We start from the raw sequence: 54,486 nt of genomic DNA, 5'->3' as shown, positions 1-54,486 counted from the left end.
AAGTACAAGACGTGCCCTCCAAGTATAGATCAAAGCCAGAAATCTTGCATTTGCCTTTGTGCCAGGCCGCTTGAACGAGCGCCTGTTGATAGACATTCTCTAGATGCTTTGTGTGATGTGCCTTGTTCAAGGCACCTTGCTTCTTTCACCTTGCTTCGTTCAAGCCTTGAGTCAATGTACTAGTTGTGCAAACTTGTCTTGTTCAAGGCATCTCTTGCATTGTTCAAGACACTTCATTTCCTGCTTCTTGATCACTTCATAGAGTTATTCAATCGTCAACCCCTTATGCCCCATGACACACCCAACATGTGCAATTCATGGAGTAGGCAATGAGATGATAACCCATCACCTACACTAGCACTTGGAACACACTTGGCACAATAAGAAGGAAGGAAAAGAAATGAGAAGGGTTATAAGGGAGAGTCCATCTTATTTGTTTAAAATAGAAGGAAAAGAAAATGAGTGTTTTTCCTTTAAATCTTTTAATTTTAAGATATTGGATTTTTAATAAAATTTGTCCATATTTTCTCTCCAGACCCCTCTTCTTCCTTTTTTTATTCAAAAAAGAGACCATTCATCCTTCTAAATTCCCTTTTCAATTTCTTTATTTCTCTCTATCCAAATACAGTTTTCATATAAATTGATTTTTATATTTAAATTTTTCATCCTTAGTTAACACAGAATTAAAATATATGGTCTGAAAATAGCAAAAGCATAAAGTATTGTTGTATGAATAGAGAAAGCGCCTATCACAAAGATCCTAATAAAGCATATCACAACTTTCTCTTCATTGAATTTGTCGATATAGTTTGAAGGTGAATACTTTGAACTTCCATGTTTTTTTGAGTTTATGACTTTAGAGGATCCTATCTAATAAGTTTATCCCTGTAATTTTTATTATTTAGATGTAAACGTTAGTTTCTTATGTAAGACTTGTTAAATTGAGTTAGATTTATTGTGAATACTAATATATTAACAGGAAAACATGAGGTGTACACACTTCATAAACCAAGAAGATATTACCATCCCAAAACTATATGACAATGGGAGAAAAGACTCCAATAACTTATAAAGTGTACACAACATATTTAATTTGTCGATGTAAGATAAACCATTCCAGCAAAACTAACTATAAGTTCGTGAAATCTCATATTCTATTTATTTTGTATTATTTAAATGAATATAAGATAAATAGAATAAAAAAAGTACAAATAAAGAATTAGCATGGCAATTTGCAAAGTAGTTGCAACTTAAGCATTATGTTTAAGGGAGGTAATACTAAAAGGGAAGACAAGTAGAAGTATTAAAGCCATAAATCATAAGAATAGAATAAGAATTGAATGTCAGACACGGTTTTACTAAATGATTGGTTAGGTTTATAAACCAATGAAAACAAGGCTGTCACCTCAACATTATTACTATTATTACATTATTACCCTCTTCTTTAAAAATACTCTTAAAATATAAAGTATAAATAAATAAAAAACCTAACTCTTCTTCCATTACTTAACCCCATTCAACAAATTCAAAGCATCTTCCTAATTGTTTAATGAATTAATTCTGCCATGCCAGACCAATAATACTACTCTTATTATATTTAATTCTTTTCTAAGCCTCAAATGGAGATATCTTTTGTTAAACCCAAGAAACTGGATTTTTACATGCAATTCTCCATTACTAGAAGGTCATTAAAAGACTTTGCTAATACTCGCACCTTGGTAGACGGCTTATTATAATACTTGTTATATTTCACTTTTTACGCATTTTAATGCTTTATTTTGTTTATTTATTTGTTGAATTATATAATTTTAAATATTATAAAAAGTTAATATTTTGAAAATATGCGATTAGAGTATTCAAACAAGATCTTACTTGACTATATTTTTATTTACACATTAGTCGCAATATATAATATAAGCTCGAATGATGAATAGTGTACATAATCGAAATGTTACAAGTATTTTAGAACGGAGGAAGTATTATGGAAATCATTGATTGATAAGCAAAATATTACTCATTCCGTTTTTATATGTTTTTTATAAATAGAATTTACGAATTTTAGTATTCAATTTTAATTATGACTTTTCATCAATTTATATGAAAAAAATATTAATATGAGATTTTGATTGATTTTTCTAAATATATATTTTTGAAATACAAGTTTTTAGAATTTTAAAAATTCACAACTAAAATTTTTGAACATTAAAACTCTCCTCTAATATCATTTAAACAATTTAAATTATATAAATTATAAATAATTACTAAGGAATAGGAAAAGTATTTACAAAATTATTATATTTATTTCTGAAGATGGAAAAAGGAGCATTTTTTCTTGTTGAATTCCACTAATCTATTAACTTTTTCTTTTCTTTTTATATTGATGAAAACTTATGAATTACTTTATAATTCCTCTTATTCATACCAATTTTTCTATTACATATTTTAATATTATTCATCAATCACACAATTAATTTTTTTATTATTTGAATATATATTACATTAAAAATTTATAATATATATATATATATATATATATATATATATATATATATATAAATATATATATATATATATATATATATATATATATATATATATATATATATATATATATATATATATATATATATATATATATATATATATATATATATATATATATATATATGAAGAAGTTAAAGTAAGAACCATTCTTATCTGAAAACCGTGAAAACCAATGTGCCTAATAAAACAATGTTACTTTTTTTACTAAGAAGGTGTTACTTTTAAACAAAAAAATGTTACATTTTTTTTTTAAATGATACTTTTAGGCAAAAAAATGTTACTTTAAGAAAAAAAAAATCTGAAAAAATCACGAAATGGTGTTACATTTTACATAAAAAAGTGTTACTTTTCAAAAAAAAAAAAAAACTTGTTACTTTGTATTTATATTTTTTTTTCTGAAAGTAACATTTTTTTGTTAAAAAGTACCATTTTTTTTTTAAAACAAAAGTAACATTCTCTAGTCCAAAAGTAACACATTTTCTGTGAAAAAGTTACACGTTTTATTGAAGAGATCGGTTTTCATGGTTCTCATATAAGCTTGGTTCTCACTGGAACTTGATCATATATATATATATATATATATATATATATATATATATATATATATATATATATATATATATATATATAGGGTAGAGATCCAATAAAAAGGGGTGTGAAAATAAAAAGGATAGAAAGGAATAGCTACCGTTGATTAATTAAGATCTAACGGCTTAAGAAAAATTGTCTTAGCAAAAGATCTAGTAACACATGTTTATGAAGAAAGCATCACATTTTAATTTAGAAAACATCACAAAACTATCACATATTAATTAAGAAAACATCACAATTTATTTTTTGTTCTGAACCGCGTGCAAGATGAACCATTAATTTAAGATCTGACGGATAAAATCCCTTCCTATTCTTCTTATATTTAAACCCCTTCCTATTAGATCATATATATATATATATATATATATATATATATATATATATATATATATATATATATATATATATATATATATATATATATATATATATATATATATATATATATATATATATATATATATATATATATATATATATATATATATATATATATCCCTTTGTAATAAAGTCTTAATAATGATCTACATTAAAATATTTACAAATGTTAAATTATTATTATTAACTAAAGTCTTGATGAGATAATTAAAGCTTCTGTTTTCATTCATTGGCTCTAGACAGAGAATCTTAGCACTGCCAACCTGGGATTTTTCTTGATGCTTTAATTTCTTAAATAAACAATTATATTATCATAAAAAAACTTTAAAACCCCCTTTTTTTCTCTATAGTTATTATTTTCTGATTATTGTTTATGTTGTTTTATTATACAGCAGTGAAAAAAGGAGCAGAAGCTTCTGTTTAATTACTGATTTCAATTGGGCTAGAAAAGTGAAAAGGGAATAACAAAAATATATTTCTTTAATCAAAAAAATTAATGACATGAGTTGACTTTGTAGTTAGGATAAACCTAATAATAATGACTGATAGTATTAATTAAGAGTAACTATTGTTTGAAATAAGTAATAAATAAATATATTGCTTGAAATCATTAAAAAAAAACCAAAAGGAGCTTAGTAAAAACACAAATTCTTCTGAGAGACAGTTTTTTTGAGAGACTGTTTCTAATTGGGCCGACCTATTATATATTTTTGAAATATTGTAAGTAGATATTGAGAATGATGTAAGTAGACATTTAAAATATTGAAAGTAGGCATTAAGAATACGGTAAATAAGTATTAAGGATAATGTAAGTAATCATCAAGAATACGGTAAGTAGACATTAATCTTTAATGGATTAAATTTGAGATATATCTCTCAAAAAGACGGTTTCTCAAGAGACTAGCTATAGCTATAGTAAAAAAAAAAAAAAGAAAATAAAGAGTTATATATAATGGGTGAATTGATATCCTTAATATGAAAAAATCAAATAAATTTTAAGATTATATACTAAAAAGTAAATATGTAATATCTTTTAGTAAAATTTGTTAAACAAATAAGATTATTTTTATCTAAAATATTTCCAAATAAAAAAATTCATAATGAAAATTACCGAAAGTGTAATAAATATATATGGACAAATCAAAAGAGAAAAAGAAAAAGGTCCCACTAATTACAGCTGGTTAACAACATAATTAATTATCAAATTTGTGTAAGTTGTAACCAATTACTTTAACACGATTTGATGAATCATTAAAATCTTAAGCAAATCAACCTATAATATATATATATATATATATATATATATATATATATATATATATATATATATATATATATATATATATATATATATATTTTGCTCTATCATGATGTAAATATATCAAGTATTAACCCCATCATGTTATTAGATAATAGATTGTACACATTATCAGGAAACTTTAAAAGTCCCTTAATTTTTTTATATAATAAAGAAAAAATTGAATCGAATGTGTCCACTTTTATATAGTGTAACATTAGTGCAAGCTAAATAATGAAATACAACAGACATATCAAAGAATTGATCTAAAAAAATTGAGTCAGCTACATTAATTAATAGACCTTTTCAGTGTCTATTTAGTGTCCATAAAAATAATAAAATCAGTATATAGAGAAATTAATATATATGTACAATAAACCAAAATGTAAGTATCATAAAGAATGCTAATAATACTTCTATATATTTATATATTTCTTTCCTTTTTCAACATAATATATTACATTGAGTGGTGCAAATTCACAATATTGCACCAAAATGACCATGAAATTTTACAAGAGATACATATAAGCATATTAACTACATGAATAAAAGTTAATGACAAGACTAATAAAATTAAAATTTAAAATCATTAGAGGAAAAAGGAAAAATGAAATGGTGGAAAAAAATTAAGAGATGAATATATACTCCCTTCGTCTCATTTGTAAATGACACAAAAATTAAAAAGTTGAATATAATAGATTAAAATAACGGGGTGTTTTAAAATATAGAACTTAAATAGTTAAAATAATAGGATGATATCTAAAAATAGAAATAGGTCAAATTTACTGGGATATATTAGAATGAAAGATGAGACAAATTTATTGATAGGGAGTATTAATATAATTTTGTTTTTTTATTAGATACGTGGAGTAGATAATGGGCTTGAAAATCATTGAAAATCTCTTTGTATATACAAGCAGCCTCTCTGTTTCTCACCCCTTTTCCCTCTCATCTGGCCATCATAATCAAGATTGATGATTGGTTGTTAGAACTCAATTTTCATTAGTGGTGATGGATTTGACCCTACACAAGACAAAACATTCAAAATTATTAAGTTAATTAAACCATCATTTAGCAATTTTATCACTAATTTAATGATGGAGTAAACCAAATAATCACTTTAATTAGAAAAAAAAATCTTCTTACCATGTAAAGATTGTGATTGAAATCCGTTCTCCTTTTGGCCATAACCCATTTGAACAATACTTTGGAGGTCTCCTTCACATAATGATGGTAGCTGTAAAATCATTATTATTTTATTAGTATCATGTTTTTAAAAAAATTAATTGTGTAAAGACGAAAAAATATGTTTACTTTGTTATTTATTAAAGGGTTCAAGGTTTAAACTTTTAATAAAAGCTTAGTATGATTGATGAGTTTTTTATTCTATTTATATATTTTTATATACTTCTTGTGTTTTATTTTATTTGGTACATTTCATTGAGTAATTTTAATTATTTATATCTTAAAATAATTTTAACTAAAAATTATAAAAATTTGATACAATAAAAGTATTTCATTAGACGATTTAAATAAGATCTCACTTGATTATATTTCTTCCTACACATTAGTCGTAATATATAAAATAGACTTGAAAGATGAATAGTAACATTATGTGTGATGTAGCGAGTATTTCAAAACCGAGGAAGTAGTACAAAGATTTGTAAATATTAAGCGACGAATTTGTTAGAGTGTATAACTTATTTTGAAGTCACAACCATCAGTTTAAATTTTTGTTTGAGTTGATTTCTTAATATGATATCAAAAGCCATTATGACAAGAGATTACCAGCTTAAATCTCAACTACCCTTCATTTAATGTGAAATATTAAACGCGTTTAGGGAAAAAGCGAGAAAAATGATTACCTGAGGAAGAGGAGTAGAAAAAGGATCAATAGATGGTAAATGTAAAGCATGAATTTGATGAGGTTGCATAGGAGATGGGGCCGTGGTGGGTATGCTATCTTGTAAAGGATTTTGATGAGGTTGGCCATAAAGGTTTGGTGCCAAGGAATCTATTGGGTACATTGGATGCGTTAATGAGCAATTTGGTTGGATCACCTGAAATTATCACCAAAAATATTTTTTTAATTATTTTAATTTTAGTCAATTAAAAAGTTTAGCTATGGTAGGAAAAGATATGAACAACTTTTAACAAATATATATATATATATATATATATATATATATATATATATATATATATATATATATATATATATATATATATATATATATATATATAAAGTGGGAAACAAATTAAAAATAATTGAAAAGTGAAACTTACATCCTTTGAGAAAAGGTTTCCCATGTTGAAGTCTAGTCTTGGATTGACAGAAGCCAGCTTCATTGAAAGGAACTAAACATTAAACAAAAGATTATGCATTTAGTATGAGAATATTATAGATAAAGCTTATTTTTAAGTAATTATATCCCAATAAGGCCTTAGAATTTACGAGAAAGAAAAATTAATCTTATTTTATAGCTTATAAGAATTAAGCTCTTATCACGATATTGTCGAAAAAATTCAATCACCAGAATAATTTATGATTCTTTGATGAAAAATAGCTTATGATTTTTTGACTGTGAATAGTATGATTTTAATTGATAAACTGGTATCAAAATTACCTCAACTTGTCTTTGTAATGACTGTACATAATTGATAATCTCATCCAACATTAATGCTTTTCCCGTAACCTGTAATTAGCAAATTTATTATTATCATAATTATTATTTTAGAGATAAGAGAAAAATGCAATTAATTAAGGGCAAGAAAAATATAATTTCCTAATTTAACATTGATTATCATATTAAAATAACACTACAAAAGAAAAATGTAATTAAGGAAGAAAAAGAAAATGAACCTTATCACAACCAGGGACAAGATCTTGAAGAAGTTTCATTCTTTCACTAATTTTTTCTCTTCTAACCTACCAAAATATCAACAATTTAAAAGTCAATAAATCATAGTAAAATTACTAATTATGCTAAGTTTAACGTTAATAATATGCTAAATTTAGTTATTATTTATGGGGCCCGTAAAAATTACTATTAAATAGTTGGGAGTATATTTTCTTACTCTTTCAGCAAGACTATGACTATCAGTTGCCTGACCCCTTCTTGCCCTAACATGAATATAATCCTTTGGTGGTTCAGGTGGCTTTTGGTTTCCGTTACTCTGTTTTTTCCCATCATCTCCTCTGTTTTCTTCTCTTTTTGCTTCTCCACTTTCCTCTGATTTGCTTCTCTTTGCACTTGAATCTTCCCCATTTTCAGCTACCTATAAATGATTTTTTTATGGGTTTTATTCTTTCCATCAAAAATAGAAATAATAATAATTATTACAATGACTAGCAATTATAAAAAATAAGACGAAATTCTTTTAAATCATTTAAGCATCATTTTTCTTATAAAATATTACCGTTATAAGCTACAAATTTCTTCAAAAAATTGATGTAAATAGGGGAATTTTCTAAAATAAATAAAAAGTAAATATTTTAAAAAATCAATCACCTAGAAGTGTAATTTTTAGAAGAATTAAAAAATCCATTCATTATCTTTTTAGTTTTCAATTTTTTTTAACTAAAATCAAAAACCCAAATAACAAATATCTTCTATAATACTAAATTCACCCTTAATTTTTAATTTTTATTTCTATATAGATGAATGATCATGTACTTACCTTGTTACTACTAGAAGGTAGATGAGGTTGAGATTGTAGTTCCTTTGATTTTCCTTTATTAGCAGGAGCTTTCCTTTTCCTATTTGATCCATTTTCTCCACCCAAATTTTGACCAGAAATTGATGAATTCTCTCTAGAATTATTACATTCTTGACCAAAATTACCTCCATGCTTTCTATCAATATTTGGTAACAACAACAAATTCTTATTATTAATATTGTTATTGTTATTATTATTATTATTATTGTTATTATTACTATTATTATTATTTTCACCTTGAGATCCAACTTCCTTAAGTGAAGGACTACTAGAAACTCTCTGTAATTTCCCATTCCCACCTAAATTACTAAAATTAGAAGAATAACCCAATTCACCATTACCATTATTACTATTTTTAGTACTATTATTCATCCTAAATTGTGTTGTTCTTCCATTAAAACTCCTACTTCCAAATGAAGAAAATCTAGCTGCTCTTTCCGCAAATCCCGGATCACCCAACATTGCCGGCAAATTTCCTAAAATGGGTAAGTTTTCTTTTACCAAATGATCCATATTTGGCATTGGGATACCCATTTTAGGTGGTGAACTTAATGGAGTACTATAACATGAATTACTAGTAATATCCCCTGAATTACAAATACTTCCAAGCTTACCAATCAATTCTCTGATCATAAAATTATCATTTGATAAGGGTGAATTCGAGGCGGCCGGGGAAGAAACCATGGAGCTTAAAGCAGACTCAAATTGATCAGTTGGGGGTGGTGTTGAGAGAAAACAATCAGGGGATTGTGATGTTTGGATCTCTATTGTTGAAGAAATTGTATGCCATGAAAATGGAGGTTCAAATTGTAATGAAGGATTATGAATTCCACCATTGAAGAAGAATTCCTTCTCCATGATGAGTAATTTGAGATGGGTTTTTATTGGAATTTGAATTTGTTTTGGGATTTTAATGAAATTTGAAGTTTTTTAATGATTGATTGGTTTACATATGAGTGTGAAGTTGAGTTGTAGTGTTGAAGTTTTAGATGACTTGAATATTAAAAAAAAAAACAGGGGAAAGCAGGGGAATTGGTATAATGAGTTATGATTTGGGATAGTTGTCAAATAGTTGGGGAGGTGAGGGGAGGAAAAGGGGGAAGGTCCTTTAGGTGGAAAGATGAAGTTATATAGCATTTTAAAAAGGGGACTGTTTGGTGTCAATTTGATTAATATTAATATAATTGGTAAATTATTAATTATATTTTTTGTTTTCTATTAAGAATTATAATATAAAAATTTATTTTGGTTTAATGTGAAGTATTTGAGTTGGGTTCTTCAAAGTAGATGAAAAGGATAGTTTGACCTTGTTAATAAGACACAGTAGTTTACTAACTCTCTGATCTTTATTTCCTTTGTTGCATTCTTGGAACATTTCCTGTTTTCTTTCTACCCTCCGCGAAAGACGGGCGAAGAAGTTGAAGGGTGTAATTATAAGAACTGTTGTTATAGATGTTAGTCATCTAAGTAAATGTAGTTGTAAAAATTTTAATAGCTTAACGGATAGCTGTTAGTTGTCTATATTGATACAATTATAATTAGTTGTAACTGTATAATTGCAAATGTTAGTTATTTGGCTATGTAGTTACTTATGTAAATTATTGATTTTCTGTAAGTACGGAGTATGAAGAATATCTATACATAGAGTATAGATCGAGATATTCTCAAATGAATGTGATAAATGTTCTTTCAAGGAATTAGGGGCCTTCTACAAAGAATTAGAAGGAGCCATTTCAGCTGAGGTGCTTTAACATTTGCACCATCAACTTCATCTTTCTCAACCTTCGTAAGAGTATCAATATCGCTCTTAATGTTTGTCTTTTTGTTAGCACGCTCACTAGAAGAAGCAACGGCTTGGAGAAACATAAATTCATTGAAGGTGACATCTTTATTGCTGATCGTTGATGCGCTAGAATTTAACAACTTATACGGTTATAGCCATTGATCACATCTTAGTAGCTAGTTTGTTTAAGAAGACACTTAACTCGTCGCTCTAACTTGTTTTTCATAAAGTATAGGCTGGACAACTAAAGGCCCCTATCCCAGAGTAATCGATAGGCAATCCCAACCACATTTTTACCTCGCTTAGTTCCCTCTCAACTTTAAGCTTTCGATCCTTAAAGACATCAAAGATGGTCATGTTTATGTTCCAAGAAGTAGCCCACACTATTTTTGGGTAATCATCAATTAAAATTGACAAAAAATCCAATGTGTCATGAGAACAAGAATGGCTTAGAAGTGAAAAATTTGACAAAAATTTAAAAGTCGGTCAAAATGATTGGATTCAGATTAGAATGGAATTTGACTCGATGTTATCTGGCATTTTGATTCAGTTCATTATTAATTATAGGTCAAATTTTTTAAGTTAGGAAACGAATGTAATTCGATATTCTAAGTAGGGTCATATTTGATCAATTACAAGTAATTCAAAAATTCATGAGCTATAAGCATCATTTTCAGTCAAATTTTTAATCAAATACAAGTAATTCAAACATTCATGAGCTATAAGCATCATTTTCAGTCAAATTTTTAATCAAATACAAGTAATTCAAAAATTGACAGGTCTATAATAACAGTTAACCTTTTGAGAATTTATTTGTCTTTTTGATTTTTATCATAGATAATAGAAAATTTGAAATGCATTAGTATTTGTTTTGACTACTCAGTTATTTTAGTGATCCAATCTATAAAACCAAATAACTACTTAGTCGTTTTTATACAAAAATTTAATCCAGCTAACGACAAATTTTTAGTACAATTCTAAATCTATTACCCACTGAATCCAATTTAAACCAATAATCAATTTGATTTGAATAATGAATACAAATTCTAAATTGAATCTTATCCGACTAATCTCTAATTGAGTCTAATCTGAGTCCTACCGAAAAAATTTCACCTACAATGCTCTAATTGTAAGCGACTATGCCTAAGCCAACTTCAAATTATACTCAAAGTACCATCAAACCAAATCTCAATCGAACCAAATTGCAACTAATTCCAACTCAACAAAATAACATAATATAGATAACGAATCAGCTTTAACTTAACTTAAAAAGTAAAATTTTTAAAAAGTATAATATAAATGTATTTTTCAAATCTTTATAGAAAATTAGTGGGACAAAAAAAGTAAATATTAGGCATAAATGAGGAGATCAAGCATAGTACGTCATAGTTCAACATAGAAGTTCTAGACCCTAACAACTCTATATCTTATTAAATTTAAGATATGTATGTAGGGAATGGATTTGGAAAGTTAAGGGGTGATAGATGAGATAATGGCCTAATGGGATATAAAGGTCATAACTCATAAGGCGTTTTGGGTACAATTTTTCTTTCATTTCTTCTGACACGTAAAACGTGAGATTTACAAACCCAAATTAGGCATTGAATACAAGCAGCTGTCATTTGGTGTCAAAACTCTGCCATTTGAATGTTGGGGTTTTAGTCAATATAAGTTCGCATAAAATCATCCATAAAGTTATATATAATAATATTGCGGTAATGAATTGTTATTATTGTTTAAATTATTTGATAGTTTTAATGACCTTAGAAATTTATCAGTATGACATTATATACCTGGTGAACTAGCGTAGAAATTAGAGCTCTTATATAAACACATCCTTAATAGTATGAACGTTTGGTAATGAGTTATAAGTATGAATTTATAAATTATTAATAAGAATAATTTGATATAATCTTAAACACAAAAAAATTTCAAAATTGATCAAATTAAGTAAAGTGGGCTTTGCAAAAACGTTAACACAAATTCTTATATCAGATAGTCTCACCGTGAGACGTGCTTCATATTGGGTTAAAACAGCCCAATAAGAAAAACTTTTAGCATAATAAACCTTTTGTATGGACTCGTCTCACTGTGAGACTGTCTCATACAAAAAAGGCTGAAATATTAAATGAAGTTAAAAAAAGTGATGAATGGAAGATGATATAGTTATTATGGATGTATGGATATGATATAGCAAAAGGATATTTAGAACTAAAATCACTTACAAATTTGTTCAATAAGACCTAAAAGATAAATAAGATGTCCAACAATTCAGAGAAGAAATACTCGTTTTGGAATTTCGGCTTGGATTTGAAATCAGAGCTAGACCCATGAATCCGCTAAATTATTAAAATATTTAATTACAAATGAAAGTTAATAAAACCCTATTATAGTCTCTTGTGCCATGGACCATTTGTTTACCATATTCTGCTCAAAGATGAATTGGGTGAGAAGTCCAACAAATGTATACAACACTACAAATAAGTATTAAAATAGCAATGGAAAAAAATGCAAGGGGAAGGGTTGGTCGTCAGTGACGACAGCAAGACGAGGGCTGGATTAGTCGCCAGGTAGAAAAGTAGGTTGGCGACGGAGTTATTAGTCGCCAGCGACAATATTTTTTTTTGTTTTTTATTTTAATAGTTGGTGACGAGCAATATAATCGCCATGTCGTCGCTATTTTTTTTGGTTTTTATTTTAATGTTTTTTAACAGTAGGCGACGGATAGGTATTTAGGGTTGGGTCTGCTCCCAAATTAATAGTTGGATGCTATAAAAAATGTAGAATGCGGGTCAAGCAAAAAAAACAAAAAAGACAAAGTGGTATTTAGGGTTGGGTCTGCCTCCCAAATTATTTATCCACCTGAGCCATCGAATATTCCGTCTTCTCAGCCTGCACAACCTGATTATGATGCCATCATTCAACAAAGGTTTGCGGATTTAGAAGCACAGCAAATGAAGTTCAACAATCGATTATGGCAAACAGTACGAATGGAAAATGCTCAGACTGCCTATGAGACTCATCAAAGGCTGACTACACAAATCCAAAGAGAACGAGAACTCTTTTTGTTTTATATAAAATATGTCCCAGCTCTTTATTTTTATTTATTTGTTTTATGTGTATAAAGTTTTATCTTAATATTACAACAAATATAATATATATATATATATATATATATATATATATATATATATATATATATATATATATATATATATGTATATATATATATATGTATGTATATATATATATATATATATATATATATATATATATATGTATATATATATATGTATATATATATATATATATATATATATGTATATATATATATATATGTATATGTATATATATATATATATATATATGTATATATATATATATATGTATATACATATATATATATATATACATATATATATATATATATATATACATATATATATATATATATACATATATATATATATATATACATATATATATATATATATACATATATATATATATATATATACATATATATATATACATATATATATATATATATAAACAGTAACTGTCACAAAAAAATACAAATCCAAAGTAATACGTTTTTCTGAAAAAAATAACACCTTTTTATATAAAAAGTAACACCTTTTTATATATGTATATATATATATATATATATATATATATATATATGTATATATATATATATGTATATGTATATATATATATATATATGTATATATGTATATATATATATATATATATATATGTATATATATATATATATATGTATATATATATATATATATATGTATATATATATATATATGTATATATATGTATATATATATATATATGTATATATATATATATATAATATATATATATATGTATATATATATATACATATATATATATATATATATATATATATATATATATATATATATATATATATATATATATATATATATATATATATACATATATATATATACATATATATATATATATATATATATATATAATGCGAAATGAAAATTCTGCTTGTACTGGCGACCACATGGCGACGAACAAATGGTCACCCATGTCAAGCGACGGAATGGCTAGGAACATGTTGTCGCCCAGGTGGCGACGGGGAGGTGGTCGCCTAATACTGACGAGAGATTTGGCGAGGAGAGTTTTCGTTGCCATGTCAGATTGCTTTTGGCGAGGGGCGGTCATCGCCAAGTGGTCGCCCCATGGTATCTGAAAATTTGGCGAGGGCAAGGCGTCCAATTTTAATTTAGCGACAAACGAAAAGGCGACCGCCCTAGTTCCCGTTGCCCGACCCATTTTTTGACCATTTAACTATCAAAGGGCGACGCAATGTGTTGTCGCAATTTGTTATTTCTTTTGTAGTGCAATCCAGCAACAGCACTATAAATATGATATTTCACCGACCTAATTTTCCAAATCGAGGGTTTTCACTCATTGCAGTAGCAGAGTTACTTGAAGATTTCCAGGGCAATTGATGTCTATAGGTTTATATAATGGCATCTACATGGTTTTCTTGATTTGAAAAAGACATATAATAACGTACCAAATGAAGTATTCTCATGGCAAATCACAAAGAGGGGTACTTTTGGAAATTACACAAGTTGTTTAATATTACACAAGTTATATATATATATATATGTATTTAGATTTAATAGAAATGTTGGGAAATAAATATGTTCGATAGAATGGAGGGAAAATAATCCCCAATCGCAATTGGACTTTACCAAGATTTTGTTAGGCCGTGACACATAATTTCACCCTGGCCCACTCGTGTGGACGGGGGACACCCGTGGACTGTGGGCTCGGGCGCACAAACCCACGAGTTAAGAGCGTTGACTTGCACATACACTTGGTGAGGTTTATTGTTTTCCAAAAACATATAGTAGTAGGAAGATTAGCCCACCCAATTTATATGTAAGTCCACAACCCACTATTTTATCGATGTGAGATCTTGTCTCACATGTGAATTATTTCCAATAGTTTTGATTCAAAACCCTTTTTTGATTATGCAATTGTTTTAAGGAGATGTGCATTGGTGGATGTTTTTTTTTGAACAGCAATGGTGGATGTTATTTTCTAATTATATATTTTTAGGAGTTAGGACTAGTGAAGGGTAAATGTTAAGTTAGTTTGTTGGTGACAAAGTCTAAATCACGAGGGTTTAAATTAAGTTGGAGTGCTGCTAAATACATTGTCAGTTTAGCACAAATGGCATAAATAGAGGCGCTTAGAACCATCTTCTAGAGTAGTGAGGTATTCACAATGTTCTTAACTCATAGGATTAAGATTAGATGGGAAAAATTAAAAGCAACAATTCAGATATTATTTGATTGAGGTGTACTCTTAACGCTTACGACTATGGTTTATTATTAGACATTGACTAGACCAACACTATTATGGTTTATTATTAGACATTCACTAGACCAACACTACTATATGTGTCAAAATATTGAGCTTCTAGAATGAATTACAATAGATAAATAGGAGTAACTAAAATGTAGATGATTGGATGAATGAGTGAGCATACTTTGAAGAACAATATTTAACAAAAAGACATGAGAAACTGTTTATATGTAGTAGATATAAAAGATAACATGAAAGAGAATCCATTAATGTGGTTTGGTAATGTACAATAACTAAGTGTTAGCTAGGGAGTCGACGAGGAGGATAAAAATTGATATTTAGAATTTTAAAATGAGTTGAAAACCAATATTAAAAGATAACATAGAGAGCAAGAGTGGAAAAGCATATGCAGAAATGCAATATATAATCAAAATAAATGGTGAAAGAGAATCCAAGCAGACAAGGAGGATAAGTAACCTCAGTTTTTTAAAAAGGCTTTGACAATATTATCATTATTGTTGCTCAATTACCAATGTCTCCAAGCTTCTAATTTGGTAAGATATTTTGAGGTTAATAAGGTGTCTCTAAGAATACTTTTTTTCCAAATTAATCATTGTTTTTTAATCAGAAGTAAGATAGAAAATCTTTACGACAAAGAGTGAGGAATTAATCATTCTTGTAGGTAATGAGAATCACATCGTTGTCATAAAAGTAAAAGGAAAAGTCTTCAGAGACTAGGCTACCAAAGATTTTCATTATTACTCGTTTTACTTATTTTTACGGCTCGTTTAGTTGTCAGTGTTAAATGGTGGGATTGATAATGGAAAGTTAGTGTCATTATGGTTGGAATTTCTAATGAGAAGTTTAATGTACATTCTTATTCCACTTCAGTTATCTTATTTTTTGTTCACATAATTCATCCCAATGCCTTATCATCGAAGATATGAAGTTAAATGATAATGAAAACTTATGAACAAAAACCTTTTACTAATCGAAGTTTTATTATCATGGAAGTGACATAGTAAATAGACTTGTCTAGCCGTGACACACTCTCATTCGAAATTGCTTTTTTGAAGTACTCATCCTAAGAAGGATAGGCCAAAATACATTGGCCAACAAAGCCAAAACAAATACCAAATACCAACCCAATTGAACTATCAAAAGCTCTACAACAACTGTGTCAACTTGTACTATTACTAGCTCTATACACGAGTATATAAGTGCAACTCTTACAAATTGTTCTATACAGATTGTAATTAATCATTTTCTTTTTGTTTCCAAACAAAATTACATGAAACAAAAATAAGCAAACAAATTTATATAACCACTAATATAATTTATGTTCATCACCTTGCGCTAATATATAAGGAAGAAATGGTTGAACATTACGTTGCCAAAACATTAAAATACCGAAACAAAGTGTTTCTCAAAGCATCCGTTTGGTAAATGTGCTTTCCATCAACATCCTGGTTGATTTTTTACTTGTCGTTCCTTCGTCAAACTATAAAAAATATTGACTTTTAAGTTAAAACTATGAATATTTTTTGAGTTTTTTTTTCTTTGGATTTTGTTTTTTACTAATTTTTTCTCGAATAAATAGTTAACTGTAGTTAACTAAATTTTATCAAAAATATTTATAATAGTTGACTTATACAAAGGTTTGTGGCCTAGGGTTATACGTAAATCTTAAAATAAGTTTAGATATTTAGTTATATTTGATCTGTTTTTTTTTAATTAAGCTACTACGTATCTCATAGGCGATTTTATCATAAATTTATTTTCTGGATATGTTCCGCGCAACGACTTAAGTAGGTTTTAGTGGTTTAATAAGACTAAAATACTACTTTACAAAAAATGTCACCATTCAATAAGATAGCACTTTGATTAGCGTTTAGTGGTACAGTGAAAGTGACAATTTTCATAACGTTACAATATCTCACAGATAGACAACTAAATATGTAACAAATACAAATATACAGCTATAACTATAAAAAATTATTACAACTATTCAGATAGATAATATCTATTCAGACAACTAACTTGAGCTAAACAAACCCTATATTTTCTTTGCAAAAAAATTATTACCTTTCACCTACGTAAAACTATAAAAAGATCTAATTATCATTCCTTAAACAAAACTAAGCTTAAAATACAAAATTTATGCAACACAACATTTTTTAATTGTCTTGTACTTAATTTTTAATATTTATTTTATGTATCTATTGGATTTTTATATATTGCCGGTTCAACCGGTATTGGTCGGGTTCACATATCATATAAGTCAGAACTAAGCAACTTATCACTATAATTATGATAAACTAAACTATTTTCTTTCCTAAGAAACAATTAATTTAATTATGAATTTTTATATTCTCATAATCTATAGTAAGTCATAACATACTCCTATTAATTAATATCTTGGAATAAGTCGGTAAGCTGCGTACATGTTTGGTGTACGTGATATTATTGGTTATTCATCGCAAGTATTTTTTTCTTTTTTCCTTTTATCTTTCGAGATGAGCATCCATACATATTTAACTGTGCTCAATTAATTGTGATAACTTTGACGGTTTGACCAAATTAAAGCCTTAGAAATTGTCATCAACCATACGGTACAGGTATTGAAGATTTTGTGTTCGATTCTCAACTATTCCTCGTCTTTATCTATAATTTATTATGTAATAAGAATTTATAGTGGTTTTTTTGGATTATAATTTACAAAGTAAGATGAGGGTAGGAGTTAGATGAGAATCGAACGATCTTGGCTATGAAAAATAATACTTGCTCCAATTGAGACAAATATACTACTTTAACTCCATTCGATGACCTAACTTGTAGAATTTAATAACAAGTCATGTACTTAATTTCTTGTAGTAATATACTCTCACTGTTTCACAATATTGATTATATTTGACTTTTAAGATAGTTTTTAAGTATAATTCAAGTCTTATGTCTATATTTACATTTTATAAAAACAATTATGATTGATTATATAAAAATTATATATATTAAGATGTATCTAATAAAATTTTAGATATTCATATTTTATGTTTTATATTCATTATGAAATCATATTTAAATATTTCAAACGTGACATTTTATTGAAGGCACTACCTCTAATAAATCATCATGTTATTCTTCGTGGAAATTAATTTTCCAATAATTTTTCATTTTAGTTAGTAATGTTTTATCTATGATTTTCTTTACATTTTTTTTTTGATTAAGTGTATTGTTCAATATCTTAGTATATTGCCCTCACTTTTTCGTCATTCCCATAATGGTAAAGGACAATGATAAATACGGAGTATAAGAACATTAAATTATTCATTACAATGATAGGGAGATATTGGGACTTGGGTAGTAATTGAAAGATTATGGACTTCGACGTTATTTCAAAATTACTAAATATTATTAGGAATATAATTAAATAGATAATAAGTATAAGTATTTTTATTTAATACGTAAGTGCTAGTTTTCAAGAAACCAACTCAACCAAAAGTTTAAACTGATAATTGAGGCTCCAGAATATGTTGTATACTCTAACACGCCCCCTCACATAAGAGCCCTTTGGGCTAGAAGTGTGAATGCGAATAGGCGCTTAATATTTCCGCTTTAAATGAAGAGTGGTTGAGATTCGAACATGTGACCTCTTGTCACGTTGGCTCTGATATCATGTTAAAGAATTAACTCAACCATCAGCTTAAGCTTATGATTGAAGCCCCAGAATATGTTAAATACTCTAACACTCGTGCTTCAATCAGATTGGATGAACGATTTAATTGATATATTTCTAAAGGTCACACCTAGAAGTTGATACAAAAATACGGAAGTATTATACATATTAGATGCTCTAAATTGGAGGTTACATTAAGAAGATAATGAATTGATTTTTGGGTTTATGCTCATGAGTAGTAGATTTTATAATAATGCAGGATACTGAATTAATGATTAATGATTATGGTATGACTAAGTAAAATTCAAAATCTACATAATCAAAAGGATTATGGTGAGAGTACTTTTGCATTAGATGTTGTTCATCAGATCAATTGGTCGATGAATGTAGCGTATTAAGATACAATGTAATTTAAAAGGGTTTTGACTCACATATTATTTCATATGCAAAATAGGTTTAATCATAATTAAGATAACTTAATCATCATCGTTATAGAGTATTTATGGGATGCAAAAAAATTTATTTTGTTCCATACACATCTTATTTGTTGACAAAAGTGTATTAGACATATTTTTTACAATCATCATCCTGGTATTAATTTACCTCAAATAATCTTAAAAACGAAAATTGAAGGGATTTTTTTTCTATCGTACTAGCATATATGAGTCAGCCTTGCTTTTTTACTTTGGATCGGAATCACACATTTAAAGTATGATTGCGGTTTTCAAATAATATATAAAGTTTATATTAATTGTTTGCATGAAATCGATATTTTAGGTGTTAAAAATAAAAATTATCTAAATTTTTGCCAATCATAATTAGTATAGTAATCCTACATTAATTTCTCTTCCAAAATTTTTATGATTAAAATACTAATTTTATATATGGTTGAAGATGCCTAATTGATATCTAGGGTTCTCCTAACACATAATTTTAACCTACCCTCTCAATTAGATGATGTAATGCACAAAAAAATAAGTTCAGAATTTAACGAGAAAACAAATCATGCTACCTATAATAATCTCAAACACTAATGAGAAATAAATTGGCTTCTAAATATAGCGAAAATCAGGTTTTATCTGAATAGTTGACAGCAAGCATAATACTGCTTTTCTTAGTAGAAACATGAGTTTGATTCTCGTTGTCTCAATTTCTAATCTCCTCATGTTCATCCCTTCCCTTAGCTTACCCTATACTCTCGATAATAAATAACTAGTTTTAAAGTAATCGATTAAGTTCATCATTTTAATCATTGGAAAAAGATAATTTATTTGGTGTTGGTTGCAAGTTCAACCCACCTAGCCCATTCTCCCATTCAAATTACGAAAAAAAAACAAAGCTTTTGAAAGTGAAATAAGTGGATTCTCCTAGACCAATATTAAGCAAGATGTTATGGAGAAAGATCACATATTATTATCATATCAATTGAAAATCCCTTTATGTATCTTTCAAAGTATAATAATAATAATTATAATAATCATAATAAGAAAATTTGGCATTTATAGCATTCAAAGAGAACATAAGAAGAAACCTTGGAAACACGAAATATTACAATAATATTAATAATAATAATAATAAGATATGACAATATTCAATCCAAACAAATTCCTTCGTGGACCAGGCACTTGATCTTAATAAATACTCCTAAAATATTGCATGATTTACAAGGGCTCTACCTTTTTTTGATTTCATGATGATTTCAAAAGGATGAAAAATAAATCTTATCTTATACTTCCTCTGTTCTCTAATGTTTTTCCCATTTAGAATATTATTTCTTAACAAAAGAAAATTTTAATTAATATTTTTAACACATGTTTAGAAGATAAATTATATCCATTTGAGATCTCGTTAGATTCATTTAAAAATTTGCTTTGAAAACTATGCAAAAAGTAAACAAGAATAACAAAAAAGAACGGAAGAAGTATTATGTTATATTATGAATTTATTATAGCGGATTTTGGAAAAAAATTGGTAAAAATACAAGTAACTAGTAATATAGAAAAGTACAATTTAAAAATACATATACATACAAAATTATAAATATATCAAAATGTATACATATATCCTACTTATACTACAAATAAATATAGTAATGATACTTCAACTATAGTGCATGAATGGGGCACCACACATAGATAGATGGTATTTTGTCACTATTGCTTCATGTATGGTCATCTACTTGCATTGTTTGGTTGATGGGGAAGTTCTTTAAGCCAATAATGAGACATGAAAGATTTTGTTTAATTTTGAAACTTTGAACACACTACGTACTAGTCTTTTTGGGTACGTTGTACATACATACCCTTAAAGAACGGTTGGTAGCTTGGTCACTCTTGGGGGTCATTGGTCAACAACTTTATCTCTTAGATTATTTTGGATATAATTTTGTAGGATTTTGGCACCACATCTATTTTAACTAGAATTGAGAATAACATCATTTTAGTATATGAATAAGTATATAAGTATAGACTAGCCTAGCTAATATGTAGATTTGAATGGAAAAAATTATATTTATTTTGGATAGTAAATAGATCTTAAACGCTTAATTATATGAGGATTTAAGTGTTTCAGATTCACTCACATATGCTAGCTCCATACATGGTCGTGCACCCACTTAATATTTACATTTTAGTCGTTATTAATAATTTTTTATGAATGTAACTTGTAAAAAACTTTTAATGAAGATTAATATCCGATGTAGTCCTTTATCCCATTATTCTTTAAATTGGCGCATCATCAAATGAGACATATAAATATATGATTAATTATAATATGAGAGAATATCATAATTAATAATTTTCATAAAATTTCAAAGTTAGATGAAGTGCGGAATCTATCTACATATTTTATTCTCCCTTCTATTTTAGTCATTTATTTGTTTTTTTGGCACAAATAAATTATTTTTTTTTTCCCACTCACTCCTCCCTTGTGATCTTCCTCCCTTTTTCTTAATTATGACATACCAAATGAAATATTTGACTACAATAATATATGTAGTTCCTCATAATTAATGTTAAGTACTTATTTAGTTTTAAAAGGCTAGCAAGAGAAATATTATTTTTATGGACTATTTTATATATATAGATATATTTATTTTAATTTGACTCAAAACTGAATTGAAAATTAATCATAAATAAAAAAAATTGATCCATAGTTGAAATTTTGCTCAACTTAAAAAAATGGAAAAAAAATAATGGTAATCAAAAGCCGATGGTTAGTGTTAGACTTTTCCAATTTTTGAAATTGTTTCAAAAGAAGAGATGATTAGTAATCTTGGAGAGGAGTAATTCACGTTTAGGTGTTGTTCCATGATGTTAAAACATAGTACAATGGGCATTATATTTAACACGAAGGATGGTGGAATTTTAGGACACACTTCCAACATATGATCAGGTTATGTGTTTAAATTTTAATATAAATATTCACAAGTTTTATTTGTATATGTATCACTTAAATTATTTAAAAACAATTAGTGTCTACAGAGCTATAAAAATTAAATATAGACATGATTGATCTCTCATTTCCATTACAAATTTAAAAAGTTGGCTTATTAATTTATTCTTAAATTACAGAGGAAACACCTAATATTGTCTGCTACTTCACACTACATTTACAACTTAATTTATCTTATACTTTAACACTACTTTTACAACTTAATTTAATTTAACTTTTCGTCATATAAGATTTAGTGGTATTATAAAAATGTCACTGATATATATTTTTAGCGTAATAATTATTGGTTTTTATTTTAAGTATATAAAGTAATTTAGTGATATTTTATATGGTTTTTAGTGACATATGTAATTATTACTATACTCTATAGTGACATTTATAAGCAATGTCAGTGTGTATATATATATATATATATATATATATATATATATATATATATATATATATATATATATATATATATATATATATATATATACATATATACATATATATATACATATATACATATATACATATATACATATATACATATATATATATATATATATATATATATATATATATATATATATATATATATATATATATATATATATATATATATATATATATATATACCATTAGAAATTTAAAATAATGACATTTAAGTTAAATATTATTAAATATATTTCAATAAAATATTATATTGTAGTGTCAATATAGAAAGTTTAAACTAGTTACTCCATTAGATTAAAGATGGTTACGTTTGTTTTTTTTGGTTTTCAGTACAATTCAAATTTCTTTAAATGAAATATTCTAATTTTAAGTAACTTAATAATGATACGGATAGAGTAGTAATTAACAATTAGGGTTTTTAGTACTAATTTTTTTTTTTATTGGTTTTTGACTTTTTAGTTGGTTAAACAATAAAAAAAATTTTGTAAAAGACATTAAAATAAGCTCAATCATAATAACTTTTTATGATTGGCTTTAATATTATTTTTTAAAAAAAAAAACAACTTAGCTAGTAAAACCAATCAACAGTTACAATTAATAGCTTCAGCTAATAGACATTATCAAATAGATAATCAATTTTAAAATGGTTTAAGGAATAATTAGACATTAGTACAACCAATAATCAATGGTGATGCTGGTGAACTGCTTTTTCTTGTCTTTAGCTTTTTACAACTCTCTTTTTTGTATTAATTTAATTACCTTTTGTCGTCACTCTTGATTAATGCTAAATTACTTTTTTTTTCAACCATCATAATTTTTATTTTTATTTATTTTATTTTTTATGCTAAAATTACTTTCTATTATGTTATGTTTACTTTTAAGATCTGAGGAGATTATAATAATAATTGGTCGGTGCTTTTTGATAGAATTTTATAAATTTAGTTAGCGGCGCAAGAGTCAAACTTTATTATTTAGTCCGTTGGTTTCATTTGTTATTGGCATTTAATTTTTATGTGAATTTTAATGTAAATTTAAAAGTTAAATAATTTTAATTATGAATTTTTTAAAATTTTAAAAAGTTATATTTAAAAAAATATTTTGAGACGAATTTATCAGATCCCATATAAATATATTTTTCATATAAATCAATGAGAAATTATAGTCAAAATTTAACAGTAAAATGTATAAATTTTATTTAAAAAAAAGCATATAAAAATAGAGAGAATATCAGTCTGGAGTGTTGGGATACTTGCGTAAGTAAGTTAAGTATGGATTAATATATAAGGTAAGCAAAATAATTTGAGTTTTAAATATCACTAAATTATTTTATTATAAATGATTATTTGTTAACTTATATTATAAACTGAAAGAAGTTTGAGATAGTATTAAGTAAGAATGAAACCCAAACCTTGTTACCGTATTTGAAAAATAATGTTTGCTCGCTAAATGAGATAAAAACAATTCTCTATTTAAACAATGACATATTAAAGTGTTATTACGCAAGTGAAATAGTGAAGTTAAATGGGGCCGGGCCGGGGCCCTATTTGTATACATGCTCTATTGAATTGTTAACTTCATATATTTACTACTCCAATTTGTAATATTTGATGTAATAATGATTAACAAAGAATCACAAAATAAAACAAAGTTAAGTCTTCAAAGTAGTTCAAATGAAATTTGAGGTACGTAATTCAAATTTTTACATAGCCTTCTAATTTCTCAAGCTTTAAATTGCAAAATTTTATCATTTTTAAACAAATTATTCTACTAAAAACTTTAATTTTTTTTGTGAAACAATTTTTCTAGTAGTTCGGTTATTCGAACATAATTATTTTGCTCTATTGCCTATTTGGCCCTTTAATTGTTGGAGTTGCCCTATATTATTATGTTGAGAAAATTTGAAATACTTAAGCCAAAAAAAAAAATTAAACAAATAAGCTAAGAATCAAACTATTTTCAAAAGTAAGTGTGAAAATCCAAAATCTGTGTTTGGAGTTGTTCGCAGTTACTAACTGCAAACAACAAATAAGACAAAATAGTTGTTCGCAGTTAGTAACTGTGAACAGCTAGTTTGTCTTATTTGATTCTTATTTATCTTCATATAGTATTGTTACCTATAAGGGTAAGCATGGTTCTTGTGTATTGGATAGTGATACTGTTTCGGCTGGACACATTCACCTGACATCTTCTGTCATTAACAATGTTATTAGAAATTGTGTTGCTAAAGACCCTTTCATTAAGGTATCTGTCGTACGGCAGATGGTTAAAGATCGTTTTGGTGTGGATGTGAATTATAAGAGAGCGTGGTATGCAAAGCAACAAGCGTTGTTGTCCATTTACGGGACCTGGGAAGGTTCTTACTCACTCCTTCCACGCTTTTTAGATGCTTTGCAAATTTCCAACCCGGGGTAAGTACTTGAGTGGTATTTTAAGGAGGACAATGACACGGGTGTATACGTGAGACCTAATATTAGGACCTTCCAACATGTCTTTTGGGCCTTCAAACCTTGCATCGAAGGCTTCAATTATTGTAAACCTCTTATCGCCATTGACGGCACACACTTGTATGGTAAATATCGTCATACCTTATTGACTTTCATTGCCTAAGATGGTGATAAGGGAATATTTCCATTGCCCTTTGCCTTGGTAGAGAAGGAGAATATAAGTGCATGGTTCTGGTTTATGGCTTGTATTCGTAAGCATATCACACAGAGGATGAGTTTATGCGTTATTTCTGATAGACACGCTGGTATTTTAGCAACCATGGAAGAGTCGGAATGGCAACCACCTAATGCTTATCATAGGTTTTGCTTACGCCATTTGCTTAGCAACTTCAATCGTGCTATGGGTAATGTTCAGCTGAAGAAGTTGTTTGGTAAAACATTTCAGTACTCATTAACATTAGTACAATTTAATTAACATATCACTTACATTTTCATAACATGTATTTTCATACCACGTGCCATCTTCGCAGCAACACATTACGCACCTGTTACGCCTACGATGACCCAATTTGTAAGTCTTCATTTGCATTTATATGATTAAGTTGTCAATTAAATAATATAATGTTACATTAACTAAATATTAATTGCAGGCACAAGGTGTGGCAGACGTGATGCGGTACAGCCATGAGGAGCCGGTGAGGGAGATTGCACATGGCATGCTCGTCGGCTCGCAGTTCCAGCACTTCATACCGGAAGTTGCTGCAGAGTCCTCAACGACTACCGCCCATACGCACGTCTCATCTCCTGCTTATGACTACCATTTGGAGGAGATGGATCATTCATACCCCGTTGTCGCTGCGGGGACCTCGCAAGCTGGGCCATCACGGTGCCAGTCCCCTCCACTGCCAGAGCGACACCCGAATGCCTCTTACTATCGTAGGAGGCGAAGGAGACCAAACTCAGTTGGATAGGGTAGATGAGGGTCGTGAGCGTTAACGTTTAACTTTTGTGTATTTGGATCGACTATGTACATATATATATATATATTTTTTAATTGAGTTGTATATTTCAAACATTTGTATATATTTTGTTGTATATATATGTTTAATTACTTTATCAAACCTCCAAGCTTTGACTTATAAATGATCGGAGTTTTGGCGATGAATCATGCCGCCTTAAAGATACATCGACTTGTAATTACCTATTCTAATGTCTCTAGTGCAAATACAACAAACAACTCAAAAATAAAGGAAAAAAATATTAATTAACTATTCGCAGTTAGTAACTTTGAACAGCTCCAAACCATAGATTTGAGATTTTCACGCTTACTTTTGAAAATAGTTTGATTCTTAGTTTATTTAATTATTTTTTTTAGCCTAGGTATTTCAAATTTTCATTATATAGATGTATGTATATGTGAATACCTTTTTTTATTTGCACTGTTTTCTTATTTGACTTTTATTTATTATTTGCACAATTTGCCTTTATGGTTACTTAAAAAGTTATTTTACTACCTAAATAGGAGGAAATATTAAAATAAAAATGATAAGGTTAATCTTGCCTTTATCTATTATTATGACTCATTCATTCAAAATAATCACTATTATTAATTATGTCAGATAAATTATAAATTAACCTTCATATAGTAATCCCAAAGTTTTATTCATCTCTCATTATACTTCCAATATAAAAAACATACGTCAGAGTATTACGAGAACGTTTACCTCAATAGTATTAATTGTTTTGGAGTTAATCAATAATGGAGATTTTTTGTAGCCAAATATTCACATCTGAATTTATTTTTAACAAATTTTTATATTCTGCTTGTCCTTTCGTGAATTGGGTATATAATCAAGAAATTAGCCCAGTTATATAATCAAGAAATTGACCCAGTTATAAAATCATTTAATAGGCCCAATTAAAAAATCAATAAATAGGCCCAGTTATAAAATCAAGAGCATGGCCCAGTATCCTCATTTATAGTGTTAGATCGGGAGCATGGCCCAATATGGATATGATCTATCCGCTATCTTTCCTTACGAACTCTGATTTTTGAAGGGACACTGAATTGATGACCAACACCAAGGCCGAAAAAAATATACAAGTCTAAAGCAATGAGAAGGAATAATTTATTATTACATGAAATTGAAGGAGTCTCACCATTAGACACATCCAATATATATCCTTACTAGAATAAATTATCAAAATATAGACTCACCAGTCACCATTGAGACATATAGTCGATCACAAGCATTATTGTAAGTTTGTAAGTAATAACCTTTGCTAAAAGAGGGGAACTAAAAAATTAAATGCAAATTTTTAAATGAAACAATCTCATAGTAAAATAATTTTTATTTGGCTACCCATGTACACTTAGTCTATCAAAGTGATCATTTACATTTCTAAAGTGATCGATTATAAAAATAAGTTAATTATATGAATTTATCTCATGATGAAACAGTCATAAAACAAGTTAAAAGTTAAATTACTGAACCAACTCATAAATCTCTAATTGGGCTTAATTTAAAAACATATTTTCCGTAAAGCCTTTTAGCTTACTGTGACTGACCATCGTCCAAAATCTAATCGTCCCCATTATAAATATCGATGCCTCCGTTTTATTCCCTCATGCACTCCCTTGCTTCCCAAGCAATAAATCTGATTTAAACCCTGGGATCTCATCCCTCCTATTAGGGTTTCATAAACCCTTTTCTATTTAAGGTTGTTTCTTGGTTCATGTCCCTCTAAACCATCCACACTTTCAAAAAATCTCTTTTTTTTCTTCATTAATGGAGAAATGCATTAACACTTTCTCTTTACTCGACGACGAAGAGGATGATAACATCGACAGTCTTGTTGATCGCATGGTCAAAAAAGTCAATGGCGTCAAACCTTTGGAATTTGGTAATTTATTTTCCAATTTTATGGGGTTTTAGTGCTAGGTTCTTTTTTTTTTTTTTTTTTTATGGTTTGCATTATGATTTTTGGTGAATTAATTTATCAAATTTTGCACTTTTTATGTATAATTTTGTGTTTTGTTATTCTGTTGTTTAACAATTTTCTGAGTTTTCTTGGTTTAAATTATTTTAACGTGGATTTGTAGGGTTTCGAAATTTTTGATCAATGTGCTTGGGAATCCTATTATATTCGATTCTGTTTGCAATATTATTTATTTCTCACTTGCCTTTTCTATGATTTCTTATTTCCTATTTTAACCTCTTTTTATGCGCAATGCTTATTTTGGAGAGATTTCTCGTGCTAATTTTATTTTATTTTTGTACATTATTCTGTGAATTGTGATGACATTTATATCTTCTCAATAAATAATTACACATCAAAGATATTATTTTTATTATAAAAATTACCTGTGACTTGTTTCATTCTCTTTTTGCAATTTGAACATTCCCTGTTAATCATAATAAATTACATGAACATTCATGTATTAAATTCATCTGGGGGCATGTTTTTTCCTAGATTTTATACTTTACAATTATTTACATACTTTCTTTCAATGCTCAGTGTGTTTTCATCTTTATTTATCATACTTTTGTTGTTTTTGGGATCATTACAGTCCAAAATGAGGTTGATCGTAAGGAAGGAGATCAAAGTCGTATGAATGGAAATCGTGGAAATAGCCAGGACGGTGAGAATAGGAAAAGTGAAGTGAATGAGGTCACCGGAGATGATCAAGTTCAAACTGAACAAATTGAAGATGGTTGGACGGCTGTTTCGAGGAGTAATGGGAAGGGACACGTTAACAAGGTAGATTTGAAGCAGAACAACAGGAATAAGGAGCGGAGTAATGGTGCTGATAGGAGAGTTTATGGACAGAGGAAATACAATCGTCGGAGTTGGGGTAATGGCAGTGAAAGGAGAGGTTCATATGAGGATCCTTCTCGTGGTAATGTTGCCTCAGTTAGGAGGAGGAGGTCTACCTCTACTAACAGAGGTTATGGCGGTGAGAATAGAGGTAAGGGTGATCAAACTCAAGGTAATGATGGGCGGAGAAATTATTACAGACATGAGAATAAGGGTTATGCTGGCGAGAGAGGTTATGATGGGAATCAGGTTAATGGTGGTGCTTCTGTTAAGCTAAATGGGAATTTGGGTGTTATTGAAGATGACAAATTCAGAGGTGAAGAAAGGAGATACAGAAATGGGTATAGGAATTATGATGAAGAGAGGAGAGGTTATGGTGGTTACAGGGGAAGAGGTAGACATGAGTACCGAAGAACCGTTAATGGTGACTTGAAGAATATTGGGATTGCCGGAGGTGCTGACCATATCAATGGTTCTGGAAAGTAAGCATTATGTTGTCTTATTATTGTGTTATACGTCATAATATTCTTGTTTCAGCAGCTTATGTTTGAAGTTCAGTTGCTTACTTCTATGTATAATTATATTTGGCCGTCCTTAATAAATTGCAATGATGGGATTTTGCACATAGATTACGTAATTGTGGGATCATTTGAATTGTGTTGATAATATTTGGAAATAGTATGATGAATTGAATTGTGTAGATGATATTAAAGAAAAATGGAAATGTGTGGACGAGTATAAAAGCACCTAGTGGAATATGATATTTTCCATAAAAGGAATTGTAACAAAGTAAATGGGACAAACTAAAAAGGAAAGCTTGATAATTTATTGGTAATCTCTTAGGGATAATATAATGGGAGTAATACCTAAAAGCACCTACTGATTAGATTGATTTTGTTGTTGGGTTTGCTGTTTGAGCTTATGAAATCCAATGTTTAATGAACATGGTAGTGGATGCATTGCTTTCTGATCATTAATTAACTAAGGGAAGTAACAATAAAAGAATCAGTCTTGAGAGTAGAGAGTTTGTAATGATCTTTTACTAGTTTCTTTTTCCATCCCATGCCTGTTCTGAAGATCGATTTCAAATGTTGGCATGTTGCACACTTTAATTTCGTAGTTGTAAATTTGTATTAATGGGTCGAATAAAGTTTTATCTTTGTTAGCAACGGTCTCATGTAGAATCGTTCCGGTTCATGTAGCCATTTTAAAGCGTCAGTTCAATATTCTCAAATTGTTATGAGTTAACTTCTGTTGAGCATTACTTCATTTTGTAACCTTTTTTGTAAATTCTGATTCAGGGAAGGTGCTTTGGTTGAGATCAATGATGAGCTAAAGGAGAAAGCAAATGAGCAGAAAAATGAGGAGTCGTCCCTGACAAAGAATCAGGTTAAGCAGTTGAATGGGAAGAAGAAGAAAGAGGTAGATGATAAGTTATATTTCTTTTGTTCTTCTCATCAGTTTATCACAATTACATCTCATTCTGTTTCTGTTGAAATATGAACAAATTTTTTGGCCATTTTCATTAGGAAGCTGTGCTCATGACTCTTGCTGAATATAAAAAAATTCTCTTAGAGAAGAGGAAGGCGCTCGAGTCTAAGAAAATGCAAGAGAGGAGAGTTGCTATTGACAAGGACTTAGAAGGAATGCGAGTTGTCGAGAAGAAACCAGACGATTCTGATTATAAATGGGTGAGTTTAATCTTCAATCCGAGCGTCAACTACTATCAAACTTGTTTTTAGTTTTTCGTTTTAATCTCAAGATGTTGCGTTATCAGGCTCAGGCAAGCAAGACAAATCTTAAGGCAAATGAAGTTAATGATACCAATACCAAGAAATCCAAGGAGGAAACAATGACAGTAGACTGTGAGAAGGAAAAGAGCCGTAAATTTGTGGTACGTATCTGTCTGCCTCTAAGAAAGAAAAGACTAAAGAGCGGTAACTGAGTGATACTAACTTCGGTGTACATTTATGCAGACTTTAAAAACCGATGACTTATTCAAGTCAGCATATCAACGACCTAGGAGTTTTGGTGGACGTGATGACCATGGTAACCATAGGGTTGGGGCAAATGAAGTTAGTGTTCAGACAAACGGTCATGTTGCTGCTCGTGGTCCTGCACGTGCAGCTGTATCTGCTTCTTGCAACGTTCCAACTGACATTGATTTTCCTTCGTTGGGCGCTGCTCCGAATACTACCTAGACTCATCCTCCTGCCTCTGCTCAACTTGGTTCGTGCTCTGCTTACTACCTTTGAACCTAACTTTTTCTAGTTAGATTTCTTTGCTTGGCTTCTAGCCTTCAGCAACTGCATTTTTGGAACTTGGAAGGTTTTCTTGAGGAGAGTGTTATTAGTTTGTTTATATTTGCGTTTATATTCTCTTAAGAGTTTTTAGGAGTATTACTTCTATTTTATTTCTCTTACAGTTTATTTTCTACAATTTTCCTTTTCAACTTGTGATATTGGTAATAAAAATTATGAATTTGGTACTTTTAATTACAAGTGTTTGTGGAAACTTTACAAGATAATTTTGTAATAATATACTATTTTTCTCTATAAAGTTGCCATCCTTCATTCCCTCATGTAAGTCAAGTTGATTATAATTTTATAAAAGCTTAATATTTTTATAATAATATACTATTTTTATAGATTGAGGTGGTTTGGATATGTGCAACGAAAGACTTTCGCCGTCTCTGTGAGTAGGGTAAAAAGCATTATACTAGAGGTTAAGAGGAGTCGAGGAAGACCCGGGAGAACTTGGGATGAGTAAATAAAAGTTGACTTACATGAGTTAAACCTCTCTGAGGGCCTAATTAGGGATAGGGGTAGTTGGAGGTGCCATATCCATGTTTTAGACTACTGATATCCTCTTAGATTATCTTTGGTGTTCTTGCTATTTTGCTTCTCTCGTTTCTCTATTAGTTTTTGTTTTCTTTTTTAGTGGTTGGTTCTAATTATTTATTTTATCTATATGCATTCATTTTATCTTTCCCGTGTAGCTATGTCATCTTATCACCCTCGAGCCGGGGGACTTTTTTGGCTGCGCTCTCCTTTATGGGTATGAGTTGCCGTTGTTTTTCCTTTCTCAGACTCTGTCCATAGTTTTTCTATGAACAGGATACACTGGGTAGGATGATGATGATAGATTTTTATAATATAAATCTACTCAAACGGTATAAATACACTTGATTTTCGAATTATATAAATTGTTAATGAGACGGTTTTATATCGAGAGATGCTTCTTATATACGAGTTAAATAGTCGATCTCATATGGATATGAGCATTGTGAATTATCATGCTCGAGTTATGTAAGACTTCAGAGATTAATAATATAAAGATATTTATGTGGTATACCAATCATAACTTCAATTTAACAAAAAATGATACATTTTTTTTATCCAAGGCATGTATAGTGTTTGATTATTTATCTTTTGGTTTTTGATTAGTCAAATAATTAAAAAAAAAGTATTTGATAAATATTTAGATCAACTAAAAAATGATTTCTAAGCCATAAAATGCTACTCTTAAGATTTTGTTTATTACGTTTAAATTTTTGATCTATTTTTCTTTAATGAACTACTAACAACCAATAATTAATTTTTACTTCCTTCAAGAAAAAAAAAAACTAATTTTTATCAAATATTTTCATTATATAGCTTAACAATTGTCATAGTTGCTTGTAATGTAGTCAATATTACCAAATTGTTAAATTAGCCAACAACTTTAGTTAACAGCTCTAATTAATAATAACTTTGTAAAATAAATTGGCCTTAAATAGGGACCAAAATCAAGTCTTGACAACATAAGATGCTCGAACAACTATATAATTATTAAACTCTTTTATGTCTAATGCTTGCATGTGATATTTTGTTGGAAACTTGGAATAATCAAACTCTAGTTTCCTTTCCAATTAGAATCACCTTCTTTCAATTTGTAGAGCTTGAATTATTGTTTGTTTAGTTAGACCCAATATTGAGGATATGTGCACTTCGCGGTATACATCAGATATTTGGTGACGGTTACATTATCACACTTTCAGCAGTTTTATTATCTTTGGTGACGGTTTGGTATATTTGGTGACGGTTACATTATCACACTTTCAGCAGTTTCAGTATCTTTGGTGACGGTTTGGTGACGGTTTTTTTTACTAATTCTACGGTTACCATCTTGTATTATATAAATATTAGTTGGAGTTAATGAAAGGACAACACAAAATTATTCCCGTATCATAGTTTTCTCACCCGAGTCTTAAGAAATGCATTCAAATTTTTCCTTGGAGTTGATCTAATACTTTTCAATTGCCTCTGAATTTTTTCAATGTTTTTTTTATCCATCAATAATGAATCCTAATCAAAGGTATATTACGTATATATAGGAGGATAAGAAGTTGCACAATACTTAGGTAATTGAAATTAATGCATGTTAAAACCCAACTAAGAACTAGCAGCAAAATAAGTTTTTAAATTCCTCATAAACTTAATTTACATTTAAAATGTATAAAATAAAATAAAATGACTCGAGACATTGAACTAAATTGGAGGAAAATCATATGGTTATGTTGATATTATTAAAGTCCACTTTATCATAAGTTTATGAAAATAACAATGACTATCTTTCACTTGGAGACACGCCAATGGTTATCATCAATATGACGTGATTAAAAACGCTTCTTGAGTACTACCATTATATATGCATAAAACTTCAACTACACTAACCATGTCAACACAACATTTTTTATTGTACACAAAAATTTTTGTATAACATGTTATGAAGAATAAAATAAATTACAACTACTATTAAAAAATCTTTAAAATTTCTATATAAACGGTACATGTGATAGAAAAATAAATAAATAATTAATAAATTTGTATTTCCCCTTGGATCTAGATAATGTTCAAAAGAATAATCTTTAATTCATATTTACAAAACAAATTAATGTTAATATATCATAATATGACGCAATTTAAGTGAGATAATTTCTTAAATTTTAACGTTTTAAGCTGATTGAAATCGATGTACATAATTCTTGTATAACATAAAATGTCTTTAACTATATTATGCATTTTGCTTATAATTAAACACCAATGTAATAGAAAAATGTGGCAATTGAGAGCATACATAATGACCCAAACTGTAAAAGAAACTCACTTGATAATAGTGAATGAAGAATCAAAATTCAAAGTAAATATAACATGACAAGTTGCCATTCCTAGTTGTTATTAAAGACCCATGATCCATTTATGATACAAGTATTTAAGTATATTTTAATTTGAAAAGGTAGCCTTTCATTTCCATCTGCACCTCACCAAATTTAGAAAGAGCAAGAACATGGCATAATAGCTTTGCAGCTTCTAGAATATTGTGCTGGAAGTAAGTTGAACGTTCAAATGCTCAATGGTACGCTGGTGGCTCGTCAACCACAAGAATATAAATACATGTACAACTGGAGTATAATACTATACTTGTATATACTTTTAAATTTCATATATAGCTGTAATTTTATTTTTAAATCTTAAAAGTGTGTAAGGAAATTTGGAAATGGCAAGTGGGTAAAACTTATGTGTTTTACGCACCGTATTTATTCTAATTGAGGCAGGAATTATGAGTATGTATTTGATGTTTAGTGAATGAATGTGTATTCGGTATTCCCTATAGACAGTAGATAGGCGGTGTGTATACGTTTTTATTTGCCCATATTTCACCCACTATGAGCTATATCTGCCCATCTCATATTCACAATATATAATTAGAAGAATTACCCAGAATAATTCAAATTTCTTATAATTTTTCTATAATAATCTCACCTATTGATTAATCATGAATAATCTCAATTTTAAAGGGTGTTTTCCTATTGTAAACTTGGTAATCTGGTGACTTATTATAGATTTATAGCAAGTTTTATTATTTTTTTGAAAAAAAGATAAATTAAAATAAAATGTTCAAAAAAAATACAAAAAAAAAAGATATTTAAAAAAAATTCTAATTTTTTTAATTATTCAGAATTTTTATGTGAATTCTCAATATTTTTCTCTAATTTTACATTAATTTTCAATGTACTTTTTTTGGTGAATTACCTACTATAGCAGGTCATCGGATTACCCAAGCTTACTTTAGGCAAATACCTCTTAAAGTTGAGATTATTCATGGTTAATCAATTGGCGGAATTATTGTAGGAAAATCATGAAAAGGTTGGATTATTCTAGGTAATTTTCCCATATAATTAAAGTATTTTATATAATGTTTAATAAATTAACAATGGTTTATAAGATAGTAAACTCTCTAAAAATAGCTTAGTTAAAAGTACTTTGTGTTTGTTAGCGATATATAAAAACTTTTGTAAAATATAATATTTTAATATTAATATTAGTTTACACAAAAATAAAATAAGTTCTTAAGGAATATATGACACGTGAGATGGTATATAAGTTTAACCTTAATGGGTATATCAATTGTCTATGGTGTATGGGGATGAGTTTGAAAACATATACAAATAGATAAACGTGCGTATAAAAGTTTTACCTATTACAGATAGCGGTAAATAATTAGTGAGTTTGAAAATTTGAGATGGTACAAGAATAGAAAAGTCTATCTATTTTGGCATTCCTATATAAAATAATAATAAATTTAATAATTTAATAATGATCACTCTTCACTTTTTATGAATAAAATAAATAAAATATATATAAGATAAAATAAAGGATATAGTAGTACTAAAATGCAAAGGGTGGAGTACGTAGAAAGGTCATTTGACTCCCAAAATGTTAAGTCATTTGAAAATGGCCATTAAAACAAAACTTGCCCAATGAGGATAATCTAGCCAGCCTAACAATCTAAGCCAATTTATCCGTGTCGGAGTCAGATTTCAATGTCACAATCAATTTATAGAAGTATATATTATCCACAATTATTATTCATTTGTTAATATTGTTTTATTTTTAATTTTTAAAAAAATAGTCATGCGAGATTTATAAGATTTATTTCGATGATACTTTATGATAATGTTTTTTTATAATTTTTAATTACATACAACTAAATATATTAATAAAAATATAAACCCCAATACAATACATTGGAGAGGGTGAAAGTAAAATAAAGGTGTAGCAAACATGTATTATTTAAAAAAGGTGTAGCAACTAATTTTAATTAGAAGTACTTTTTCTTATCGAGATGGCCGGAGAATCCAAAGAAAAAAATAATCATTATAGCTGGTGAGAGTTAAATTCCTAATTCTCATCAATTTATGTTATCTCCCCATAAAGAGACCTTTTACACTATAATTGATATTTAAAATCATGTGAGATATTACTAAATTGATATCAACACCTAATTTCATAATATTTTAGTTAGATAACTAAAAATGTCTGTGGTTAAAATTTAGCATTGATAATTCTACGCGGAGGAAGTATGTTTTAAAGATAAGGTAATCAATACAAATTCTTGTGAGAGACCATATCTAGTTGAATCCGGCCTATAAAGAAAATATATAGTAAAAGTAAACATTAAACATTAATGGGTTGGATCAGAGAGACATCTCTCAGGAGATCGACTGGGTAATTAGTTAGGTTAGGATTCCATCTTCACAAAATATATCACTTATAAAATAAGATTTTAATTTAATTCATTAATTCTTACTCTCAAAAAACTGAAATACCAGTAAAATATTGATAGTGTATCTTACTAACAAAAAAAAATACAAGTGTTGTATAAGACCGTCTCACTATGAAACGAGCCTATATAATTAGCCCTTTCTATGGAGGATCGATTTTGGTCTTTAGTTGTGTTTGGCAATAATAAAGTTACAATTTTACAAGCGGTGTTTTAGGTTAAGCGTAACAATTTTGCTTGAGGAATCAAGCCTCTTTCTAGCTTTAGTCCTAGGCAAATGTCTACTTTGCCTAAGGTCAGGAACGATCCTGATGATCACCCTAAGAATATAAAAAGTAAACCATAAGTGATCACTTTAAGATAATAAAAGTATTTTATATAATCTAATAGAGATGATATCATCATAAAACTGTTTCATTTAAAAAAATGTCAAAAAATTTTTTATCAACCATAATGCAAAGGATAAGTTTTCAGATAACGTCGAGCCCATTGGATGGACCATTTTTCGACTTTGTTTGAAATTGTCTAAAAGTTGCACTACGTTAAATATTTATTCCTACGTGTATTAATTCAATTACTAATTAAAATTTTATCCAATTGGTGAATTGGATAAGTCTTGTATATCTCTTAATGACTTCCAGACTTTCAGTAACTAACTATGACAATCACAGCCCACAATTCACAATCACCATACTCCTGATCTATTTTTGGAAAGGACCAAGTTAATTAGAATCAATTTCAAAACATTTTCCAAAAAAGATGATATATACTTGAACTGAAACAAAAATCATTTCTCAATACTCAACTAAATAGTCTAAATAAATAATTAAAACATCCATTTACGTCGTCAAAATACACACTTTATCGTCCGTTTGGTTAGTGGTACTAAATAGTGGTAATGAGAATGATTTATTGTGTAAAGTTTCATCAAATGTTCCATGTCATTTCCAAGATGATGAAACTTTTTGTCACAAAAATGTTTTTTGTTTACAAATTTTCATTACTACCTAATACCACATCTCCTAATGATAATGCATTGAAATGAAGTTTTTGAAGAAAATGAGATGATTAAAGTTGGACAACATAGCCAATTAGCCATCAAAGTAGCAAGAGATTTTTCAACCAAAATTACACTAGTTTTTATTCCTATGACCACCGTTTAATACCATCTATCAAATGGACCGTTAGTTAGTTTATATCAAATATCAAAACAGTCACTTAATTCTTTAAAAAAAAGTCATTTTGAATGTAAAAATATGCACTTGAGTTGTTTGACATCCATTTTAAAAGCCTAAATGACTATTTTTACTATAAAAGTGATAATTTAACAATCAAACTTGATATTATGGCAGTTTACAACAAAATTACTATTTCAAGCACACAAAGCGTTGGTATAAACAACATATGTTGAGAATATGACAATTTAAAAGCCAAAGTGATTTTAACTACAAAAGTTAGGGTTCTAACATTGTAACTTTAGATCGTATCAGTTTAGCGAAAATGCATGATTTTCATTATTTTTCTTAATTCGGCTCCTTATAAAAATTTCTCTCATCGTAAGTTGGCTCAAGCAAAAGATGCTAAAGAATAGAACCTAACATCCACTCAAGTCGGAGAATAAAGATTATAAATGTTTATCTTACGAGAAGAAAATAAAACTGACTATAGACTAGAGCCTTAGTGAAAGTATGTGGAAACTATTGAGACATTGTAACTTGACGGGACAAAAAAGACCATCTTAAATGGCATCATGGAAAATGAAAATCAACATCTATATGTTAATGATAAAAAATTCAACTACTCCTTTTTTTCTTGTGAAATGGAGAAGTTCATAAGATTTAAAGTTTGTGAAGGAAACCTTGTTGCCTTACCAAACAATTAAAAGTAAGGTAGATAGTAAGACATTTGTGAAATTGTGTGGGGATACATGATGTTGTTAAGAGAACGCTAGAGGATGTGAGATAGGCTTTGAAAATCACAAGGGGGCATGATGCTCATGAACTTGTATATGTTATAATAGGGTGATGGACACTTTGGCCATATTCTTGATGACGAGCAATGTGTGTCACCAAGAAGGGTGAAATTTATTGAAAGAGATTTATTGGATCTTGAGGAAAAGATTGTTGAGTTAAGAACTAATTCATCCATTGATGATGAGGTGTTTGATAGAGTGCAAGCAACATTGTCCTCAAGATCAAGAACCAAGTCAAGGACAATGGTCATGAAGCAAGGGCTCTTATATGCTAAGAGAGTGAAGCTAGAAAGTGAAGATACAAGGGTTGTTTGATAGAGTGCAAGCAACATTGTTCATGAATGAGAAAGAGCAATTACTTGTATATTTGTGAGAAAACTACTTGTGAGTGCAAACAAACTCTAGAGGAAGAGTTTGTGTATATATAATCTTAATGTAATTGTTGAATTATCATTACAAAACATAAATCATTTGTTTTGGGGAAGAGCTTACCAACAAAATTTGGATATTGATTTTTTTTAAAAAAAAATTAATATTAATAGTCCAACTTTTTACTCATCTGTTGTGAATAATTTCACATTTAGATTATTTATAATAATTTAACCTCTATTATACACTTACAAATAATATACCGTATTACTAATGATAGGTAAATATTAAATTATTAGAAAATAATCTTAAAATGAGATTATTAACTGCGGACGAACAAAATATTAATTACTAATATAATTTTTTTTTCAAGAAAAAAGGAGTCACTCTTTGAAAGATGTAGGGGTGAGTGGACCACTCCATGACCATGTATTTGATGTCTAGAATTAGTTGAAATGTCTTCTCACGTCTCTCAAGTTAAAGATCATGGGTTTTAGACTGACAATTGTGAGTTTTATTCTCTTGCAATTGAGTTATGCCGTTTGGTAATCGGTGGACAACTCCTTTCCACCCTATGACCTATCAATTGCTTACTCATGGGTCTTGGGAGGATAACCAATCGACAATTCATGTTCCCCAACTATAAATTTGAGTTTTTATTATTACCCTTAATGGAAAAAGATAAATATGATTTGAACTTATTTATTTATTTATATAAATATATCTTCTTAAAATTAATTATAGTGTAATTACTCAGTTTTAATACTTCCTTCATTTCGAATTACTCGTAACATTCGGAATATTGCACTATTTATTCATCAACCTTAGTTTATTATTATTGTTTAATCTATAAGTTAAAATATGTCAAGTGGAATTTTGTTTGATTCGTCTCTGTAAAGATTATTAATATTCTATTTTTATAATTTTTTATTATATATAATTTGAGATATTGAGGATTGAATTAGTACATTAAATTGCATTAAAAAGTAAATGTTGCAAGTAAATTGAAATGGAGGTAATATATACTTAGGATACCTATAAATACAATCTTTTCGATGAACATTTTAATTGCAAATATCTTTCGATTGTATGAGTAATTGAGTAGTTTTTAGAATAGTGTGGTGTCAAATTTTATTTTATCTAGAAATTAATATTACTAAAAATTAAGTGGTAAAATTATAGAGTTGGCATACAATTTTTTTTTTCAATTATTGAGCTAGGGCTTGGCTTCTTTATACTTTTTTCGTTCCGTTTTAGTCGCTAAATTTGCATGGGCACGGGAATTAAGAAAAGTGATTGATTGTTAATTGAGTATAGTATTTTATAGAGTATAGTATTTTATTATTGTTAATTGAAAAAGAAAAAGGAAAAATAGGTTGCTATGTTACTTTCTTTCGGTAGGACGGTCTCAAAATAATAGGAGTAAGTATATATAAATTTATAATTTATTTTAGTTGGGCTCTAAAATTCATATATGTGGTGCATCTCACGATGAGACCTCCTCGTACAACAACGAGAAATTAGAATAGTTACAAAACATGTAATCCATAATTAAATACCCAATGAAAATACCTATTTAGGTATAAATGCACTTAATTCATATAGATGGGGAACATTAAATTTGTTTTTATATTCTCTGTTATAATTGGAAACAAAATAACATTTGACATCAATTAGTCTCATAATACAATTTTTAAGGGATATTCGTAAACACTAAAATTTTCTATATGATGGTGACATGATTTTATAATTGTAGTGTAGCCGTTGCGAGGTGGATGAATGTGTGATGAATAATACTTTATTTTCATAAAAGGTTATGATACTTACAATACTTATAATTGTATATAAAAATTAGTAAATTCATATTTATCATCAATAATTTTAGGTTTTTAAAGAATTTAGTATAGAAAATTGAGAATAATTAATATTTTTTATAGCTATTTTAAAGTCCCAAGAAAGAATTAATTATAAAATAATAAAATATAATTATAGTTTATGTTTTCAAAATAAAAATGATAATGATTTACATAAAAATATACAAAATTCTTTCTTATATACAACTCTTAGGACTTTATATATCATTTTTCTTTCTTATACACAACCTTTAAAACTGTATATATCATTTTTCTTAATATGATATAATTTTAAAAACTATATTTTTTATGTAACCAAGAAATTTGATATATTCAATACATTTAATTGATTAAATGAGTTAATAACTATAGCTAACAGTCATTTATTAAAAAAAACCTTAAAAAAAAAATAGAGCCCCCAGGATTTAAGAGACCTGAAGACTAAAGGCATATGCGACAGAAAGAAGATGTGGGGAATGTGTTTTGAACGCTAAAGCAATGGGTTGGCACGTGGAATTCAAGTGCATTCAATTTATTTTTATTGCTAGAGTGTACAAATAATTACTGTCCCCGTTCTCTAATGTTTTTTTGGAATACTCTATTTTGAGGAGAGAAAAATTTAATTAATATTTTTGACACATATTTAGAAGATAAACTATATCCATGTGAGATCTCGTTAGATTCGTCTTAATATATACTTTTTATTATGTATATTTAGAGATATTAAATATTAAAATTTGCATTTAAAAACCATACAAAAAGTAAATGGGAAGAACAAAATAAAATAGAAGGTGTAATAAACATGGTATAAATTTAGGAAACTTTTTTATTGTCAACTAGGGTTTGAATTTGTGGAATAAAAATTGTAGTAGGAATATGGCAACAGAATATGCCAATATGATGTTATGTTAGATATACAAATGAGAAAAATCATTGTGTATTTGTAAGGGACTTGTTTGAACTTGAGAGTAGAATACATGTAATGCTCCAACAAACTTGCGTTGCCAAATAACTTCCTAAGTTGTTTTAAAAGTTTTAACATAGAAGTTTGACACATAAATTTTAAAAATACATATTAGAATTATCAATTTAAATTTTTAATTAAATTAATTATTTGATATGGTATTAGAAGTCAATATAACAAAAATGTCATCGAATCTAATCTCAGCCATGAACCACTCTTAGAATTAAATTGGAATGTTTCTCGACATTTACATTTCTAACCCAAAAAGCTTTTGTGTGAGCGGGCATGTAAGAGTACATATATAGCAATTCTAGGCATTAATGATCAACTTAAATTTTTAGTTGAATTGATACTTTAATAAGAAAATCATTTTATAAATTTTATGAATGAAATTAAACGAGCGATTAAAATTGGTAGATGAAAATTAAAAAAAGTGGTGAAAACAATTCTATAAAAGGAAAAACTTGACAAAATAAAGTTGAACTTAAAAGGAAAGTTAAGAATCAGGTTTTTTTCTCGGCTCGAGAGCAAGTACTATTTTTCAAAAAGGGTTTGGGTTCGGTTATCACTCATCCCATCCTATAATAAAAATTGAAAAATGATATATACAACCCTCGTTGTATATAAGAAAATATCTTGTACATTCTTATGTAACTTATTATTGTTTTTGTTTTGAAAACATAAGATTCTTAATTATATATTACTATTTAATTATTAGTTCTTTCTTTGGAATTAAATAACTACAAAAAGTATTAAGTGTTTTCAATTTCTATACTAGATTCTCTTGAAAAGCTAAAATTATTGATAAGAAATAGAATTTGCTAACGTTTATGAATAACATAACCCTTATATTAAATCTTTATTATTATTTTTAATAACAACAATTAAACGGACCGTAAAAGTAAACTTCAACTTATAAATTAAGAGATATTTTATATGATAACTCTAAGTTTTTTACTTTTTCACGTAATATACAAATGTTTCTTTAAGTTCGTGTGGCGACTCTAAGTTTTTAATTAATTTTTTCACTTAATAGGCAAATTATTAAAGTTTTTGTTAAATTTATGTTATTATTTATCATGGCAAATTTTTATCTTAAAAACAGACATCATGATCATCTTTATTTGCATATTTTTCGAAATTTGAAATAAATACTTAATTATTTAACAAAAAACTTAACCATTTGTATTCTATATGAAAAATGGAAAATTCAAAATTATCATATAGACTAAAAAAAAGTTTTAAGTGGAATTTCCAAAAACTAAAAAATACACCCTACCTATTAAAGGATATCATCCCACCTAAATAATATTTCAATACCAAATAGAAAAAACCCCCACAAAAAACCGGATAAACCCTTCTCTCCTTTGTTTTATCCCAAGAGTCACCCTTATTTTATTCAGAATATTCCCCCTTAAAATTCTTACTAACTTGTATTCCAACCCCACTTCTTCCCCCTTTATATTTCCCTCTCTTCCAAATTGGAGCAACCCAAATCAAATCCATTTTTGTACGACTACTCTCATTTAAAAAAAAAAAAACCCAAAAAAATGGCTGTTAATGTGAGAAGATGCAATAACCGAGTCACTGAACCTTTCAATGAGAAAGTTCGTGCTAGAATTTTCAGTTCCATTTCTAGCACTACTAGTACCACTAGCGGTAGCGAGCACGACGCTGAAACCGACGTCGTTTCTTCGTCTTATTCATCTCCATCTATGGCTTCTTCTTCTTGCAATTCTCCTTGTCTTTCTCACCTTGTTCAGAACTTTCTAGAAAACAACTCCCCTTCTAATAACACTAATTTAACCAATAATACTAATTTTGAACCCATTGAAACTCATGACTCGTCCGATTCTGACTCGGAGGATTTCCTCCGGTCTGATCCTACCGCCATGATTCACGATGTTATCAAACCGATTATTTGGAACAATGCTGATCTTTTTCGCAACCAGCTTCTTTCAAATGTGACAAAGGCGATTGCGATATTTTCCATTTTCAAGAGTAAAAATAAGTCCATGTTTAATCGGAATTTAATGGCGTATCTTCGTCAAATCGGGTACAACGCTGGAATTTGTAAAACAAAATGGGACGCCTCAGCTGGAGGAACCCTAACAGCCGGAAATTATGAATTTATTGATGTTCTCAGGCCGAATACGTCGGAAAGGTATGTAATCGAAGCGGATTTCTCCGATGAGTTTGAGATCGCGAGAGAAACGGAGAATTATAGAATTTTGAGAGATTCATTACCAAAAATTTTTGTTGGAAAAGTTGAGGATCTGAAGAAAATCTTACGGTTATTTGGCGATGAAGCTCGGAGATCGATGAAGATTAACAGCTTAACTTTACCGCCATGGAGAAGAAATCGTTATATGCAGATGAAATGGCTTGGTCCATACCGACGAACTACAAATTATCTACCGGCAAATTCCGTCGTTTCTTCGCCGGAAGTTTCAAAGTTCGCTGTCAAATGTCGGTTTGTTGGATTTGTTGTTGCCGCTGATAATGGCCGGTTTTTGGTACCTCCGGCGACTAGAACTAGATAATTTAGATCAATTAATTTGAGTTTATTTTTATGGATTCATTATGGTGTAATTATAAAAAGAAATTAAATATAGTAAGATGTCGGAAATTTCAAGGGATATTTTTGAACGTAGTCTCAGTTTGATTCTTCATTCTTCATTTTTTAGTCTAATTAAAATGTTTAATTAGATTTTTTAGCAGTTAATTAAAAAACCTAATCATAGTAATTTAAAAATATGGCGTGGATTGAACCATTATAGTATGAACTGATCACTAATGGACGAATAATATTAAATTTAGCATAAAATGATAATTATCTAAACTATAAAATGAATATTATAGTCCCATGGATGTGGACATTCTATTTCTATATAAGAAGAATGGACCACTAAACATTTTCTTGCTAAGCAATGAAGTATTTTTTTTCATTTTCTCTTTGCTTATAAATTTCTCATTTAGGTAAAATGTTTATGATGCCCTAATAAAAGTGATAATTTACAAAGAAATTTATTTTTTGATTGATTAACAAATTTAAAATAAGTTCAAATAAAGCAAATTGTACATTAGTGGAATAAAATAAGTAATTTGGAAATTAAGGTACTAATATATTGAAGATGGTGTTATCAGTTATGCATTCTTTGACCTTTGTACCATATGAACTATGAGTCGAGGAGAGTTAAAATTATCAATTAAGAAAATATATTTTTTATCGCTATTTTTATTCTATTCTGAAATAATTAGTTGTTTAAATAAATTATAGTACTAGGAAACTTTAAGCTTACATTAAATAAAGAGTTTAATCTTCAGATTTTTTTTTTGGTTTTTGCTAGTAATTTTTAATAGTGGTTTCATATTTGTTAAATATACATTTTAAGTTCTATATGAATGCAGATTATTCACAAAGCTAACAATATTCTTTCATTTAATCTCATTTCTAAATTTATTTTTTTTACTTTCATTTTATACCTATATTTATGTCATTCCTTATTTTATATAATATTTTCAACAACTATATAATAAATGTTTGTAAAGTAATTATAACAATAACAATTAAATATAAATAACAAAAGCACACTCTTTGAGTTTGATTTCATAAGATTTTGCTACTATTTTATACTCAAAATTGTGTAAAATGGTGATTTGGTGATAGCCTTTTCACACCTAACTCATGAATCATGAAAAGTAAAATACAATATATATTAGTTTTCATTATACTTTTTCCATTTCATTATAATTATTATACTTTACTTTTTACACAATATAATGCATAATTTTTATTATTTATATCTTAAGATAAGCTTAGCTAAAAATTATAAAAATTTAATATTATAAAAGTATTTGATTAGACGATTTAAATAAGATTCTATATGACTATATTTATCTAACACCCTAACTACAATATATAATATAAGCTTAAAAGATAAATAGTAATAATAAATCTTATATACTGAGTATTTTAGAATGGATGAAATATATATTTAAAATGTTTGGTAGTTTTGATCCAAAATAAGAAATGAGAGAGATTGGGATTGTGATGCGGAAAATGAACTGTGTACTGGGCGTAAGGACACGAAACTGAGTGGAAGAAACAACAAACAAAGAAACATGAAACAGCGCAGCTGTCACGTGGGACGATGACTTGTTAAATGTAATATTAAAGCGTGAAATCTGAGCCGTTGGATTAAAAAGATGGAGTGTACTGGATAATCTTTTTCTTTTGCAAACCAAGAAACACATTGGACATGTGTCAATGTTGTTATGGCTTTTGGGATTTTTTAAAGGTCATTATTGTGTACTTAACCCCTCCTTTTCTAATACTTGTAGGATAGACTATCAAATCCTACTACTAATACTCCTATTATTTAATTACGCATTCTTAAGACCCACCACTAATTAACTTATCATGTTGATAATCCAATTATGGCTAGGTGTTGGTCTACAATTAACTTGATGGATGATATCCCAATATCCCATGTGGAGTATAGGTGGCCATAGTATGGCCAGTTTGAGAATTGCACCTATTTAAGATTTGTGTTAATTTGGTTCACATACATTATTGATTGCTTAAGAAGTTGGTTTGGTTTGATTTGGTTTAATTTTAGATAAGTTTGAATTAACGTGATTTTATAGTGCGAAAATGCGTTAAAAAGTTGCAATTGTACTTTTGGACTAATGGATGCGGTAATCACTTACGAGAGTGATGCGGTTATCATAAAGTCTGAATGTCGGTCGAAAGCATGGGTTATCCCTGTTACGACTCCAACGCAATTTTTTTATACCTTTACAATGCGAAATTCAAGAAGTATTGCAGGCTTGTTTTTACACTATGGTCAAATTATAGTTCAATTCTATGTTTGTTTATGGATCAATTGACAAAGATAAAATTATTATTTCTTGGAAATTTATGATGCTAAATTGATAGATCAATTGAGATTATGTGGTTTATGATCCAAAGAACAACAAATGAGCAATTGAATAGTGAATAGACTATTGAACAGCATAAATGAAAAAAAAAAAAAAAAAAAAAACTATGTAGCTAATGCATTAAATCATCAGTTAACATCCATTTTGTAAAACCAATTATATTATGAATTTAATGGAAGTGATAACAAATAAGAAATGTGACTAGAATTTCCTCTAATGTTTTAATACTAGATACAGGCTACCTATTTTTCAAAAACAAATAATAATAATAATACAAGCTACATGTTATATTAACATATTTTGAAAATATTAGGGGTTTAACATACTACCCAACTTAAATGTGATTTTACATAAAAATAAACTAAACACAAAATTATTTTACTATAAATCGACCCGTAAATATCATAGCCAACATATATAAATAAAAGTAATAAAATAATAAGAAAAACAGATTTAATCTCATCCGATTCTAATAAATTCTTATACTTTCTTAATTTGTCTCATGAGAATGACTTAATTTTTATTTTGATTCGTCCCTTCTACTTTGTAATACTTTTCTTTGATAAAAATATTTTCACCAATTTTTTTAATTTCCATCCATAAAAAATATTTTCTATTCTAGTTTTATGAAATCTAAACAATTTAATTGATCCCACATTTTCTTAATCTTTGTGTGAAAGCATCTTGTAGCATATTCATGAGTATAGAAATAATAAATATTAAATTAATTTCACCATTTCAAAAAATATTAAATTCACTAATAACAAAGTGAGAGGATAATTAATTATAAAACATCAAGATTTTTATTTTTAACAAACAACACAAACAATAACCCTAATATATGGATTTAATACATTCACTTTTCATTTGTCAACATTTTTGGTTTTTTGCAATCGAGAGAGTGAGGCTATTATTGTACAATAATCTTCAACCATCAAAGCATCCAATCAATAATTCTTATCTTGTTGTACTCCACATAAACTTACTCCTAGTACTCTCTCCCTTTCATATAATTGATTGAGTTACATAAAAGCAAACTTTTAAATATAATTTATAAAATATATTTATGTGATATATTCTTACTTAATGTATAAATTTTTAATATATATTTTTTATAATTTTTTTATAACGTGTGTAATTCTAGATATTTAAGCTCGAATTATACATGAAAAATGTAAATGAAAAATCAATTGTAATTAATATTGTGGAAGGGAGGGAATAACACAATTAAGCCAAAAATAAACTCTAAAGAATCTAACTATTAATTGTAACTAACATTATGAGTCTAGCTTAAAATAGGTAAAATAAGTTGTCAGTTTAATTAGATAATGGCTAAACAAAGTCGAGTATAATGAATCTTGATGGAATATAACTGTATAAGATTAACATGTACAAATTCTTGGTGTGAGACATTTTTTTAGAGACTATCTTTAATTGAACTGGTCCATAAAGAAAAATGTGGAGTAAGACTAGATATTAAGCTTTGATAAATTGGATTTGAAATACATCTCTCAGAGAGACATTCTCTTAGAAGACTGACCGAAAATAATTTATTTACTTTAATTTATATATAAAAGGTTAATGAGAAATATATTTTATTAACTTTAATAAAAAGGTCTTATAAGAGGAGTAATTATACATCAATTATCAATCAATGTTAAAAAAGAATGATATTAAATATTACTTGTTGAAGTACTTTAAGATGGATGAAATTTATTAGGAGTAGAGATTAGACTTAGATTTCATTAAAGATTGTGAATATATATATATATATATATATATATATATATATATATATAGGGATCCATTGAGAAGGGGTTGAAAATAAGAAGGGTAATAAGGACTCTACATAGTTGATTTCACTAAAAAAAATCTATAGTCACGATTGAGCCAAAAACTCATAATTATAAAAGTAACTATGTTACACAGAAAGGTAACTATGAAATAATTTTTAAAATGTTCTTAATTTATAACATAGTATTCTTTTTTGTATATATAGTAACCAAACAACATCAAACAAAAATCCTTCTCACCCTTCTCATTTTGAAATCCTTCTTATTTGATTATATAATATATATATATATATTTGCCAACTACCACTTTACTCATCTGTTTTTCTACATTTTTTTTCTTTGATTATAACTCATATTATTTCTTAAGTTTTCATTTACACTTTTCATCAGACTTCCTATAAAATATTTTTTTCCTTTTTTATTTTGAGTTACTTGTAAATTATATTTATAGCAAAAGTTACCTCACATAGTATTTAAGTTAAGCTACCAAAGTTGTTGTAGAATTATAAAATAAAAGAGTGAAAAAATACATAAAAAGAAGGAAGGAAGGATAAGGGTAGGGACTAGGGAGTTGATGTAATTTAAGGGCTAAGGCTAAGGTTAAGGGTGAGTTTTTGGAGATGAGATTGGGGCACTGCCAAGAACGAAGCATAGATAACCCCAATTTTATGTCATTATAAAGGGCCCAACCCCAGGCCAAGATAGGTTAGTCCTACTCAGCATTACCCTTTCGTTTATGTGTCTAGACAATAGACATGCCTTTTCTTGTACTACTGATTGCATTTATATTCTTTCTTTTATGATTTTGTCTCCTATGAATAATCCAGAAGGAAATATAGATATATACTACTTGATTTTTATTTTTTGATTTTTGTGATGTTTTCTATTTTTCCTTTTGGCTTTTTATGGACAAATATTAGGGGTAGTGGACAATAATGTATAATTGCCTACTTTAAAAAATTAACTTACTTTAAATGTGTTAAAACTAAGAAAATAGAGTCAATAATTATTTTATTCTCATCGCTATAAAATACTTCATCTAGCATCATGTAGGGTCATTTTTTCAAATTAAAATATGATCTTTTTTTTAAAAAATTTAGCATGAATTTTAACTCTACAAAATATAAATATATGATTGATTCTAAATTAAACTAAACTGAAACTAATATGAACCTAACATCAATCAACTTAATCCAAACTTGGTATAACCGACCTAAATTCAAACTAAATCTAATTAAAGTCTATCTAATCTAATTGAAAGTCAACCTAAATAAAAAATAACTTAGATCAAAAGTTTTATGAAAGTTAAATTAATCAGAAGTATAGGGTTTTGAGCTCAACTATGTTATGGGGATGACAAATAATTAAAATTTTATAGGTTACTAATCGTATTTTTCTGTTTGAATGGGTATGAATGTGAATTTGATAGATGATCGGTGGATATCAATGGCTATAAAACATACCCACCCTATGTCCACTCTCTTTACCTATATCATCTTGCCTTGCATTGCCTAATAGCAACTCATAGCATATCCAACCACATAATTGTTTAATTCATACCCCTATATATATATATATATATATATATATATATATATATATATATATATATATATATATATATATATATATTAAAAATTACTAACAGATTAATGAAAGGACAATCATATTGTGACAAGAGTGTTAAATTGTTCATTTATTATCCACATATTAGTTACCCCACAATGAAAAAATAGAAGAATATACATCATTTTATTTACTTAAAGAGTAACTCTACTAGGCTACTACCACCAATTAAATAAACTACTATACTAGTAGAACTAACCAGAGGCCTTTCAATCTCAAATCATGTAATATCATGTTTGGGAATGATGATTTTATTTGAAAATTTAAAATTAACTCAAATTTATTGTTTGGCAAATAAAAAAATTTTAAATTTGAATTTGGATCAAATTTCACAATTATTTTTAAAGTAATTAAAGTTGAAAATTTGAAAATAACTACCCAAACTTTATTATTCTCAAATTTTTCATTTATAATTTCATAATTTAAAATGAAATACTTGTTACCAAACACTAAATAAATTAATTTAACATTTATAAATCATAATCAAAGATTATGAATTATGATCATACAGAAGATGGACAATCATCTTTTCTAATTTAATCAATGTTTAACAAGAGCCATAATAAGTCCAAGAGAAGTTAAAATTTTCCAAAATTTTCCACTATTTATTTTTTTATGATCAAGAGTGGGCCGAAGAAAGGGATGAACTTTATGAGAATTAAACTCATAACTTATTTTAAAAAATTGTACGATTCATCCCAAATTTCCAATATATGTAGAAGACATTTATAAATTAATTGACAAGAGTAGTTGAAAAATATAATTAAAATAATATCGCGGGCTGAACGCGGAGAATGAACATATGATCATATCTGGGAAATATCTCACAAGGATAAGGAAAAGTAAAATAAATTGAATCTAAAAGACTAAGAGAATCACTTCACTAATTAAATTATAATTATTTATATAATTAATATTATCATTAACGATAATTGGTTACATATAGTAAGTAGTACGAATTCAATATATCTTGGAATTTGCCTTTTACGTGTTGCGAAAGAGGAGTAAATGCTTTTATAGCTTTTGGTCGCTCCAGTGGGGTTCATCAATTTTCATTAATTATTTTTTAATTATTCTAAATCTCGAGTTAATTAAACAAACTACTCATAATCTTTTAATTACAGAGATATTTTAGCTATTTTACTTGAAACAATTTACCTCAGTAAAATTATTTACAATTATATTAAATACCTCATTTATCATTTTAAGTTCGTACCATATGACTTAAATATATAAGATTTTTTTGAGTTATATGGTGCAAACTCAAAAGAACGGATGAAATAAATTTATCTAATCTTGACTTTAATTATTGTTCCCTCCTACACTACATTTTCGTTTTTCCTCTAGTATTTTATGGGTTAGTGACTTAGTGTACATAATCTATAGGTGTCGAGTATCAAAGGAGTTAATTTAAAACAGTAGTGGAATCTAATTCACCAACAACAAATATATTTTATAGTTATTATTTGGTTTCGCCTTTTAGCTAGGTCAATAACCTCTTATTGCGATAGATCAGTTTTTCTTATGATCATAGTTGATAGTTCTCTTTATCATAAGATAGACCAATAAAAAATAGACAACGGTTTGAGAATATCAGATCTTGTCTAAGTCGAAATAGATATCATTTTCCTTAGTTCAAGTCATGGGTTTGATTTCTTGCTGAACCCTTTTTTTTTTTTCATTTCATTCAGCCTATTTTATCTTATAATAACATTGAAAGAAATTCGGTTTTAAAAAACCTATCCTTTTTGTCAGTCTGTTTTTGGATATGGAAGTTGAGGAGAATCGAACAAATATGATTGTACTTTAGTTTAGCCTTTAGGTACTATGATGGGTTTATAGTTCATTGGAAGAGGAATATAAATTAGGATACAATTGATGTGCCTTCAAACATTACAGATGTATGGTGAAATACATGATAAATGGTGGTAGGGTCATCTTTAGACCTTTCTACTTGTATGTATCTACATTCTACAACATGTACGTGTCTTGCCCACAACTTCCTTTTTTATGCTATCTTTCTTTCTTTCTTTAATCTATTTCGGATTTCAATTCTTGTCCGATTTTCTAATAACAAATGAATAATCAGAAAAAACTTAAATTTAATGCTAATTTAATAAACTTCGTTAAGGACTGAATTTAGTTGTTTTACGATAATTGAGAAGCAATCAACATTTCAAAATATCCCGTGCAATAAGATTGTATGTGAAAGTCAATAAACATTTCATAAAGGAAAAGTTAAGAGGATGGAGTCATACACATTTCTTTTGTTTGGTCATGACATGAGATGTATTAGAAGATATTCTATGCAATAAATCATTCATTGAGGCATTAAATTATTTTGAATGTAGGAGATTCTACCACTCAATTTTAGGAAAAATATAGAAAACTGAAAAATAATTCATTACATTGAATAAGAAAAGAAAATAACATTATTATGGCTATGAATTAGGATTTAGGAATTATGATATCTTTGTATTAAATAAATTTTCACAACTATTCTATAAATATTAATCCCTACATTCCACTTCGTTTTCCCATTTTCAAATGCACGATATTTAAGAAAATATTCAGACCACCTAAAAAGTAACTCCCATGTGCATATATTAGGTATGTAATGGATAAGGATTAACTAGAGACCACCTAAAAAGACAAAAGAAATCATTGAAAATTACATAAAAAGATTAAAAAACAAAGTCAAAACTATAAATGAAAAGAAGCACAAAGTCAAAACTATAAATGAAAAGATGCGAATAAACTGTCCCAAAATAAAATTGTAAGAAAGTTAGTAAGATGGAGGGAATATAACTATAAATGTATCTGATCGCGATACAACTTTAAATCCCATATTGAGCCTGAACTCTTTGGGTCCAAAAAAAAAGCACCTTGAACCTCAAATTAGATGCAAGTGTAGGGTAAATCCAACTAGGTGTTGAATTATGATCATCCCTTAGGTGATCACATAGAAACGTGGTGTTAGTACTAACTACTAAGTACTCCTAAGAAAAAACTAATGCGACATTTGCAATTCTTGTAAAAAAACACTGTGCAACAAGGACTGAAATTTTTTCTAGTATGCTTTAGAACTAGAAAAAAGGTGTACTTGGGTTGAGGTAGGGGTACGAGGATTCCGAACCCCCATGCAATTTAACTTTGTAAGAATCGAATCGAATCCCTGACCTCAATAGTCGGAAGCTTGCTCGGTGAAGAGACTAATGGTTATGAAATCGAATCCCTAACCTCTAGGCGATGATTTCTAGAACTTACAGGACACTAACTTAATAATACGGCTTACTACCATATTCAAGTTAAATGGGTTCATGTAAAATCCGTTGATACTGCTAAAAAAATGATATAAATGTTTAGAATTTCTAAAAATGAAATTTGGAATTAAAAGGCTTTATAATTGAAGTTTTTTTAAGTGCATGGAAAATCGAATTAAAAAACTTATATGAGAAAAGTGGTAGTCAGTAAACCAGGATAGAAACAAGAGTATGGGTTTTGCTGAGGTCTAGGTGTAGCTAGGAAGACTAGAACAAAATAGATCAGTGGTTTGTGCTAGAGCATTGCTTGTGTGTTGCTTTGTTGGCTTTGTTTTTCTCTATTCTTTTCATCTTCTTCTCTACTTGGTGTGTCTAAATTCACAACAATTGTGCTGCTAACAAGGCTATGTTCATTTGCGGGTTGATGTCAACTACTCCCTTTGTCCCTCAAAAACTACATCAAAAAGAATGTAGTGAAGTTTAAGGAGGATATAAAGAATGAAATTAATATTTTGTCTTTTGAGAGTAATAAATATAACGTTATATGAAGAAAGCGATTGAATTGTGAGAATGAAATTAAAAGA

The 54,486-nt window shown here is 28.1% G+C and overlaps 3 protein-coding genes across 3 annotated transcripts; 2 read left to right on the top strand and 1 right to left on the bottom strand.

Annotated features, from left to right (window-relative positions):
- Positions 1–5,212: 5,212 nt before the first annotated feature.
- LOC130813026 (transcription factor bHLH62) lies at positions 5,213–9,651 on the bottom strand. The gene is made up of 8 exons (XM_057678706.1): positions 8,492–9,651; positions 7,889–8,089; positions 7,674–7,739; positions 7,438–7,506; positions 7,097–7,168; positions 6,676–6,870; positions 5,957–6,047; positions 5,213–5,833 (listed from the first exon to the last, which is right to left on the bottom strand). The coding sequence occupies exons 1-8, from the start codon at positions 9,386–9,388 to the stop codon at positions 5,796–5,798; spliced, it is 1,629 nt and encodes a 542-aa protein (XP_057534689.1). The 5' UTR covers positions 9,389–9,651; the 3' UTR covers positions 5,213–5,795.
- Positions 9,652–28,340: 18,689 nt separating this feature from the next.
- On the top strand, positions 28,341–31,972 carry LOC130813025 (RGG repeats nuclear RNA binding protein B-like). Its single transcript, XM_057678704.1, has 6 exons — positions 28,341–28,598; positions 29,266–29,995; positions 30,815–30,935; positions 31,043–31,204; positions 31,291–31,407; positions 31,490–31,972. Exons 1-6 carry the CDS (start codon positions 28,484–28,486, stop codon positions 31,712–31,714), a joined length of 1,470 nt encoding a protein of 489 aa, XP_057534687.1. The 5' UTR covers positions 28,341–28,483; the 3' UTR covers positions 31,715–31,972.
- Positions 31,973–43,614: 11,642 nt separating this feature from the next.
- Positions 43,615–44,915, top strand: LOC130813024 (uncharacterized). The gene has a single exon (XM_057678703.1). It carries the CDS (start codon positions 43,827–43,829, stop codon positions 44,817–44,819), a length of 993 nt encoding a protein of 330 aa, XP_057534686.1. The 5' UTR covers positions 43,615–43,826; the 3' UTR covers positions 44,820–44,915.
- Positions 44,916–54,486: the final 9,571 nt, after the last annotated feature.

The sequence above is a fragment of the Amaranthus tricolor genome, chromosome 5 (assembly GCF_026212465.1).
Source record: "Amaranthus tricolor cultivar Red isolate AtriRed21 chromosome 5, ASM2621246v1, whole genome shotgun sequence".
NCBI lineage: Eukaryota > Viridiplantae > Streptophyta > Magnoliopsida > Caryophyllales > Amaranthaceae > Amaranthus > Amaranthus tricolor.
The sequence above is the reverse complement of the archived record's forward strand: the minus strand, read 5'-3'. Positions and strand labels throughout refer to the sequence as shown.

Bases quoted from the DNA above. Each gene is read 5' to 3' on its own strand.
- LOC130813024 (XM_057678703.1), top strand. From the start codon at position 43,827: ATGGCTGTTAATGTGAGAAGATGCAATAACCGAGTCACTGAACCTTTC.
- LOC130813025 (XM_057678704.1), top strand. From the start codon at position 28,484: ATGGAGAAATGCATTAACACTTTCTCTTTACTCGACGACGAAGAGGAT. The intron at 28,599-29,265 runs GTAATTTATTTT...GGATCATTACAG, and splicing joins CGTCAAACCTTTGGAATTTG to TCCAAAATGAGGTTGATCGT. The intron at 31,205-31,290 runs GTGAGTTTAATC...TTGCGTTATCAG, and splicing joins ACGATTCTGATTATAAATGG to GCTCAGGCAAGCAAGACAAA.
- LOC130813026 (XM_057678706.1), bottom strand. From the start codon at position 9,388: ATGGAGAAGGAATTCTTCTTCAATGGTGGAATTCATAATCCTTCATTA. The intron at 7,507-7,673 runs GTTCATTTTCTT...TGCTAATTACAG, and splicing joins TTGTCCCTGGTTGTGATAAG to GTTACGGGAAAAGCATTAAT. The intron at 7,169-7,437 runs GTAATTTTGATA...TTTAATGTTTAG, and splicing joins CATTACAAAGACAAGTTGAG to TTCCTTTCAATGAAGCTGGC.